This window comes from Hermetia illucens, chromosome 5 (genome assembly GCF_905115235.1).
Source record: "Hermetia illucens chromosome 5, iHerIll2.2.curated.20191125, whole genome shotgun sequence".
Classification (NCBI taxonomy): domain Eukaryota; kingdom Metazoa; phylum Arthropoda; class Insecta; order Diptera; family Stratiomyidae; genus Hermetia; species Hermetia illucens.
This window is the reverse complement of record NC_051853.1, coordinates 5,219,508-5,291,596: the sequence shown is the minus strand read 5'-3', so window position 1 is coordinate 5,291,596 and position 72,089 is coordinate 5,219,508. Positions and strand designations below refer to the sequence as shown.

At 44.9% G+C, this 72,089-nt stretch overlaps 2 protein-coding genes and 1 pseudogene across 2 annotated transcripts; 2 read left to right on the top strand and 1 right to left on the bottom strand.

Moving 5' to 3' along the window:
- The first annotated feature begins 23,477 nt into the window (after positions 1 to 23,477).
- LOC119658049 lies at positions 23,478 to 35,704 on the top strand. Its single transcript, XM_038065293.1, has 8 exons — positions 23,478 to 23,571; positions 28,933 to 28,991; positions 29,052 to 29,113; positions 34,772 to 34,884; positions 34,943 to 35,091; positions 35,148 to 35,314; positions 35,381 to 35,495; positions 35,564 to 35,704. Exons 1-8 carry the CDS (start codon positions 23,514 to 23,516, stop codon positions 35,603 to 35,605), a joined length of 765 nt encoding a protein of 254 aa, XP_037921221.1. The 5' UTR covers positions 23,478 to 23,513; the 3' UTR covers positions 35,606 to 35,704.
- A 99-nt stretch (positions 35,705 to 35,803) lies between these two features.
- LOC119656916 lies at positions 35,804 to 52,260 on the bottom strand (annotated as a pseudogene).
- Positions 52,261 to 55,357: 3,097 nt separating this feature from the next.
- LOC119657869 lies at positions 55,358 to 65,783 on the top strand. The gene is made up of 4 exons (XM_038064995.1): positions 55,358 to 55,500; positions 55,557 to 55,723; positions 55,790 to 55,904; positions 65,635 to 65,783. Exons 1-4 carry the CDS (start codon positions 55,384 to 55,386, stop codon positions 65,677 to 65,679), a joined length of 444 nt encoding a protein of 147 aa, XP_037920923.1. The 5' UTR covers positions 55,358 to 55,383; the 3' UTR covers positions 65,680 to 65,783.
- The last annotated feature ends 6,306 nt before the right edge of the window (positions 65,784 to 72,089 follow it).

The window sequence follows — 72,089 nt, the reverse complement described above, 5'->3', positions numbered from 1 at the left end:
AGGATGCCCTGAGCCGCAAAGGAGTGGGAAACACCCTGGCACTCTGGATGGGCAAAATGCTAGAAAGCAGACAAATAGAGGTACAAAAAGGTACAAATTCTATTATCATGAACACCACTCAAAAATGTCCTCAGGATGGAGTACTATCGCCGCTGATGTGGAGTATGGTAGTGGATGAACTCCTGGACGTGTTAACTAATACTGGAATACCAGTCCAGGGCTACGCGGACGACATTGTTCTAATCTGTAGGGGCAAATATGAAGATACCCTATGTGATAGAATCCAAACTGGATTAAGGGTTACTAGTGCCTGGTGCAGGAAGGTGGGACTGCGGATCAACCCAACCAAAACCACCATAGTACCATTCACTAGGAGGCGTAAGCTTGATCACCTGAGAGCCATAAGATTATATGATATGGAGGTGAAACGAGAAACGGAGGTCAAACATTTGAGAATTACGCTAGACCAAAAATTACTCTGGAAGACACATGTCGGAAAGCCACGAGGGCTCTGATGACTTGTAGATCCATAGCAGGAAAAAAATGGGGTTGCAGGCCGGAGATACTACTTTGGATATATATTGCAATAGTAAGGCCAATGATTACCTATGGAGCGGTAATCTGGGCAGGAAGAACCGAACTCAGCACACAAGTCAGGCAACTACATAACCTTCAAAGGCTGGCTTGCGTGTGTATCAGTGGGGCAATGATGATGCCCAACGGCATCCCTGGAGGTCCTTCTGGGATTAACCCCTCTCTATTCAGGATGGCCGGTAGTATGAGTGAGGCGGGGAGCTGCCTAAATCGAAGAAAGATTTATATTCTTTCTAGCCGGTATCCCGAATTACTGATACCGAGGGACAACATGACAACGAGGTTTTTCTCTTCGATAAGAAGTTTGAAACACGTTGGAGTAACAAGGCAAACTGGGAGAACGTGGCTGCGACATACGGCTTAAACTCGCAACTGATTACTTGGTACACTGACGGATCCCTCACAGCAGAGGGAGAGTATGCCGGTGCCATTGGTCCAAGAAAAATGTACTTTAAGCCAATGGGCAGGTACACTAGCATATTCCAGGCGGAAATTCACGCCATAGACAAATGTGCCTCCTTTAATCTGCAAAGGAACTACAGGGGGCAGAACGTAGCTATTCTCACCGATAGCCAAGCAGCGATCAAGGCACTTAGGTCCAACCAGGTGAACTCTAAACTGGTATGGGAATGCCTTGAGAGACTGAATACACTCGGCTCGTCCAACAAGGTCTGAATACTTTGGGTTCCAGGCCATGCTGGGTTGGAAGGCAATGAGGCAGCGGATGAACTAGCCAACAAGGGAGCAGGGATGCCTTTACACGGGCCAGAACCCTTCTGTGAAATCGGAAACGGTTTCATGGCTATGAATCTAAGAAATGAAGAGAAACGGTTGAGGGAACTATATTGGGCGAGCCTACCAGGGATGGAGCAGTCCAGAGTGCTTATTGGGGGATACGAACCCATGGGTACAAAGGATTGTTTAAACCTAACCAAAAAGAACCTCCGAATCATAGTGGGAATTCTCACTGGTCATTGTCGGCTGAACTATCACCTAGGGAAGCTAGGGATATCTACGGACACTGCCTGCAGGTTTTGTGAGGAGGAGGACGAAACCTCTATACACGTCCTGGGACAGTGTCCAGCACTTGTGCAAAGTAGGTCGATACATCTGGGAGAACACTTAATACCAGATGCAAAGCTGAAACTTCTGGAAGTGGGGAACATACTAAAGTTCCTAACGGTTACTGGCCTGCTTGAGATACTATGATCAACAGGTACACTATAACCAGTAAAAGGGGCACAATAGTTCTTCAAGGACGCGGTGCGACTTTCCCTTAACAGAATAATAATAATGACGTCTGTATGGTATACCAATTGTTTTTCTTTATTATCATTTCTTTCCCCAGAGATGCCTCTATTTTACTGTCATCATACTTTATTTTGTGGAAGTCATAACTCCGGAAGAGTGTGATAAACCTGAAAATGAACACAAGCATCTATAAAACAAACTGGGTTCCAATTCGGGTGAGAAGGAGAGGCTGCCGCTCAATCAATCAATAAATGAACATCGAATCTGAGTGAAATTATGCGGTGTTTCCAACGATTAATTAATTGAAATAATTAAAACTTGTTGTTTCTTTTTCGTTGACTGTGTGAATTTTTATTCTTGCAAATGCCGATATTTCGGGAACCACTTGTTCCCTTCATCAGTGCTAACAAGTTCCGAACATCGAGTGTTATGCTGAATGTATGAATTTATTGATGTTGTCCGAATGAACAAAGACTAACTGAATTGTAATAAAATGATTAGAAGAGAAGAGAAGATAAAGATCAGAATTGGACTTCGCTCTTGTTTCGACTTTCCGTAGTTTACTTGAATTGGTGTATCCGAAGCCTTTGTCATTGTCAAACCAAAATCATTAGCAACCTTCTTAATGTAACCCATCTGAATTAAGCGGGGTGTCCAATTTAAATCTGTACAGGTATTGATAATATCCCCCATATTCGGTGAGAAACTGGGTGAGATTATAATTGGTCTCCCCATGCTTTCTCTCCACCCAAGCCTCGATGAAGGAGATCAAAATGTAAATCGAACGACCCTTTTCTGACTTGTCCCATCGCTGTTGTCATCTGCTTATTGATCTCTCTCTTTCGCCTTTTTTCACCTGTGATAAGGGAGAGATGTACCTGGTTTTATGAATGTTCATCATCTCGGTTGCCAAGATGTCAATCGGCATCATTCCCGAGCTGACGTACGCTGCATCATCTGAGGCGGTCCTGAAGGCAAAACACACCCTTCTGTACTCAGTACTCAGCTTATGTGAATTGCCGAAAACATGAAGCGCTTTTCCCCAAACTGGGGCTGCATACAACAAGATAGAACTCATCACCCTGGCTATAAGCAGCCTGTAAGTATGCCGCGGTCTTCCTATGTTCGGCATCATCCTGGTCAGAGCTATACTCGTGGTGGATGCTTTTTCGCAAATATGCTCTATTTGTTGCTTCAAATTGAATTTTCCGTCTATCATCACCCCCAAGTATTTGATGGCGGGCTTGGAAGTGATAATACGGACTGCTTCTGTCTTTTCCTCCGTGAGTGCCAGTCCACCACTCTCTAATCAAGCCTTAACAACACTGATTACTTCGCTTAAGTAAAACTCAGTACCCTCGAGATGCTTTGCAACTACAACCAGTGCTATATCGTCGGCGTTACCCACCACCGTGGCCTCCTCCGGAACCGGAAGGTTAAGTACATCATTATACATGATGTTCCACAGTAGTGTGCCCAATACACAGCCCTGTGGGACACCTGCGGATACAATGTACCCTTTGAGTCCATCATTGGTATTATACAAGAGCGTCCGCTCTGGCAAGTAGCTATCGATAATAGCGGCGAGATAGATGGGAACACCATTGATAACCAGACATTTCCGTGTAAGGTTCCAATTGGCCGAGTTGAATGCATTCCTCACACCACACAATATTTGCTGGTACAACCCCTTCCGTGAATTGCATTTTCGACCAAGCCAGTAACCTTTTTGTTGGCATCAATGGTTGATCTGGCTTTACGGAACCCTTACTGCCTATTTGAAAGGCCCCTTTGGGTCTCAACAACCGGGTGTAATCTAATCTTATTATAAATGACCCGCTCCAAAATTTTTCCCATACTATCTAGAAGACATATCGGTCTATAGAAGAACGGTTCCCTTGGAAATTTACCACTCTTAGGCGGCAGCACCAGCTTCTCTCGCTTCCCTGGTCCAGGAAAGATACCCTCGGACAAGCACGCTTCTAACAGCTCTGCGAATATATCCGGTCTACATTTGACGGCAAGTTTCAGGGCCTTATTCGATATGCAGTCCAGACCCGGGGCTTGGCTGTCGCATATTGGATTGCAGATCTCCAGCAGCTCGTCCCTGGTTGTTGGCGGAATCGACGTCACATTCAGGGCGCGCTGGAAGGTGTCCATACCCTCTCTTGTTGGGGAAATGATCCGTGAATTACTTTCAAAAAGAGCATAGGGCACGTAACCTGCGGAGATGATCCGCCCCTGAATCATCCTGTCATGATTTTATAGGCGCTACCCTTCGGATTTATGTCCGTTTCCGAACAGAGCTCCATAAAACATTCCCCCGCTGGATGGCGAGCTTGAGGTTCTTGCGGGCTTCTCTATAGGCATGCTCTTTTTGCCCTTGATCGATCCTACCTATTGCCCTCTGAGCCGTTCGTCTGGCTCTGTGGCAAATTGATCGAAGGCTGACAAGTTCACTATTCGATCAATAATTGGGTCTTCTAGTGGGAAATGAGCATCTCCTAGGCACCCACGCGTCCTATTCCTTAGAGATGTGTTGTGTGACATGGAAACCTCCATCCGTGGAAATGCCTGCTTTGCTAGGCAGATCCAACCACACCTCCATAAATATTTGCACATCCATCGCTTTTGCAGACCATTCTGGTGTTTTTTTTTGGAGTTTGGCTTCCGAAGTGCGGGTCTCCTGTCTTGTGAGTTTGTCCTGAGTTCAAAGGTGATTGCCTGGTGGTCGCTGTACATGAACTCCTCGCTAACTTGTCAGGACATGCCACGTGGCAGCACAGGGCAGACAAAAGTCAAATCTACAATGGAACCAGATCCCCCTTTCCGATAAGTATTTACATCACCTTCGTTGGACAGAACTACATCTAACTAGGCGAATGCTTCTAATAAGCAACGCCCCCTTGCATTAGTCTCCCTGCTACTCCACTCGATAGTCCACGGATTAAAGTCACCGGCTATCACCTTTGGATTTCGTCCGCTTGTGTCATGAACAAGGTCGTCTAACAGGTCTTCGAACTCACGCAGTGTGAGGCTCGGTGGGACGTAACAGCTATATAAGAATATATCGCTTATTTTTGCTCACAGAAAGCCACTAGCCGCCTGACCCATGCTAAATTGTATAGCTTGACCACCGCACGCCTATATCGCCGCTCCACTAGTCGAATCTGTGAACCATACACCACCATCAAGATTTCTGTACGGTTCACTAATGATAGCAATCTTCATTGAGGATTCATAAGAGGTCTGCGCAAGCAAATCTTTTGCGACCCTGCAATGATTTAGGATTATTTGTATTAACCTCAATTTTTCACTGCCTTCCAAAATTCCGCTCCATCAATACGTCGATTATCCCGTCTCTCCTTTTCTTCGCACAACATGCATTTGGGGTCTCTATTGCACTCCTTGGCAATAAGTCCTTTCTCCCCACACCTTTGAAATCGGTGGGACCGATCGACGCCACTAGTGCATGCCTTCGCAAAGTGTCCAAAAATTAGGCATTTGAAGAACCTCTTTAAAGAGATCTGTTCCCTTAGTCGGGAAACAACCCATCCAATCCAAACCCTCCCCACGACAAACAACTTCTGCGCTGACTCCACCGACAGTCGCATTACGGCCGTTTGAGCACCCCCATAAGCTTTTCTTAGGATCACGATAGATTCTTCCCATATTTCCTCCAACTTGAATTATTGCTTCAAGGCGGTGCAGATCCCTCCTCTGGATGTTACCTCATCGAGATCCTTGCACTGTATATAGATCATATTTTTTGGGAATGAACCGTGACATTCTTCCCAAGTGAGTTTATAATTTGGTTACGAAAACCGTCAGTTTTTACCACGCTGAATTTTTTCAGCTCAAACATAAGATCCGCTTTCTGGTTTCTCCGGATTTTGCTGACATTTCCGCTTAGGTCTTTTGGATTGAGATCAGATTTCACCTTTTTTAGTATCTCCGTATGCGTTAGGCTTCCTTTGCTGGAGATTACAATTGCCTCCGGGCGAATTCGCACCTTTGGTTTTTTGTTCCTTTTTTTGTTCACGACCTTAGTCCAACCACGGTTCCTATTTTTCTTCAGTTTCGCTTTGCTAGCAGACATTCCTTCTTTGAGCACTTTGGGCCCTTCTGAACTTTTTGTTCCGTGGGTTGGACTGGTCAGGAAGCCTTTTTTTCCTTTCGGGTGCCTTTTGATTCCCCAAAGCTCCCCCCTCTTTGTCTCGCCCTCTCTTACTTGACCGGAGGTCGATGACTTTATTCTTGGGTGTCTCTTGGGTCGCCTGTGGCACTGTTGGGGCTGAGATGTTCGACATTTCCTTAGGCTTTCTTTCTTTTTCCTACGACCTGTTACATAGCGCCTTGATGGCTCTCACCATGTTCTTAATGGCTTGGTGCACGTTGTGCTTGTCCTCGATGAATTCAGACAGCTCAACTATTTTAGACCCAAACTGTATAAAAGGTAGATCTTTTGGGTCAGAGCTCTGTTCTCGGTGAGTCTTGGCCAGATTACCCCTTTTGCAGACTCCTTTATCTTTTTCAATTGCTAAATTCCCATGAGCTTTCTCTTTTCCCTGCTTTGGTATTGGAGGTGATCGTAAAATTGAGCAGCTTTTCCTGAATGCATCTATTTTCTGCTGCTGGAATACCTCTTGATCAGATCCAATGGATGTCGAAATCACCTTTTTTGGCCAGCTATCTCCTTTTAGCCCATTATTCTTTGCCTTTGCAATTGGTGTTCTTGGCAGAGTTGTGATTTGTTTGAACACCTCCTTCTCCAAATCTAAAACACTTGTTGCATTAAATGCCACGGTGGCCAAGTTGTCCACCATCGAGGCACTGCGGTCGAGTCGCCTGTGCTTGAGTTTTGAGCTGCTGCACCCTAACTTTACTCCTTCTCAACTTGTCCATGTTGGTTTTGTTTTCTGGGTGTCCTTCCCATTGCCATTCTGGTCCACGCACCAGAGATGAGCAAACATTAGCCCATACACAGAAAAGAAAAGTGCATAAACACATATTTATACATCACTAGGTATGCCCCTATCCCCACTTGGGGTCGCGCCTGATAGGAGATCTGGCAACTCCTCATAGCTCCGTCTGTCTGTCACACGCACTTTTCTCGGAAACGGCCATACCGATTGTCACGAGATTTAGTGAGAATGTGGGAACTGTGAACGCCCAAACATGTGTTGTAATAAAAAGATTGAATGTGTCAAAATCAAGTGTCATTCGAATTTCGAAAAGAATTTAACCCCCACATTATGGGGCGTTCTGATTGTTAGACTTATGAGTCGTTTACACGATTTTATTTCAACATTGATAAGCGGTGAAAGCTAGAAATCCGGAAATGCCTATAGACGTCTTTATGTGTATCAAATCCTTCTCCACATAGGAGTATAATTTCCCCTGAATAACATGCCCCAATTTCCGGAAATCCTTTTTGTTGCTTAGTCAACTCTTAAGTCCTTTTCTCGACTTATTCTTCTAGGGGATATCAAATATCACATCAATTATTTATTATATTTGAGCACCATTAAGGATACCTCTTCATGCCGGCGACAACAAAAAAAAACATCCTTAACAGCCTACCAAGTCAACATAACTTACACATCCTCTCGTTACGCAAGTTCAGAGAGCAGACTCTTAATTGCCTCATTTATTTTATTACTTCTCAGCAAGAAACACTTTCGGCTCACATAACTTTTCATCTGCAAGCCTTTAAATATGTTCTCACCAAAAAGTATAAGAAGGACGGTCAAAAGCGACCTAAAGATACTTTGCGGAGAAGACTAAGATAAGAAAGGATACGTGCGTGTCTGACCTGATTTATAACCGCCGTAGAATTATCCGTACTAAGTTCGGTGATTCGAAACTTCGGTGAAAATCCATTTCTGTCCTGAAATCTCGTTCGCCTAGTTAGCGAGACTAACAGCTTTATTACGCGTTGCTTTGTTAATTGTTCGGTAATTGGAAGACTGACCTCATTAGCCCAATCAAGACGAAGAGGACCGAAACGAAATCTTCTACCGAACATTAAGGATAACAAGTCTTCATTATATTGGTACGCAGAATGAATAAAATTAGGTGAATTGGCTTCAATCTTTACAGAAAAAAGATACCCAAGGACATACTTTTCAGAGGTTTTCCACACGACTACATCGGATATTTGTACGTATATCGACGAGTTTTTCCGGATGACTTCTAAGTTAGCTCACGTATTTTGTATCGGAAATTTGTGGTTATCTGTGATTCTCCAGGATTAGATTGAAATTATATTTGCAGATTATCTATGTCATCTGTTGCTTCAACTTGAGTACGTGTAGCAGACACAAGAAACATATCAAATGAATTCGTTTTGTGGTTAAAATGAAGAGAACATATATATATATATGATACGGAAATTCCAAAATGATCATTAACTTGTTTTGTTGTTGCATTGACTACCTCGATCCTAGACTGAATTATGCTGTAAATTAGGCCAATGTAAGATACAGTGTGCGCTAAAATAAATAGAAACGAAATCATTTCAAGAATAGGAAAAAGGCTTGATCGTAATATTGTGGAAAGGAGCTCTCTCCTTGAAGGTGCGGTAGTAAAAACATATTTGGGTGATACCTACTGTGACAAAGATAAGAACTAAAATAATCGTGGAGAGTATAGCAGAAAACATTGGACACTTAATTAATATCCAAGCTGGTTCTCGCTTTCGGTTCTATTAGAACAACGGCAGAGGGAGTCTGGGCCCTACTTGCATTTCATTAAAGTGCAGGAAAGACATTCCATGCTGTCGTTTTTGGAACAAATTCGAGGTAGGTAGGTAGGTGTCAGTGGCCGCTCCGAGGAGCCCAATTAGCGCTTTGGGGCGCCGTTTTGATGCCACAAACTCCTAACACCGTGACTGTTGTTATAGGAACAGGGAAGCAGAGTCCAGCTGGCTCGGATCTTCAGAGCCAGCCCGTAACATTCACGAAGGAAAGCAGCTCTCCGACCCTGCAGCTGGAAATCTCATTGAGGTCCGCAAAGAATGGTTTACCCAGTGTCCGCAGCCTGACTCGAACCAGAGCTGGGCAATCGCAGAGAAAGTGCATGAGGGTTCCCTTCCTTCTCCGCAGCTTCGGCAATGCGAGTAGTAGGGTATGCCAAGCCTAGCGGCATGGGCTAGTTCCCCGTGCAGATCCCAGTATTCTTGAATATATTTGCACGCGTCTGGCACAGGAGCGCTCGTGATCGGGCTATGTTATAAGCGGACCAAATTCTTCTTGATTTGGCACAGCTTGTAAGCCTTTGCCATCTCAGGCCCGCGGCTGATGTTCCTATGCCCGGGAACCCAGAGGAGAGTGATCTTGAGCGTGCCGCCCAGATGGTTGAGCGCGTCTCTGCACTGCCCCACCAACCGGGAAGATGTCGTCGTTGAGTACAAGGCCTTGATAGCCGCTTGGCTGTCTGTTAGAATGTCTATGTTACGCTTGGGGCTCGAATCACGCTCCAGCCATCGACAGACTTCCAATATCGCCAGTACTTCCGCCTCGAATACACTGGTGAAACCTGGGATACCATACGACTTGGATACACCGTGTGTATTCGAGAAAACCCCCGCGCCGACTCCATAGGCCATCTTTGATCCGTCCGTAAAGAATACCGTGTCATAGTCTTGCAACACGCCGCCGGTCTTCCACTTTGCCCTGGTTGGAAGGTCCACGGCAAAGTTTCTCATGAAGTTCAGCTTGCGTGTGACATAGTCCGGGGGGGATGCCCAGATTTCTCGAGGTATTTCATCTAGGATGTTTCTGCGGCCGTAGAACTTCGCTGCCCAGCATCCGGACACACGTAGTCTGACGCCACTGCACGCTGCAACATATTTGATGTGGAAGTCTAGGGGGAGGAGCACATTGAGAGCATCTGCCGGGCAGGACTGCAGAGCCCCCGTAGCACCTGCACACGCGGTTCTTTGAATCCTATTAAGCTTCGTTCTATTGTATTTGTTCTTCAAAGCCTGCCACCATACAATAGAGCCGTACGTCAGCATCGGACGCACTACAGCGGTGTACATCCAGAGAACCATCCTCGGCCGGAGATCCATTTCTTTGCAAAGGTTCTCTTACAAGCATAGAAGGCTATACAGGCCTTCTTAACCCTCAGTTCTATGTTCAACCTGCAATTTAACTTAGGATCCAGGATTACACCCAGATACTTTACATTAGAGGAAAGAACCAATCTTTGTTCATTCAGCCGTGGTAGATGGAATTCAGGTATCCTCGTCCTGGTAGTGAATAGCATCATTTGCGTTTTGGTTGGGTTTATGCTGAGTCCGCATCTTGCGGCCCACAGGCACACCTTTCGCAACGCTCCTTCCATGATGTCCCTCATAATGGACAGAAACATCCCTGATACTAATATCACCAAGTCGTCGACATACGCCACCACCTTCACCCCGCTGCTGCCCAATCTACGTAAAATTTTGTCCATTTCTATTAACCAGAGCACCGGTGAGATGGCACCACCCTGGGGCGTGTCTCTGTTCACAGCTCTGGTCAAGTGGTTGCCTCCCAGATCAGACTGGATTATCCTGGTACTCAGCATGGATATAATCCAAAGCGTGAGATACCCCTCCAATCCAATACCGGTCAAGGCTTCCTTGATGGAGTTGGTACTGACGTTGTTGAAAGCTCCTTCTATATCCAAGAAGGCAGCAAGGGTATGCTGCTTGTATTGCAGCGACCGCTCAACCGTGCCAATTACGTCGTGGAGGGCGGTTTCTGTGGATTTTCCTTTGAGGTAGGCATGCTGGGACTTAGAGAAAAGCGTTCTCTCCATAATCGTCCTTAAGCGAATGTCCAGGACGCGTTCTAGGGTCTTCAGCACTCAAGAAGTCAGGCTGATTGGCCGAAAGTCCTTCGCGGACTCATGACCGCGCCTGCCCGCTTTCGGTATGAAAACCACCCGTGCGCGCGTCTAGGACTGCGGTACGTATCCTAAAGTGATGCAGCTCCGGTAAATCTCAACAAGCCACGGCACAACTCTTTCCTGCCGCTTCTGTAGCATGACTGGCATTATGGCATCTGGGCCTGGAGATTTGTATGCGGAGAAGCCGTTTATAGCCCAGCCGATCCTATCCCCTGTAATTACCGATTTGATAGTCTCGCACAGCTGGGGTTGCCGCAAACCGTCCAAGCGAGGTTCTGGCTCACAGTCCTCCTCGCTGGAGGGAAAGTGCGTTTGCACTAGCGGCTCCAAGGTTTCGTTAGAAGATTCCGTCCTGGAGCCTTCCGACTTTTTAAGGAAGGATGGGCTCTTATGTTCCTTGGATAGAACCTTACTGAGCCTCGTGGATTCACTAGTGCTTTCAATGTTCTGACAATAGTCTAGCCAAGACCGCCTCTTGGCGGTCCTGATGGCCGACTTGTACTTCTTTAGGCAGTCCTTGTATGGCTGCCAGTATTTTTGCATGTAGCAGATGTTGAAGATTTCTCTGGTCAGCTTCCTGAGACTAGAGAGATCTTCTTTCCACCACGGTGGCAGGGTCTTTTTGCTGTACTTGGCAGGGCACGAGACTTTAAAGGCGGTATCAAATGCCTTCTCCGAAGCCCCGACCTTTGACTCCAGTTCGTCTGTCGATTCGTCTGTCAAATTCGAGAATTCAATGGATTTAGCAACAAACAAGCCCTACTTCCTATCTTCCTCGTGACAGGTTGCGCTCGATATCGCTCCGCCACATTACTCCGCCCTCAGCTGAAATAGTTTCGGCGAGAAAACCCGTGGTGAGGCTATTCAGCTGCGGTCGACCGGCGGACGTCAAAACGAACTCAGTGCTCTGGCTTCATTCCAATGCTGTCAGCATCTTGGAAGAAAGATGTCTGTCTGTGCAAGGAGATCGTCTTGGGTTTGCCAGCAACGTCCACACTGAACGAGTGCTTTCTATGCTCGAGGACCTTATAGGAGGCCTCCTATAGCAGCTTACGGAGTGCATCAGTCCTCAGCAGGATATGGGCACAAACTTCAAGATTCCCAAGGATGTGGTGGCTTTAATTTAGCAACGCCACTCGTAGTAAGCTGAACGATCCGGTCTCTCTAAGGCAATGAAGAGGTCTTCAGGGAGTCGAAGGGTCTCCCCGTATGTCAGTAGGGCTGGCAACAAACCCTTCGCGGACGGCTGTAGAACGCCAAGCAGAACGAAAGGAAAGACCTGTGACCTGGATGGCTCGTCGCGCACCATATGGCTGCCTTCAGAGTGAGATGTCAACGTTCTAGTATCCCATTGCACTGCGGATGATATAAAATTGTCCGCTGACTTTTAAATCCCAGGAGCTTTCCAAACTCCGAGAAGAGAGTAGATTCAAATTGCATTCCGTGGTCTGTGATAATGACGGCATGAATACCAAAGCGCGAAATCCATCCTCGGATGCGATGCCCTTTTTTACCCAAGAGTTCACGTTCTTTTTCATGGACGACCAGGAATACTTGCAGGAGACTAACCGATTCATTGTCCGAATACCAGGATGCGCAAGATCGTGCACGAAGCGAATCGCTTCCTTACGAAAAGTGGCCAGAATTTATGGCCTAGGTCTCTTATCAGAGATCTGGCAGTAGATAGAGGAATGTCAGCTGAAGATAGGGAATTCCTTTAGCTTGTATTTGGTATCCAATTGCAGGCTCTGAAGAACTGTTTTATACTTCAGGGCTGCAGGGACAGTCGAAAAATGAACTGCGGCTGGGATGTTGATCCGGGACACACGATGTGAACTGGCTGAACTGAGCTGGCGAGGTAATGCTTACCATCCCCAAGAGCCTTCTAAGGTGTTTAACCATCTTTGGCAGCGGAAAGCTTGCAATCGCTTCCACCTTTTCTGGGTCGGGTTGAATGTCATCGGGATGATGGAATGGCCTAGAAATTTCACCAGCTGCTTGAGAAATTTGCATTTATCAACGTTGCGAATTAGGCCTTTTTCAAGGAGGTGTTGAAAAATGCACTCAAAATGTGTCAAATGCTCCGTCTCAGTGGAAGATGCTACCAGAATGTCATCCAAATAGATGAAACAGAAGTCCAAGTTTCGGCATACAGAATGAATAAATCTCTGAGAGGTTTGCACCCTATTGCACAGCAAAAAGTCATCCGTGTGAACTCGAAGAGTTCAAAAGGTGTCCAAATTGCTGTCTTTGGAATATCTTCGGGAGCTACGAAGATGGGATGGTTGGCCTTGACGAGATGTGAAGTCGAGGGAACACGACAGTTTGCTAAATAACGCGGGAAGTTCTGGATGAATGGAATGGGGTACCGGTTAGGAATCGTTTGAGCATTCAGGCGTCTATAATCTCCACAAGGTCGCCATTGGGCTTGGAGAACAAATGAAGTGGAGATGACCAACTGCTACCTTGATCAAGTAGTTGCTCAGTTGGACTCACCTTCGAGAAAATCGGGGAACCAGTAGTGTGTGGTGCTGGACATCATACTTAATTGGTGGAGAGAGACTAAAATTCGGTATTAATGTTGCGATATTTTTACAGGCGTGCGTGAATGCGTGGGCTTGCAACGTCCTGAAAAATGATAGAAGGAGTTTGGTTGTTGAAATTTTCCCTGACGACGGAAAAGAGATTTTGGGGTCTATCAGGAACCTATACTGCATATCGACTAGCAGCCCATAGTGGCACAGGAATGGGGACGTTGATTTCAGCCAAAATGAAGCAGTACAAGTAGCTTTGTACTGATGAAGGGGGTAAGTTGCTCCCGAAATATATATCTACACTGTAAAATAAAAATTGTAGTTTGGAGTAAGCTACTGGTCTACCAGTTTTAGGCTTGATTACAAATAGAAGACAATATCTAACCTGTTAGGGAAAGGGAGTTTTTGGCGTACCAGTTGGCCAACCCGTTGCCATTCGAATTCATTAACTATGTTAGGCATTTAGGTCGTAGCCTAGTACGAGGAGAATACGGATCGGTTAAAGAATTCGTTAGGAGACCGAGACGACAGTTCGCTCAAGGTAAGGGGCGATTGTGTCGGGGATTAAAATTTGTTGGACTTGTATGGGAGTCGCTACCAAGATGGCAGTTACTCCGCCTTCGCTAACAGTTCAGTCGGAGTAGAATCCGGTGTAATTGTGGATGTAGAACTGAGATTAAGTTTGTTTCGTTAAGAAGGAAGTCGGGTTTATGAGTGGAGAGGAAGTTGGATAATTAATGACGTTTCGGTCTGCTGACTGCTCAGTTCACATTTAGCACTGTAACCATAACGGACATTGTCCAGGAAGACTTAACAAAGGAAGAAAAATAATGCTAGGGGCTTCGCCATTGGAGAGAGGGGTGTTGTTGGCGAGGAGAAAGGAGCTAAGTTGTTCCGCAAGTTGAGAGGGGACATTTTGAAGAGAGCCTGGATCTCTGTCTCTGGGGGACGAGTAGCATTCCTAGCTATGGATACGTAGAATAGAGGATGGGACTGTGTTTTGGGAGCAGGAAATATTTGAGATGGTTTGGGGTGAAGAGATTGAACAAACATCGATCAGTTGCGATAACTCGCCGGATGCGTGTTTGATCCGCAGTTGATGCAGCTGGCATTATCCCCCTGCTTTTTGGGGCACTGGTGCAGACCATGTGGGGTATTGCACTTAACATCGATGGGGCAGGTTACAGATGGGGGCGGCGTGTCCAAACTTTGGGCAATTGCGCATCGCGCAATCTCAGAAAACTGGACCGCATAGAGTGAAACATCGCTCTGGCCTTTGAGAATATGAACTGCTGGAATTTAAAGGAAAAGGTAACAAGGAGGAGGTGCAAAGGTTTCACGTTACGTCGGGGTATGCTCGTCTCGCATGCACGGACATTAGTTGCCTCGCTAACTCCTAGACGATGGAGTTAGTCTAGGATCGCTTGAGGGGAGTATTTAGAATCCAGTATACGGACGACTAGATTCACTGACTTAAGATACGTCGGCGTATACGTAAAGAAGGAACGGTTCCCTTCTTTAAGTTGATTTGTGTGGACTGCGGGATAATTTGAACGGAAGTGCGTTTTTCTTGATTCTCATGAGAATCGGGATTCTCCCCAGGAACGGACTTGCCGCTGGAGATGCACGGCTCCATTTCGGAGCCACTACTGGGCGCCGTATGAGGGCTCTCGTCTTCTTCACTATCCCTAAGGGTTGGATTTTTTTAGGGCCAGGATCCAACTTCTTGGATGATCATCCACATTGCGCTTCGACGTTACCGTTGTCGACGTGCATATTCGCTAACACTGTCAAAGTTCTAGTTAGACACTAAAGTAATTCACGTGTATACGAGGTGAGGGCTTGCCATTGAGTTGTCCTCTCACGTGTGCTGATCAAGCTACTGATTGGCCAGTCCATTCACTCTGGCAACTTCAAAAATGTGCTTCATCTCTTTGATTACGTTTTTCGAGGAAATGAGAAGGGTTAGCATCCTGTAGATCATGGGGTTAAAAGCTTTCCACCAACTGAAAAGCGTTGGAGAATTCGCTTGAATTCTTAAAGCGAAAACCAGGATCCCAGGATCGGTCTTGAGTCCTTTATATGGTTAATTCTTCAACTTATTCTTCTTGGGTTTTCGCACTTCTCATTATCCAACATGACTAATGCTTTATCCATTTTGATGTTGTAAACGGGTTTCTCCTTCAGCTTGTTGGTTAGGGTGTCGCGATCCTGATGAAGGGATATACCATAGAGGCCTTGCGGCTGCCAAAACAACTGAGAAACGACGGAAAAGTGGTCACGGTTAAACTCTTTTACACTACCTTAAGGGGTCGAATTTTTTTCGAAAAATTTTACAAAGTCAATTTTGAAAGTGTATGTAGTTGCCCTTATACGTAGTTTTCTTTCGAAACTATTCCAACATTATAAACACTGGTTTTTCGTATAATGTCGAGTAATTTTCGCATCTTTTCATAGAATATGCAAATCCCAGAAGTCCGTTGTTATTTCGTGAAGGAGATTCCCTTCCTCGCTCGCGCAATTCCAAAGAAAACAACCCTATCTTTTGCGTCGTCATCTAGACAACAAAAAGTACAATCCGAACCGCAAATGTTTTGAAAAGGAATGAGAAAATTCCTGCCATAATTACAATACTTCTTTGACAGCTATTTTACCGGGGCAACTCTTCCACTGCGCAAAAGGAGGCAGACTCCGTTTTTATTTGCCTCATAAAACTTGAAATTTGCTCTCAAGCATTTTTATTAGAAATTTCGAGGATCTATGTGTGAGGGTACTTCTGGGTAACGAGGAGTCTATGCATACGTAAAGCATGCAAAGGTTAGGAACAAATGGGCTATGTACGTGGGCGGAAGCATGTACAACCCATTTCTAAAACGTATATTTCTTGAGGAAGGGTATTTTCTTAGTAACTCGCAATAAACAACTCCATAAGTACATGTAATGTGCTAGACTGCGATAAGCGGAGGGGGCGAATTTAAATACGAAAATCTCCAAATCATGCAGGTCCTTCGTAAATAAATAGCAGTTTGAATTTGATTATGGACGACATGTACCTATTGCTTCTACGGAAATATACAGGGCGGAAAGTAGTCCAAGAAAAATATACCTTGGAACACATTCGCATTCTGTGCTTCCTCCAATGTATCTTAAATTGCATTCGCTTTTCAGCAATGGAATCCGGACTCGTCAGATGTTCTTTTGCAGCGCTCAATAGTGGCATAAAATATTTATGCTGAGCATCCCCTCCACAGGACGTGACGATTGTCTTTATGTACCCAAACAATATACGTGTGCATTTTGCTCCATTACTTCCCCCATTACCGATTGCAATAAAATGGTTCGTTTACACCTGAAATTAGGGTGGATTTTACGTTCGCAGGTTTGTTACAGGATTAAGTTCATATTCCCTCATTAATGAGAGCATAGGCTCTATTCGTAATTGAGGACGCTTTCATTTGTTGGGCGGAAAGGTTCAGGGATTGACTTAATAACAGAATACGGGACAATACGTGCGTAAATGTTCATCATCATCTGGTTATGAATGCCTACAGCTTTTATGTAACAACGCTCATGGCTACTAGTTCCTCTGGTTGCTTTATTAATTTAATAGGCCAATAAAATCTGTTAATTGTAAGCTTGATTAACTTTGCAAAATCGAAGCAGAAATATGCGAGTTTATCTGTTAGTACAGGGTCAGTTAGAGTAACAGAAACTTCGCTTTTCTTTAATGACTATTGCCTACTCCGGGAGTTGGAGGGTGGTATACGTCTCCGAGGGTTGTTAATTCAGCACTACATTTCTGAATAAATACTTGTGTGGGTGTGGGCGTTTGTGTGCTTGTGGTGGAGGAGAGACAAAGCCTCTGAGCACTCAAACCTTCGTGGTCTATTGTACTCGATTCCACCGAAATATCTGGGCAATACAGGCTAAATTAACACCTACCACTCTACTATCAAATCTTACTCTCTTTCGTCCTTTCTAACTTTCGTGTTGGTATCTCCTGGGCAGTGGGAAGCAGCAGACGAGAAAGTGGGGAGGAAGGAGGTGAGTTCTCTGCGCGAAAATTGTACCCGACGGCTTTAACGCAAAGATCAGAAACGAGCTGGTCCTCCGTAAAAATTTTGGGGGCGATAGTCTCCATAACATACCTAATGAAAATGAGATCAGGGTCATAGCTCTCACTTGCAACAGGAATATACATAAGACAATCTCATTGACTTGCTTCCCTCCCCGCGGGGTCCAGAAAAGGACTCGAACCTCTTCAGATGAAACGAAGTTTATCCAGATTGATCTAATCCTTATTTGGAAACAAGCTGGGTTTACCATCCTCGACGTACGCTTATATAGCAAAACAAATTGCGACAGGAAATACTAATTCGCAGAGTAACCTTGCAGGCTCGATATTCAAAACCCACAAAACGAAAAAATGGTATCGAAATAGGTCGAAGTGTTAGGAGGACGAATTCTGTTGACGACACCGAACAGCCTTCTTGAGCTGCAAAGGGAGAATGATGTACGCTTTTGCATCCTTCTCCCTTTTCAGCTCAAAAAGGTTGGCCAGTGTCGGTTCAGCGTCTGCAGGATTCATTCTCCTAAAAATTCGACATATTTCGATGCATTTTTTCATTCTGGGGCTATCTATAAAAAAGGTGACAAATTCTTCTGGGAGAACTAAAACTAGGGATATCGTTGTCGCGCACATGTAATAGAATGCTGTCAAAAATAATTGAAAGAAGTCTCGAACCCTGCTCAGAAAATATTGTCGGCGAATACCAGGAAGGATTCGAATGTGGAAAGTCAAAGATTGATCAGATATTCTCGGTAAAGTTGATACTGTAGAAGTGCTGCGAATATAGAGTTGAAGTTAACCAAATTATCGTTGAATTCAAAACAGGTATCGATTGATTAGTACTGCATAAAATGTTTTTATTCTCTCATGGAAGGTGCGCTCCCTGTGCAGATCGAATGCTGTTCAGCAATTAACAAATATCCCGTCCCCATATAAAGCTGATGCAACAGCGCAGATGCACTGGACCGGGGGCGGGTTCCTGGAGAAAAGTCACTGCACCAAATATTATAGTGGCCATCCAGTAAACCATCTGCTCGGAGTAGGTTTCTTAGTTAGCAAAAAAATTAAACCTGCTGTTATCGCCCGAAACTGTTGCCCTGATTGGACTCAGGTACTCATTCACAGCTGAGTCGACTGGTATTCAAAGTCAAATCGCGATACAAATCCCACTGCCGCCCCTATAGAGGAGACTGTAGAGTCGGAGACGGATACCTTCTACGAGGCGGTTGAGTGGACCCTCGAAGCCTGTCCCAAGTATGATAACAAAATCATAATTGGAGATTTTAACAGTCAAGTAGGAACGGTACCTGTATTCATGCGATATGTCGGCTCCATAACTTACATAATGATACCAATGGATACAGCTCGTTGTTGGAAGTACCTGGTTTGCACGGAAAACAGTCCACAAACATACGTGGGTCTCTCCAGGTGGGACTACTTTCAACCAAATTTACCACATGCTGATTGAACACAGCCACTTCTCAGCCTTGACGAATGTCGGAACATATAAAGGGGCCAATGTAGACTGGTTGGTAGACAAAGGGTTGTATAGGTCCCAGGGCGAAACGTGGATTGGTACCCACGTGGTGACCGCTGGGAGCTTTTTCTTAACGAAAAGCTGCAGACGGAGAAGGATGAAGGCGAGTCTCCGGCGCCTAAAAACGGGAGAAACCACCAACTGGTCCTCCAGGTTGGGGGTTGGGTAGGACTGACAACCCTACACGGAAAACAACTTGATACGAAGCCACAACAGGAGCCTCGGACAGGACGAATTTTAAAACAACGGACCCGGCAATGACAACGGAAAAACGATTTGCGCATTTTCTCATGGAACGTGCGCTCCCTGTACAGAGATGAAGCTGATGAGCAGCTAGCCGATGCCCTGCCCCAATATAGGGCTGATATAACAGCGTTGCAAGAGATACGATGGACAGGGACCGGTTTCCTGGAGAAGAGCCACTGCACCATATATTATAGCGGTCATCCAGTAAACCATGTGCTCGGAGTAGGTTTCTTAGTCAGCCAAAAAATGAAACCTGCTGTTATCGGCTTTGAAAACATAAGCGAATGGCTATGCACTCTGCGCTTGCGAGGCAAGTTTAGAAATATAAGCCTCATAAACGTTCACGCCCCTACAGAGGAGACTGCAGAGTCGGAGAAGGATACCTTCTACGAGGCAGTAGAAAGAGCCCTCGAAGCCTGTCCCAGATATGATATCAAAATCATACTTGGTGATTTTAACAGCCAAGTAGGGAAGGAGCCAGTGTTCAGGCGATACGTTGGCTCCCATAGCATACACAAAAATACAAATGATAACGGATTGCGGACTATTCAATTAGGAGGGTCACACGAAATGGTTGTTAGAAGTACCTGGTTTGCGCGGAAAGCGGTCCACAAACATTCGTGGGCCTCTCCAGGCGGGACCACTTTCAACCAAATTGACCACGTGTTGATCGAACGCCGCCACCTCTCAGCCTTGATGAATGTCAGAACATATAGGGGGGCCAATATAGACTCGGATCACTATCTCGTTGGCATGGTGCTCGGAGCTCGAATAACAATACCACTTAGAATCCCCACTGACAATCAGGTGAGAGTGAACTCTGAAGTTATCCACAGCACACGAAGTCCGTCGAGTGGAGAAGCGACTTCACAGACGGAAAAAGGAAGCCTGGGAGAACCAACAAGTCTATGAACCAGAAAAGTACAGGGAGCAACCACACCAGGCGCGGAAGTTTTACCAACAAGTCAGCAGGATGAAGCCTTATACACCTCGATGCTCATCCTGCCGAGACAAAGAGGGAAATCTGATTTCCGACAGAATGGGCATATTAGAGCGATGGGTTGAGTACTTTGATGAGCTACTGAACAACCAGAACATCGGCGAGTTGGAGGTCCCACCAACTGAAGACGACGGACAAATACTGCCACCACCAAGTTTAGGAGAAACGGTCCGTGCAATTCATCGGCTAAAAAATCATAAGTCACCAGAAGCCGATGGAATTGGTTAAATATGGAGGCGACCAGTTACACCATGCGGTTCATCAACTTGTGCTCAAGGTATGGGACAGCGAATCATTGCCTGACGATTGGCAAAGAGGCATTATCTGCCGCATACATAAAAAGGGAGATATCACACAGTGCAGCAATTATAGAGGTATCACGTTGCTGAGTACCATCTATAAGATATTCTCCTCTATCTTGCTAGGCCGGGTAGCCCCATATGCCCAGAACATCATTGGCCCATACCAAAGAGGCTTCATTCCAGGCAAATCAGCAACAGATCAGATTTTCTCTGTGCGGCAAGCGATGGAAAAACTGTTGGAATATGGACAACAGTTGCACCATCTGTTCATCGACTTTAAAGCCGCCTATGATAGCATAGACAGGATGAAACTGTACACGACCATGAGAGAATTCGGTATCCCGACGAAACTAATAAGACTGACTAGGCTGACCCTGACCAATGTGCGAGGCCAGATAAAAGCAGTAGGATCACTCTCAAGACCATTCGACATCAACAACGGTCTACGACAGGGGGATGCGCTATGATGCGTCCTCTTTAACCTGGCCCTCGAGAAAGTGATCCGTGATGCTGAGGTAAATGCAAGAGGTACGATCCTCTTCAAGTCCACCCAACTACTGGCCTATGCTGACGATATCGACATCATGGGAAGAACGACCCGAGACGTACAAACTGCCTTCATCCAGATCGAGCAGGCGGCGATTGGAGCGAGATCTTGGGCTGCACATCAATGAAGGCAAGACAAAATATATGGTGGCAAAGTCAGAACCGAAGACGAATCAACCAACAACATCAAACCGCACCAGTCAAACACAAACACGAAGAAGAATAAGGTTAGGATAATATAACTTTGAGACCGTTGACAATTTCTCCTATCTAGGGTCGAAAACCACAACCGATAACAACTACGATGATGAAATCCTCGCACGGTTGTTGTCAGCCAACAGAGCCTATTTCAGCTTACAAAGACTGTTCCGCTCGAAACGTCTCACCATAGGGTCAAAGCTCTTACTGTACAAGACTATGATCTTGCCAGTCCTCATGTATTCCTCGGAAACTTGGGTTCTTAGCAAGAAAAATTGCGAACTCTTGGCCGCGTTCGAGAGAAGAATCCTCCGAAGAATTTTCGGCCCCCTGCATGAGGATGGACGATTCCGTAGCCTACACAATGACGAAATCTATGAGCGATACCATGACCGTCCGGTTGTGGATAAAATCCGGCTCAATAGGTTACGGTGGGCGGGTCACTTAATCCGTATGGATGAGGATGATCCAGTCCTGAAAGTCTATAAGGGCAATATCTATGGTAGAAAAAGAAGACGAGGTAGACCCTGCCTAAGATGGAGCGATGGCGTAGGTCAGAACACCAGACAGCTTTTAGGGATATCGAATTGGTGGACCTCGGCGCAAAACCGGGATGTCTGGAGTTCCTTATTAAGGCAGACCTAGACCGGATACCGGTTGTTGCGCCGTTGATGATGATGATGACCTCGGCGTAAAACCAGATCGCCTGGAGTTCCTTATTAAGACAGGCCTAAACCGGATACCGGTTGTTACGTTGTTGATGAGAATGCACAAGCCTAATTTCGCAGAGTCAGTGGCTTGTTTATGCGGTCTAGAGAAACTTGCAAGATAGTTTCTCACATTTTGCATGACGGAATCGCGTTTCACTTGATTTGAGGCAGAGTCGCATTTCAATTTATTCGGGCTGCATACTTACGTCGTCAGGCTCTAACTCATACATGACGAGCACTTCCAAATCTACGTAAGCCATGCCAAATAAAGACTATCTTCTCCGGTGACATAAGAAGGACATCTCACATGCCTACGGTATGGAGTCCACAAGACCATAGGAACCAATACCAAAACTTGGATGCCTTTCCAATATAAGCATTATAAGTGACTTTCCTAGGTATCTCCTGATTTATTCTTGAGCTTCTAAATGTTGATAACTAATTGAACACTTGTTCGGGTGAATATGTGGTACTCTAAGAATAAACACTGCGTCCCTTGGTAAATGTCCGTTTAGGATGCGTATATGTAGATTTTTTTAAGGAGATATGTAAGTGCATTTAATGGTTTATGTCACCCTATTTATAAAGGACTTAGAGAAGGTAGGAGTAAATATAAAATTTAGGAGAGTTTTCAACAGCTGTTGAAAATATACTAGAACGAAAAGTATAGCGAAGTCAACCAGAGAAAATAAAATGATGTGCTTCTTAACTTAGAGTAGAGAAAAAAACAAGCATTTAAATACTATCATTTATGGCATATTAGAATTTTGACGTGACCAAATGCTGGAACCAAAGTAAAAACAAGTCGGGAAACCGGAAGCTGGAAGCTTCAGGTATGAAAGGTTTTGTGTATTTCTTTTATAAAGATATTTGAGTGTGAATTTGTCCCATTAGAACCTAGCACGTAATATATGCCTACATATATTATGTGAAAATATCCACTTTCAAGTGATGTTGACAATCAAATTCTTGAATTTGCAAAGAAGTGACAACTTTGACCAATTATAACTTTGTTAGCAGTATTGTGATTTCCACCAGCAAAGGATCGTGCTCTATATTAAAGTCTACATTGCTGGAAGATTTCGTGGTACTGAGATGAATTTAAGGGGGGTTTTGCAGCCAATTACTAAAACATATAGTAATATGCTGTTATTCACTTTATTTCAACAGATATCAATGGAAAGTATTTCGGAGCCTAGGCACCATATAGTCGCAGCCTTTTGATTTTTTCCAGATTTTTCGGTAGGGCAGCTTTTGAGAATGAGTCCGTTAAAGAAATTATCACTTTCAACCCCCCATACTCCCGACCTTTCCAACAAATGTCAAAACTAAGGCCGGCTTCGGAAAATACTAACCGAAACCTTCCATTTGATACCCAACATGACTATATTTGACGAAAAAGAAAATTCCTCAAGGCAGTTCTGAACTTATTAATACGAAACCCTTAATACGTAAAATAGGGTACATGCTTTCTTTGAATTTTCCGGTAGAATTTCATAATCTACGGTATTTGGTAACGGGTAACTTGTTTGAACCGTATATTGTACTATATTACAGGGAAAAAATCAAATATGTACATTATCTTTCGTTGGTGTGAGGCAGTCAGTCAAACAATACTCTGTGGAATAATGGTCATCAGAAAGATATTCCTCATAATTTTTGTATTCCTTTATGGTTCATATTATGGTGTGTATTTGAAAAGTTAGTGAATGAGTTAATTTTGTGCCATGGCAGATATTACAGATGCTGCCAAGAGTATATTTAAAAAAAATATAATAGCTTCTAAAGTTGTACCCACACCTGTGATCTGATTGGGTGCTGTTTTCATATCATATCTAACATATCACGAACACCTAATCCGTAGAACAAATTTACCGTAAAGATCCACCCGTAAATATTGAAGCTCCACTAAATTAATCCGTCAACATGCGCTAGCACGCCTTCTCTCAAGAATATGGGGGTGTGGGGATCCCTCAAGTGTCGTTAATCGTGGCCGTGTTTGTGAAGCCGTTAAACTCAAGACCCGTGTGCTGCGGTCGTCTCCACATTTCGACATTTCCTCTCTTAGTCCTTGACCTACTGAATTTCTTTTAATAATAGCAGGGTTTCCAACAAACTTGCTCTATACTAAAACCCACAATATTGCAAAATGTTACGAATCTATAATAGAATAAACTTAAGGAGGTTCGTAGCAAATTTTCAAAATATGATGATAGGGGGTAGGTAGGTAGGTATCAGTGGCCGCTCGGAGAAGCCCAATTAGCGCTTTGGTGCGTCGATTTGATGCCCCAAACTCCTAAGACCGTGACTGTTGTTATGGGAGCAGGGAGGCAGAGTCCAGCTGGCTCGGATCTTCAGAGCCAGCCCGTAGTATTCACGAAGGAAGTCAGCTCTCCGACCCTGAAACAAGAAATCTCTCTGAGGTCAACAAAGAATGGTTTACCCAGTGTCCGCAGCCTGACTTTAGCCAGAGCTAGACAATCGCAGAGAAAGTGCATGAGGGTTTCCCTTCCTTCTCCGCATTTTCGGCAATACGAGTTGTAGGGTAAGCCGAGCCTAGCCGCATGGGCCAGTGCCCCGTGCAGATCGCAGTATTTTTGAATGCATTTGCACGCGTCCTTGACTTGGCACAGCTTGTAAGCCTTCGCCATCTCAGGTCCACGGCTGCTAGGTAGTGCGAGTAGACTCCGCCCCCGACAGCCGCCAGCGGAATGCCGACTGTATTCGCCGAGGGACTGCCAAGAGCAGAGCCTTGCCTGGCCAATCCATCAGCCCGCTCAATCCCCTCTATGTTCCTATGCCCGGGAACCCAGAGGAGAGTGACCTCGAGCGTGCACCAGCCGGGAAGATGTCGTCGTTGAGTACAAGGCCTTGATGGCCGCTTGGCTGTCGGTCAGAATGGCTGTTACGCTTGGGACTCGAATCACGCTTCAGCCATCGACAGACTTTCAATATCGCCAGTACTTCCGTCTGGAATACACTGGCGAAACCTGGGAGACCATACGACTTGGATACACCGTGTGTATTCGAGAAAACCGCAGCGCCGACTCCATAGGCCATTTTTGATCCGTCCGTAAAGAATACCGTGTCATAGTCTTGCAACACGCCGCCGGTCTTCCACTTTGCCCTGGTTGGAAAGTCCACAGCAAAGTTTCTCGTAAAGTTCAGCTTGCGTGTGACATAGTCTGTGGGGGATGCCCAGATTTCTCGAGGTATTTCATCTAGGATATTGCTGTGGCCGTAGGATTTCGCTAGTATATCATTATTAGTAGTTTTACCTGGACGGAAATTGTCACAAAGATTTTGGCTTCTAAATTTTTTCTTCAGATTTTTCAAAATACTCTCCATATCAAATGTATGTTACGATATTTTGGGGGAAATTGAGTAAAACCCCCCCCCTTGAGTTTATCCTAGAGTATAGAGTCCCCAAAATTGATCAAAATCATATCATTACTAACAAAGTTACAGTAGCTCAAAGTTGACTTTACTGTGCAAGTGGAGCCCCGAGCTTCGGTTTATTTATTAAGTAAAACTTTGTGTAATGTTAAGAGTGGGTATAGGAGGATCAGGTCGATTATCCTAAGTGGCCGACAACGACCTAGAGGGCAGAGCTATCCCAAAAATCTAAACAAATTGGCTAAGTAGACGGTGAAGGTCCGCCCGCAAAGATTGAAGCTCCATCAAAGTGCTCGTTCGACACGTTCTTGCACGCCTCTGTGCTAGCCAGGTTCGGGAATGTGGGGGGGCCCTTTGAGCGCTTTGATCCCTCACGCTTCAACACTACCAAAAATCAAGGTGCCTATTCCGATGCGCGGGTCCGCACCGGATTCCTAAGCAGACATTAATGGGGAATTCGCAACGGTCTATCGAATGATAATCAGAACGCGAACTAAAATTGGAAAATAGAAAAAAAACGGCTCGACCGACTTCACACCTGTTTCCTCTTTGGCTCAGTCCCGCTTCCTTTCCTTTGTTCCCTCAGCGCACCGCTTCATTTGCCGCTACATAGCCTTCAACTCTCTCAATTCGCCCGAATGCATTCAATAATGTACAATCTGCGGCGAATATTAGGGCAATTGCAAACTATTAAATGCATTGTTTAAGCAAATTAATTAAGAAAGAGCCGAATGAGATTCCGCTCCCGTCGCGCAGCTGCGGTCACTACAGGGCAGCTGGGTTTTCGAGACCCGCTCGAGGAAAGACAGCTGAGGACCAGTGAGGCCATCACTGCTGATAGCGGCTGAGTGTTGGCGTGCTTACGAGGAAAGGCAGCCCGGGATCCAAACCTACGTTAGGCCTTAAGGTCCTTCGCGTGAGCGACGCCCAGGTTACGACCCTCCATGTCCTCCAGCTCGTATTGAACCCTTCCGACTCGACCGATGACCTTCGCCTTCACGAACTTCTGATCCAATTTGGCATTGTACCGCTTTGCTGCACTGCTTAAGTTGAAGAGCCGCTTATACACGATATCTCCGACCTGAAATTCACGAGCTCGGGATCGCAAGTTGTAACCCCCTTCCTGTGTCTCTCTTGCCTGGAGGATTCGCCCCTGAACCTCTGCTCTCAGAATAGCAAGTTTATCCTGAGAACAGACCTGCAAGGTCGCATCAGGCAAGGCGTTCAGGCGTCGTAAAAGAACGTAGGTACTCCAATGGGTGACCACGCTTTGTCCAAAAACGACGTGATAGGGTGAAGTCCCTATCGAGACGTGTTTCGCTGAACGCAAGGCACAGTTGATGGATGACAGCTTGTTATCCCAATCTCTTTGATCAGGACCGATATAAGCGCGTATAGCAGCCAACAGTGAGCGATTTACTCGCTCCGAGGCATTTTCCTGCGGAGAGTGTAAAGCGGTGTAAATGTGTTGAATGCCATACTGGTTCGAAGCCACGAATTTGAACTGTACCCCATTATCAGACGTGATCGACTCAGGGATTCCAAACACATGAAAGATTCTCTTCTCCAAGTATTCAGTCAGCACGTTCGCGGTAAACCGTTTAATCGGCTCCACAAATGAAAACTTCGAGAGAGAATCGAGAACGACTATTGCTCCGATATTTCCGGCGCGAGATCTGGGATATGGGCCGATCAAATCGATACACAAACGTTGAAATACCCGATCGGAGAGGAGCGCTTTGCCCATTAGAGGTCGGAGTGTTTGGTTGGGAGCTTTTGATGTCTTGCACGTTTCACAATTGCGGATATAGTCCTTGACCTGAGAAACCATTTTAGGCCAATAAAACCACAACCACAGTCTACCCAAGGTTTTACCAACCCCCCCATGTGCACTCAAAGGATGATCATGGGCACGGGTGATCACCTCCATCGTCAGTTCCTCCGGAACCCAAGCTTCCAAGCCTGTTGTTCCTGCACCATTTCGAGATTTGCCCTCGTCACAGAATGTCCTTCCTCGATGACGTGCATAGCTATCGATGATCGCACCGATTGGTCAAACAAAATGGTTCATCACGACGAGGTTCCAAGGACACCTAAAGAAAGTAGACAAGGGGGGAAGACGAGGAATCAACACAGTGAGTAAATTGCTCTTCATTTGGTCTGGTCCGTCGATGCGGGCAAAGGACTCCTCAATCCCTAAACAAAAAATTTTCTAACTCCGCCCAAGTTTTTGTCTAAAGTACGTACGGATTTACGTTCGATTTAATACGCACCCATGTTGTATTTTGCGAATTATAAAAAGGACCGTATAACACTTGTGAACCTCTTCGGTCACGCTACTACCAGGGTCGAGGTAAGGCAACATTTGATTAGCTGCCTCTACCCTAGTACGAAATCATAAGCCTTCTTCGTCTCCTTTTAATTTTTCAACCACATCTTCCTCCTTTCTATTGTAAATGCACGATCCGCATTGCGATGCCTCCATAGACATGAATAGGGACAAAATCCAAGCAAAAAGATGCTGTCAGTATTACATACGCTCTATTTAGAAGCGACCCTTTGGAGAAACTAATAGCTATTATCTAGGGGTCTTTCAAGATCGCATCTTATCACTAATACTTTTTCGGCGCGTTATCGGCCTTCGCTTGAGAATGATGAACGATGTTAACTTTCCTAAAAAACCTTGAATACACTGGTAACATCTGCTAACTGTCTCCCAAAGTTATGGACCTTGGACAAGCGACTCTGGATACGCAAAAGGTTGAAAACAGCTCCGGAATGAAGCTAAATATAAGCAAAACCAAGATTCTTAGTATGGTGGAGCACCGCATTCTTTTTATTTGCCTTAATGGACAGAATAGAGAAGATATCGCTGAAGCATCGACTTCCCCTGTTTTATCAAATATAACAAGCTCAACACCAGACCAGTTAGGACTACTCCGCGCCTATGTCCTCTCCATGCTACTATAAAGGAGTAGTATAAGGAAAGTGGCCGGTATTTTTACCCAAAGCCTTTAAACCTTCATCAGTTCAGGTCTGCCTCATGTCAACATGGTGTAGAACAATGGAGAAGGAGTGGAAACTTCTCGGTGCTGGGAGAGTAAAAATATAGGTGTGATGACGCGCTATGCCCCATACAAGGGTTTTTGGCAACCACCTAAAAATTGAAACTTCCGTACCCGGGCTGGTTATAATATAATAAAAACCATACCAATATCCCTATAAGCTGTTTGACGTCTCCATCTGAGGCAGGGTCTGCCACGTCTTCTTTTTCTGCCGTAGATATTGCCCTTATAGACTTTCCAGACTGGATCGTCCTCACCCATACAGATTAAGTGACCCGCCCACCGCAACGGGCTGGTTATAGTAAAAACAACAACCTCCTCAGGCGAAACCCCGAGGTTTCTGTAAACCGAATGTTCGCACGTAATTGAACTCAGATGCGTTTAGACCTCAGTGCATATACCAAAAAGATCAGGGAATATTTTGCCAGTAAACCTCTTTGACACTTTAGGACGGCATTATATAATTTTGGGTCCTGGCTAGCTGTCATTACTGAGATTTTAGTTGACGTTGCGTATATTTTTGCAGAGTGATTTTGATAATAAATATTATATTATTTTTAATTATTTTATATTATCACATTTTCAGTTGCTACCGCTGGGTTGAAAAATGTTTCCAGACAAGGAGGCTTTCTCTGGGCAGAAGTGGTAATAGATACAATCGAACAAACCTATTTGAATAAATCTTTTACTCTCATCGTTTTTCAGGAATCACTTGAGGAGGAAGATAGTATGGAAGTCGATGCTAAAGAGATGAAGAAAAAATCTGGGTAGGTTCAAAGGGGGGTTTGATTTCAGCCGTAATATAGGTGTGCCTGTACAAGACTATAATCTTGCCAGATGTATTCTTCGGAGACCTGGGTTCTTAGCAAAAAAAATTGCGAACTCTTGGCCGCGTTCCAGAAAAGAATCCTCCGAAGATTTTTCGGCCCCCTACACAAGGAGGGACGATTCCGTACCCTACATAACGACGAAACCTATGAGTAGTACCACGACCGTCTGATTGGATAAAATCCGGCTCAGCAGGTTCCACATCCGTATGATGTGGAAAGTCTGTAAGGCCTTGCCTGAGATGAAGCGAAGGCCCCCCAGACAGCTTTTAGGGATATCGAATTGGTGGACCTCGACGCAAAGCGGGGTGTCTGGAATTTCTTACTAAGGCAGGCCTAGACGGGATACCATTGCACCGTTGCACCGTTGATGATGATGATTGTCGGATATTCCCAACTTTCCCAAGTTGTAATTAAGCATGCAATGGCCCCTGAGTGTTCCTACAATGATCTTAAGAATTTTCTGTGAGAGATTTAAGTAATCCTGCCAGTTACTTTGGATGCTCCCATGTACACCCTTGACTGTCCCATTCCGTAAGTATGCCCAGCATACTTCCTTTCTATATCTTTTTCAACCGTTTCTCTTCACTCGCTGTAGCCCTGAAACCTCTTTCGATTCCACAAAAGGGGACTTATATCGGCGTGCCTGTCCCTTGCCTGGCCAGCTCATCAGTTTCCTCGTCGCCTTGTAACCCAATATATCAAGACCTTATTGTGCAAGAGGAGCATATTCAGTCTATTAACGCATTCTCATACCAGTATAAAATTCACCTGGTCGGAATGTTCTTTTCAAGGTTGAATGAGGCATATCTGTCTGGGGTATATTTCCGGCTGAAATATGCTAGTGGGTCTACTCATCGGTCAAAAGTACGTTTCCCTCTCCGATGAGTGAGTCGTCACTGGACCAGGAAATCAGTTGCTGGTTTAAGCACTAGGTCACTCCCTTCCCAATCGTAGCATCAACTGCTGCTATTGTACTTCACAATAGCGGTAATAGTACGCCACTCTGTGGACAACCTTGCATCTGTCGGTAGTTCTTCGTACCTATTCTCTAACATACTGCATACTACATAAATTTCCTGTAAGCTTTGAAAGCCGTTTACTTAGTTGTGGAAAATGATTTCAGATGCACTTGTGAAACCCACCCATGCAATTTGAAAACTCACGTACTTTTGGATTGATGTGCTGATTGAATGTGGGTCCGCTACAAGGATTTGATTGTTGACCCTACTCTCTAACTAATTTTGCTTGGTTTCTGCCCAGCCCACCGAGTACCTAAGAGTCCTTCAACAGTACGGAGAGAGTGGAGAGAACGACCCCGGTTTCCCGGATTTCCAGCTTTGCTTTTCGGTTTTTACCTTTCCCACACATCTTAAGCTAATTGACTGCTGCTAGTTGGACTCTTGATATCAGGAGTACCCTAATATTACTTTAGTACTTTTGTGCATTCCAAATTTCAAAATGACAACCAACTGAATAACAGATGGAATTTCAACGCTTTATTCGGCGCCAATATATCACCGGCCACTGGATAATCCCAGCGACGCGCTTCGACTAGCATACCCGGAAAAGCTGCACACAATACGGGTGCTATACCTAAGGCTCCCCATGCACATAATCCACTTACCTCAACTGCTTCGTACTGTTTTGATGCGGCTCCGATAATTTCGATCCTCCCGGCGAACCCTCCAACCCAAACTTTGCCGTCGAATGTGCTTCATCAGGAGAGACCGCTGTTCACCCACCAATAGGAATACTTCCGAACACCATAGGTCTTCCAGTAGCAACTAACCCATGTTTCCACTGTATTATCAATGCCTTCCACCGCAGTGCAGCAGACATCATTCCCCTTCATTCCGAGTTCCTCTCCTACCCATTCGGGTCACCCTCTGCTGAGAGTCGCATCACCGCTTTGACAACTTTTCGTTACCAGACTTGTCCATTCTACTTCTTCTGATGAAGTTCTTAATTACATTAGAAGTAAAGCTGGTTTATCTTCGTCACCTCTTTCGTGCGTAAAACTGACAAAGTATCGCTTCTCCCAACCCCGTAATTGCATCCTTCAAAGTGACGTATCCACATAACTTCGACGCCTTTTGGTTGCAAGGAGTATTCGTTAAGCCTTACCAAGGGAATAAATTGTGAAAAAATTTCCGTATCGCCCCCTGCCTCTTCGACTAGCATAAACGACTTGTCAAGTAGCTTAAGCCTTTATTATTAAAATGTGAGAGGCCTACGTACCAAGCTGTCATGTTTCAATCTTTCTGCTCTGACTTTCCAACACAATCTCATCTGTATCACTGGAACATGGTTGGATGATAGAATTTTAAGCTTTGAGCTCCTCGAGGGGTTCTCTGCCTTTCACTGCGACAGAGATCGTGCAACTTCAGGTAAGTCAGCTGGTGGAGGAGCCTTGATCGGGGTTAAGTCCACCCTACGAGCCGAATCTACCTTTTCTCCATCTTCTACCCCCTATGATTGTATCACCTTACATGTTTTCCCTCCCAACTTCCCTTGCCTCAGTCCCTCCTGTCTGTACGATTCTTCGACAATCTTTCAGAATTCCTTGCTGTAACTTTCCCCTCTCTTCCCTTCATTGTCTGTGGTGACTTTAACCTCCCTTTGCTCTCCAAGCCTGAAATTCCCGGCCCACCACAACTTCCATTTTGTTCCTCGCATACATCTCTAACTTTATTCATTTTCATGGACACCTGTGCCGCTCTTCAGTTCAACTGCGCCACAAATCATTTAAATCGCACTCTCGATCTAGTCCTCTCCAATTTGCCAGTGTGGCTCCTTTCAAAATTTTTTCTTGCTCCTCCCTATGTTACTCCTGATGCCCATCGTCACCCCCGTTCGCGGTACAACTGCCACGCCTCACTTCCTATACTATGCGCAAGCCATCTAACTTTCGTAAGGGCAAATTTGAGGGTTTGAACTCTGGCTCTTGGCTCTCTGGCGCCAATCAACTGAGCTCCCATTCTCTCACCATTAACCTGCGACCAAGGCCTCCTCTCCCTTAATCCTATTCTGTCTGACCTCCTCAGTCATCAAATTCTCTGACTGGACTGCTACCTCTTCTCAGTTTTCCTATGATTTACTGTGTCCCGGTGCATTTCTCCTCTCCCTCTTCTTCCTCTCTCCCCCTTCTAAGTACAGTTTCTTCCGAATGTCCTGCCATTCCCCTCCTTACTCCCGCTTTGGTGGAGAACCTCATTGACAACATTGATGCTAATGTCCAACCCGGCCACGATAGTCTTCCCAACCTCTTCCTGATTAAATCTTTTCTCAAGTTATTTTCAATAAGAGCCTCGAAGAGTGTCATTTTCCCAGGCTGTGGAAAAAAGCCCTTATTTTTCCCATAACCAAAGGCGATGACCATACGAGGTTAGACAATTAAGTAATGAAACTGATTTTATTGCCGCGCTTCTGGTAAACCTGCAATCTTCAAGTTCCCTTCCCCTTCCCCGGCATCCTCCCTCTCTACATTGATATATTCACCATCGCTCTAGCTTGTTTCGCCTGCTCTGTCATGTTGAGTAGGCGTGTGTTGGTGGTGCTCGTCACGAAAATGGAGAAACGAAATCTACAGCAACACGTCGCGATAAAATTTTGCCTCTAGATTGGTCGAAACAGCTTCGGAAACGTACGCTAAAATTGTAAAAGCGCATGCTGATAGTGCTTTTAGTCGTGCCCAGGTGTTTCGATGGCATAAAGAGTTTAAAAGGGGCGTGAAAGCTTGGAAGACGAGGCGCGGAGACCAGTGGAGGTGCGGACTGACGCGAATGCGCCCTTATCCATGTAGAACGGCGTTTAGCAATTTGAATATTGGCCTCGGAACTAGGTATGAACCGTGAAACAGATAAATTTTACGAGGCGATTTTGGGATGAACAGTTGTGCGCAAACATGGTTCCAAAGGACCTTTCTGAGGAGCAAAAGCAGCATCGAATGACCGTCGCAGAAGACTGTTTGGAACAAGTGGAAAACGATCCCATGCTGCTTGATCGAGTTATTACAGGCGATGAGAGCTGGTTTTTCCAATACGACCCGGAAACCAAACGCCAAAGCTCACAATGGTTGTCTTCGAAGGCCCACCCGCTCGAAAAAAGCTCGCATGAGCAAGTCGAAGATGAAAACGATGATTATTACCTTTTTTGATAATCGTGGAATCATCACAAAGAAAAGAATTTTGTCCACCGGGGCAAACCGTAAATCAAGTCTTCCAAGTACCCGAAAGATTGCAAAAACGAGTCAACAGGGTGCGCCCAGACGTCGCTCGTACGAGTAACTGGTTCCTTCATCACGACCACGCGCTACGCCACACCGCCCTCAGCTTGTTCCAGTATCTAACCTCTAAAGGAATCGCCGTGTTGCAACAGCCGCCTTATTCGCCCTGTATAGTTGCCCAAGGGGACTACTTTGAAGGGGATGGCAGAGTTGTAGAATTATTTTTAAATATACGGTTTTTACGGAATCAGTCTCATTACTTAATTGTCTAACCTCGTACTCTTGCTGAGAATTGCTGTCCTATGTCGCTCCTCTCATCCTGCTCCAAAACCCTGGAGAGGTACGTCAATGACTGGTTGACCACCCACTTCGGCCACGCTATAACTAAGGAGCGGCACGGCTTCATAAAACGTCGATTCACCGCTACCAATCTTTTAGACTTCACCAACTTTGCGGTCAAATGCCGCAACAGCAGGAAGTCCACGCCATTAACACGGACTTTTTTAAGGAGTTCGATTCCGTTAACCACGAGATACTTTTGTCCAAACTTGCCTCTCTCAATATTCCTCCATCACTTATTACATGGCTCCTACCTCTCCTTCTGATGCTGTTGCGTTTCCTTTGATGGTTGCACTCCTAGTCCTTTCTCCTCTTCCTCTGGTGTGCCACAAGGATCCATTCTAGACCTCTTTTATTTTCATTCTTTTTTAACGACCTCCCCTCTAGCCTCACTTGTCCTTGCTTGTTATACTCCGATGACCTCAAACTGCTTTCCTCTGTTTCTTCCCTAATGGATTGCGCTTCTCTGCAGGCAAATCTGGATACTTTGGTTCATTGGCACACAGTTAATAAGTTGGCTCTTAATGTCAGCGAATGCCACTCGATGTGTTCTTCGCTTAAAACCTCTCCCACCTCTTACTGCTACTCTCTTTGTGGTTGCTCTCTGTCCTATCTGAACTCTACCCTTGACCTATACCGACCGATAAACTCCGTTTTGACAGCCACTACTTCGTTATCACCAACCGTGCTTCCAAAATGTCAGGTTTCATACTGCGTTCCTGTACTGATTTGGCCGCGGTCCAACCCTCCATAATGTTTTTGGGGGGGAATCTCCTGTCCCCCTTGCAACCCCTCTTTCCGCCGGCCTAAACTCACACAAAAAATCAAGCTGAAAAAAAAAATTTGAGCCCGTTTCAAAAGCAGATCTGTTTAGGTTTAGCAAGGGGCCCACATCTTGACATCTGGGTTCTCTGACTTGGGAGAAATTCAAAAGCCTTGGCTTTTCATTGTATTTCGGTATTCTCCAAGCTTCTGGATAATTTATATTTATTTTCCATTCTTTATTTGGTTTTGACAATATCTTTTGGAAGAATGGAGATGGAAAGCAAGGGAAACAACGTGATAGATTCGCTGCTGAGGCTTGGAAGAATGTATGTTATGTTTACCGACAAACAGAAAATGAAAATCCCGGACGTGAAAAAAGGTAAAATCAACTTGATAGCCTGATGGCCTTTGAATATTTGCATTAAATTGTCTTTTAGGTATCAAATTTGGTTTCCTCCAGGCTGGTATATCGCTGCAGAATGGATCTGCCTATGACCTTTCAACTGTCAATAGGGCATCCAACTTTGTTATGGTAGAAAACAAACACACGGTGCTCACTGGCAAGTTCAACTTCACCAAAATGGAAGTGAGTTAGGTAATCCATAAGGCCTCTAACTTCTTTATTATTCCCAACTCGATCAGGTAACCTTCCAAGAATTCAATGTCCGCTTTTTATTACTCAACGTTAAAATGGGAAAAGTGACGGTAAAACTGGGTCCACACTTAATTCCAACGAAGCTCGTCTTGGCCAAAGATGATTCCCTGGCTGGTTACAAGCTAGTCTCCTACGACTTTGAACTGAAAATGAAGTAAGTCCTTAATTTTGAATACGATGTGAGGAAGTAAAGTACATATTCATCTGGTGCAAATTCCAGAAGTCTGGCGTTCCAAATAGTCAACAAATCTCCACTAATTAGCCGGGTTTTGTCAAAGTTCACACAAGTTATCTTAAATTTATTCATTAAACTCGTATCAAAAGTAGCTACCAAAGTGAGTGTCCCACGTTTGACAAGTTGTGAAGAAACTTATTCCTTTCGATATTTTTTTTTCAAATCTAGGCTGTAAAGGATATTTTAAAGAACACCCTAAAGGAGTTCTAAGGACAGGGCTCTACGTCGGAGGTTTAACCCAAAATAAGTATTACTAAATGTGAAACCATTACAATATTGAAAATAAATGCTAACAGATGAAGATATTTTAACCTAGAAAGTATGTTTCACTGACATATGTACGTTGTGGATACGGCGTGTTTCGCCTTCATCTAACCCATAAGTATCCTTTTTCCTTACATTACATTGCTAGGTGATATTACACGCGGAAAGATCGAATGAAGTGATGCCTGGCATTTTGAATGTAAGCTTGCATTGGCTTCCAACTTCAGTGACTGGCACAGCATCGCGTTGTCTTTGAATCTTTTCCCGTTGGCGATTGGAACCTTCAACAGTTACTTTGATTGAGAAAGGTGAGCCTTCAACACGGTGATCAGCGAATTGCAGGTTCACAATATAATAACCGGGTTCAGTGGGTTTGTAAGAAATATTGAGTGTTCCGTCTTCCTTGTCATTGCACAAAATTTCAACTTTGCTTGGACCTTCGATTGAGAGAGATAAGCCACCATAGCCAGCATTACGAGTATCTACACTGAAGGTATTTTCAACGTGAGTTTTTCCTTCCTTCAATCCAGCTCCAGAGACTTTCACTTTCTTGGCATCGCCAACTTCACGTTCGCATACGTTGACTTTAAATGGCGAATTCTGAATATGTTTGCCCATACGTTTCACGGACACTTGATGTGCACCGACTTCACGTGGCGTGAATGAAACGCCAATATTAACGCTTGGCATCTCCCCCTCGGACACCACCTTGTCGTGATGGGGGAGCCTGTAGTAGTTAACTACTACACTAAGGGTGTCCAAAATATGAATATGGAAACGATGGATATAAACTCTCCAAGTGGTAAGAAGTCACAGACTTCGAATCCACCCGCGACCATGGGCAATCATGTCGCGGCCGAGGCGCGGATTTTGGAGGCCTCACCACATTCATACTCGCCTATAGATCAATCTGTAGAAGGCATGCCCGTCCGCGGTACTACAGTCCAAATCTACCCGCAAACGGAAGAGGAAGGCCCGGCAGAAGAGAACTTCGGCCACTAAGGAGGGGGAACTACAGGCTGAATCCTGCCTGTCAGAACCTTCTCCTTCATCCTTACCGGAAAGAGCGGAAGAACGTGAAGCTGGTGACGTGGACGCTACTAGTTTAACGCCAGTATGTGGAAATGGATCCAAGCCGTCCGGACACCGTGAACCTGGAAAGACCTCTAACCTCTAAGCCGACGGCAGAAGAGAGCACTGCGAAGGAAGATGAAGCACCTTGGGAATGAGGACATGGACGTGGCTGTACCACTAGGCGCGGTAACGCCCAGAGAAATCGGACGCAAGGAAGCGGAATCTTCGGCGGAAGGTGGGGATAAACTGGAAACCCCGGTAAGATCCACACTGGACGCACCAGACTCTTCTGTCAGCGATAATGCGCGCAAGAAGCATAAGACCAACACATCTGCGGTGGCCAATGCTTTATTGTGCTCCGCACCAGGGCTTATATCCACGCGTCTTGCGGGGATTAGGACCGGTGTGCCGGGAGGTGATCAAATCAGCGAGAGAGATCTCAATGATGCTGGTCCCTCTCACAGGAATACGAACACGAAGGTGGGAAGGAGCAGGACGTATGCGCAAGCTGCAGTCTCTGTTCTGAGTGCTGCCGTTGGAGTTTCCTCCAAGGATGGCAAAATGTCAGAGGGACAATTTACCATCCTCCGGGAATGCCTGTGGAAAAAAATCCTGGAGCCTGGAACGAAGTCACGATTTAACAATCAAGGTTTTCGTGATGGGCTTCTCCATTTGGAGTGCACTGACGAGGCTGCCTTACAGTGGCTCCAGCAGGTAATCCCAACTTTGAGTTCCGGCGGTCGGCCCAAGTTCACTATTGTGAACACTGAGCTACGCAGGACAGAACATGTCGGATATTGGCTACCGGGCCCTGCTGGGTGAACAGAACTCGGGCATGAACTTTGCACACTGGAGGGTAAAGTTCATGAATGCCGGGAAGGGCCAATCTACAAACGTGGAGGGCTTCAACTTGGTATTCGAACTGGACCAAGAGAGTCTGAATGTGTTCAGGGGAAGTCACCATACGGTGCTCCACTTTTTCCTATATAGACTGAAATTCAGTCATATCAGGAGACTGTAGGGCATCATCTCCATTTTGAGAGCGAAGAACAATGATGATCTTCGACTCACACAACATAGAGCAAATTGCAGCATCTTCGGTGCGCTCTCCCACAATGGAGCCGTGCGCGGAGGAGACGGAACCCCGGTATGGGGGCTCGCACTGGGGAACGGACAGCAGAGTGAATCCTATCTGCTAGTAACTTCTCCTACACCTTCTAAGGAATAGGGGGAAGGAAGGGAAGCCAGAGAGGTGAACGGAACTGACTTGATGCCAGTTCGAGGAATCGAATCTATGCAACCCGGACACCGCAAACCAATTAAGGTCCTAAGTGGAAAACAGACGAATGCTCTGCGGGATGAGATGAGATCTTTTGTGGATGAAAACATGGGAACTGCAGTACTTCCAAGTACGACTTTTCTCAGAGAAATCAATCACGAGGGGATCGAGTCTCTGGCGGTACGGTGTGGGGGAAACCCCGTCATACGCGGACTGCCGCATACGCTTCTAACTGTTTTCCATAAGACAATAGACTAAGTTTGTGTTGAAAAACATAAAGATTGGTCAAATCAACCTGTAGCATGCCAAAGCTCCCTCCTACCTGTTGGCAACAAGAATGACAAAGCTGCAGGATTTCCCCTATATCTTTCTGGTGCAAGAACCGTGGGTTCGATTTAACAGAATCTGTGGCATTCGATCAGTAAAGGGGGCTAGGATCTTCTACGACGAAAGATCCATAAGACCGAGAGCTTGCGTCCTGATGTCAAGACGGTTACAGGCAACTATGCTGAGACAATATTGTTCCCAGGACTTAGCTACGCTCATCATGCAATACCAGATAAATGGCGAGAGGAAAAACATCATAGTTGCCTCCGCTTATTTACCCTATGATTCTTTGTATCCTCCACCGACGCAAGAACTTAGGGATCTGGTGGCGTATGCAGAATCAAGTGGTCTCGAATTCTTAATAGGTTGCGATGCGAATGCTCAACATATTTGTTGGGGCAGTAGCAAATGCAATCCAAGAGGGGAGAAGCTATTTGATTTCATCACTTCAGCTGGTCTTATGACTGCAGACATAGGGTGCGCCCCTACGTTCGTGGGACCGAGAAGAAGCGAAGTAATTGACCTAACAATCTGTACCCCAAAATTGTTAGAGTTGATTACACACTGGCGAGTGCTAGACGAGGTCTCACTGTCAGATCACCGATATCTAGAATTCAATCTGACTATTGCGGGCGAACAGTCTGCAGTACAAAGACGGAACCCTAGGAAAACGGATTGGGCAAAGTTCAATGAACTTCTTGGCAATAAAGTACAGTTCCCTAGGCGACTAAGGACTCCTTTGGTGCTTGAAGATGAATTGAAAATTCTGAACGGCACACTTTTAGAGTGCTATGAAGAGGCTTGTCCTATTTCCCGAGGGCAAAGCGGTAAAACGGTTCCTTGGTGGAACCGAGAACTGCAAAAACTCAGGAAATCAACCAGGCGACTTCTATCATAAATCGTGCTTGTAAAAGTAACAAGGACGAAGACTGGTTAAATTTCAGGAACTCACAACGTGAATATAAGAGGCTCGTTAGGTGTTCGAAACGAGACTCCTTTAGAGCGTAACTGGAGCGGAACTGGAAGGCGAAAGAAAGACTTCAAGGCTGTGCAGAGTCCTCCAAAGGGATGAGCCAGCCAAGTTAGATTCTCTTAGAAAACCTGACGGTACTTTGATGAGCTCCAGACTGGACTCAGTACAGACCCTCCTGGCAGTACACCACCCGTGAGAACGGGTGATAGAAGTGGTAGGGGGAGAGTTGACGGTTCTTACAACCCCTTGAACACGCAAGTGTTGCAAGGGGAACTGGAACACTGCGAAAGCGGTTGTTACCCAAGAAAAGGTGAGAGCTGCCATACTGTCCTTTGAACATTTCAAAGCACCTGGCATGGATGGCATCTATCCGGCAATGCTAAAGGAGGGTATGGAGCATTTACAGCGACCTCTAAGAAATATTTTTCGAGGATGTCTTGCTCTGGGCTACGTGCCTTCTTCTTGGCAACAGGTTAAGTAGTTTTCATACCGAAACCTGGGAAAGATGACTATTCTAATCCAAAGAACTTCAGACAGATCAGCTTGACTTCATTCTTGCTGAAAGGTTTGGAGAGACTGGTGGAGCGTCACATTCGTGGAAACGCACTTAGGTCACACCCACTTAGTGAAAAGCAACATGCTTACCAACGTGGAAAGTCCTGTGAGTCTGCTCTTCATTCTTTGGTCACAAAGGTAGAGGATGCAACTTTGAATGGTGAGTACGCGATGGGGGTGTCCGTGGACATTGAAGGGGCTTTTGACTGTGCGCCTTTTCAAAAACTTTGTGATGCCGTCAGAGCGCATGGTGTTGATGATGCTTTAATTAAGTGGATCCATGCTATGCTAACGCAAAGATTGCTGTGCGCTCAGGTAGGGGTCGATCGCTACCTGACTACAGAAGCAACGAAGGGCTGCCCCCAAGGAGGTGTGCTTTCGCCGCTTCTGTGGAGTATGCTGATCGACTCACTGTTATGCGAACTGCAAAATTTGCCAATACACGCTCAAGCTTATGCTGATGGCGTGGCTGTACTTGCTGTTGATCGGGATCTTGGAACGGTGTGTATGAATATACAGCGTGCCGTTGATTTGATAGACAGCTGGTGCCTTAGACATGGTTTGTCAGTTAATCCAAATAAAACCACAATGGTTTTATTCACAAAAAGGAGAAAACTGGATGGACTTTGTCCCCCTGAGATGAGGGGTACTACCCTTCAACTCTCCGAAGAAGTGAAATATCTGGGAGTCACTCTAGATAAAAAACTTCTTTGGAACAAACATGTAGAGGTAAAGATGAAACGAGCTTATGGGTTGTGCAGACGGACCTTTGCCTCGACATGGGGACTCAGGCCTCATGTGGTAATGTGGATATACGTTGCCATCATTAGGCCGATGTTTGTATATGGATCCGTAGTGTGGTGGGTTAAGGTGAGACAAAAAGGTTTTCACCGTAAACTAGCCGCACTGCAAAGAACTGTGTGTCTGGGTATCACTGGTGCCGGCGCAGCTCTGAATGCACTACTCAATTTGCAGCCCCTGGATATATTTATTCAAAGCACTGCAAAGAGAGCAGCTCATAGACTAATTTGATTAGATCTATGGAAAAACAACGGATGTGGGGGCACAGAGCATTGGAAGAGTTACTGGGAGGACTGAATCCAGTTCTTACAATGCCTTCCGATTCTCGTGTCCCCATACATCTGTTTGGTAGAAGATATGTAGTTACCCTGAAGCGTAGAGAGGACTGGGAAGACCCAGAGGAATGCGTGGCGGGATATACGGAAGTCTTTTACACCGATGGCTCAAAAACAGAAGAGGGTTCTGGAGCCGGACTCTACCTCTCGAATAAAAACGAGAAGTGGGCTTTTCCTTTGGGACAATATGCAACGGTTTTTCAAGCTGAAGTTTATGCGATCCTAAAGGTGGCAAACTGGGTGATTGACGAGCGGTTGAAGGACAGGCCCATCGCAATCTGCAGTGACAGTCAAGCTGCACTGAGGGCATTGAGCAGTCCTTTGATCACCTCGAAAATCGTTCAGGAATACAGAAACCGTTTGAACTCTATGTCTAGATTCAATACGGTGGAACTACTCAGGGTACCTGGTCACTGTGGCATAGAGGGAAAGAGGGGTCAATCTCCCATATGCCGGGACCGGAGGCAGCAATTGGAGTATCAGTAGCATTGGCTAAATCTGTTTTCAAAAACTGGGAACAAGTTTCCCATAATGACAGGTGGCAGAGCCAAAATGCTGCTCGACACACCAAACTTACAATGGGCCAACACGGCCTGAGTGCTCAGAAGCTGTAGCTTCTCCCCCCCATACACACACACAAACACACACCGCTTGGCATTCTCTTCAAGAAACACGGTTCCTCAAGATCACTTAGTGCCTGAATGGAAGCATTCAATGAGCGCTAATCAGCATCAGTGATCCCTCCAGGCAATGTAACTTCAGAGCAGGATCCAACAGATATTTGATTACGTTTACGACCCTCATCAGTGATCTTAGAGAAGAATGGCGAACCTTTGATGCTCTTATCCCCGAATCGGACAGAAATCTTATATTCGCCGGGAGCAGTTCGAAGATATGTTACGGTGACGGTTCCATCCTTGTTGTCATGGTACGAGATATCGGCCTTGCTTGGCCCTTCGACAGCCAATGACAAACCATCAGCTCCGGTGCCTTTAGTTGAAATTGTGAACACACATGGTTCACCACTTACGCCGTGAGTTAAGCCTGGACCGTGAGCGGTAACATATCCGGATGAGATGGAATCAACGTGGAATCTGTATGGCGATCCTTGGACATGCTCTCCATTGTACTTAACAGCCAATTCGTGAACACCCTCTTCTTTTGGATCATATTTGATTGAAACTGTATCATCGCGATTGTCCTCAATTAGAGGTTTATCAATTTTTCCACTCGTCATTTTGACTTCAGCAACAACGTTACACCCGGTACTTGGTAAAGGCAGTTGTCTCTGTTATAACTGTAACTGTTCCGTTCGAAACGTCTCACCATAGGGTCAAAGCTCTTACTGTACAAGACTATGATCTTGCCAGTCCTCATGTATTCCTCGGAAACCTGGGTTCTTAGCAAGAAAAATTGCGAACTCTTGGCCACGTTCGAGAGAAGAATCCTCTGAAGAATTTTTGGCCCCCTACATGAGGATGGACGATTCCGTAGCCTACACAATGACGAAATCTATGAGCGATACCATGATCGTCCGGTTGTGGATAAAATCCGGCTCAATAGGTTACGGTGGGCGGATCACTTAATCCGTATGGATGAGGATGATCACACCCGGAAAGTCTATAAGGGCAATATTTATGGTAGAAAAAGAAGATGAGACAGACCCTGCCTAAGATGGAGCGATGGCGTGGGTCAGGACGCCAGACAGCTTTTAGGGATATCGAATCGGTGGACCTCGGCACAAACCCGGGATGTCTGGAGTTCCTTATTAAGGCAGACCTAGACTGGATACCGGTTGTTGCGCCGTTGATGATAATGTTGTCTTTGTTGTGCTTGTGATTTCTTCAACACTTTCACCAGCTTTAATTGCGAATGGTCCATTTGGTACGTTTTGTACTCCAAACTTAAGATCAATATCATAGTCTCCAGCCTCCCTAGCGTCAACACTAATACGACCCTTGCTTCCTGATGGTTGCACTGTAGGAGCACATTCGACTATTTTGCAGTTTTTAGCTTCTCCAGTTGGATAAGTTTGGATCGTGAAAGGTGATCCTTCCACGTCGGTACCACCGTATTTGACGCTCCATTTATAGGGCCCATGTGAGAAGATGAGGAGGATAATCGAATTAATGGGTCAGAATCAACGCCGAAACAAAGACTTCTTAATTGGATTCACACGAGAATACCCGAATTGCCAATCAACAATTTCAGACCAGCGGCAAAGCTGTCGGCGCGTTGGTTGATGCTTATGCCCCTGGCTTATGCCCTGACTGGGTTATCTGGGATCCAAAAATGCCGTGCAAAACGCCTCCGAAGCTATGGGCTTGGCTGATGATTGGTTGAACGTTCGACAATTGATCAAACCTGAGGAAATAGTTAATCCAAACATTGATGAACAATCAATGATGACATATTTGTCGCAATATCCGAATTGAAGAGTGGAGCCCCATTAAGACCAAAGACAAATCCGAATAGAGTCCGTGCATATAGTCCAGGGTATTGAGCCAATTGGACCTGTTGTTGGGGCACCAGCTAATTTCACAGTGGAAACTTTCTCTGCCGGAAAAGGTGTTGCTGATGTCACAATCATTGGCCCCAACGGTGTTGCAGAAAAGGCCGACGTTCGTTTCAACAACGATAAAAATTTAATATATTCGGTATCATATATACCACAGATGGAAGGAACACATCAAGTTCTTATAAAATTTTCAGGCCGTGATATTCCAAAAGGTCCATATGAAATTAAGGTTGAAGGGCACGCTGGAGATGCGTTAAAGGTGTCTATTTCAGGACCTGGCATCCAACCAAGTGGCGTTTCCATTAGTCGATCGACGTTCTTTGATATCTCAACTCAAGACTGGACGCGGACGAGGGGTCCCTGAGGTCATTATCATCGATCCAGCTAATCACAAAACATCAGTTCCAGCACAGTTGCGACAGATTGACAAGGACCAATGGCGCTGTGAATATGTTACATCAATGGTCCGCTTACGTTCTGTAAATGTATTTTATGCCGGTAATCCAATTTCGGACAGTCCGTTCCCCGTGAAAGTAGCACTAATTTCGAATGCCGCGAATCCTGCTGCGCCACAGCCCGGTTTACCATTGCCAATGTAAACCAGACAGCTGCTGATGACTGCTGAGTTGAACCGCTGTCAAGAGAAACATCACTTCCTAGATATATACCAATTGGTCGACCCCCTCAATGCTCTCTCCCTATTCATTCAGATTGGAATAGCGCGATGGCTTGTCAACCTGAGAATCTTAGTTTTGTTGGTGTTTATCTTCACTCTGACTCCACCTGCCTCCTTCTCAAAATCCAGAGCTGTTTGGTCAAGGTCCATAACTTGAGAGAGAAAACAAATGTCATCAGCATAGTCGAGGTCTTTGAGAAAAGATAACATATCATGGTCCATTGGAGTCTTTACGTTCTCTGATCAAGGCAGTAGGCAATGAAGAGAAGAAATTATATCGGAGAAAGGATGCAACGCAGTCGGACTGTACTTTGGATTCTAGATACCTCGGAAATTTGATATAGCACATGACATTTGCGACACTTGCGTCCTGTGAGTTGAAGCTTAAGAATACCCTCAAAGGTATACCTGCTTGTCGTAAAAATTGGATTAGAAATTTGTGAGTAAGCAACTTGCAAATTCCAAAACTTGACTGCTATGGGAATGTCAACAATGCTTCAGATAGAGACTGACCTCACGGATTGGATCTTTGGCAATAGAAAATGGACTATGATTAGTTTTTTGAACATGTCTACGCTCCACACGTTTCTTTAATCGGAGCGAGAATTGCAAAGATATAAGCAGGACATTTTGGGTTTAGGCGTAGTAAAATAGTGGGACTGAGAGTATTCCTCTCCCTTTTGGGGCAATACGATTTTTTGATAACGGAAGCGGATCCGGTATCAGATTTTCTCTGACCGCTATAGTAAGTCTCGCCCTCCTGACTTGGGAGCCGATTTCTGACAGGATTCAGATTGCAAGATTTTGGTCCAGATTAACGAGCATCACACAGTACTATGCACGAATGGAGGTTTTCAATATAGTGGAGAAGGATGCTTTTTATGAGAAATTGCACACGTTCAGGAGATGCTCGCTCAATGTGAGAAGAGAGGGATCACCACCTGATAGTAGTTTACATTCGCATGCGTCCGTCATTTCTGGCAGGATAGGAGAACTGCAACCCCCAAGTTCAACATTGTCTGCTCATACATATGATCCCGCGACCTCCCGAGAATGGGAGAATTATCTTGATAACCGGACGACAAATATCCTGAATAAAGAGGGGGACATCGGCAAAAGGGAATTTCCTATTGCCCTGGTCGGGAAGTAGAAGCTGCCGCAGATCGCGATGATTTCAGAGCCTTCGGTCGGAAACTTTTCAATGATTTTGTGAAGGACGTTAATGGCCGACTCCTTATATACAAAGAGGAGAAATCGAAGAATTGAATTGGAAAGAACATTTCACCATGGTTCATAACCATACCATATTTGGCAATGTTGCACCTCTTCTGGATGAAATGGCTAGTCATCGCTACATGTCAATACGGACTGCCCCTCCATACAGAATCATTTTGGCCATCAATGCACTATTTGAGTTCCACTAGGTCTACCAAAATTAAGCCTCAAAGCACCTGCAGTTTCTGCAGATCTGCTGCTTCCATTCGCACGCAAATCCTGGAGATTGGAAGAAGTGGATGATCGTTAAGATTTCAAAGAAGGGCGACTATCTTGAGTGTGACACTTGTGAGGACATCAGCCAAAAAAATTCTGGGACGCATCAAGGTGTTCCTCGAAAAGTTCATCGACGGAAAGTAGGTTGGTTTCCGATGAGGATCCTCCTGCATTTATCAATCCATATCCTACGGATCATTTTGGGACAGTGCACAAAGTCTAGATATTGTTGTTGTTTGAGGTACTGTCTCCTGAAGCGATGATTGATTCTCACTGACTTGCATGATTACTGAGGATAATTTAGAAAATACTGTTGCAGGGTATAGTTACTCTCCACCTCTCTTCATCATTAACTTGTGGTTTTTCAAATTCATAGCTAGGCTGATAGTTTGTTCATCGGGAGGATAGTCCAGACGTGTATGATGGAGTTGAACGCTCAGAGACGTCACGACGACATTAAAGATTTCAACCTCAATTCATTCTCGAGCGGGTAGGGATTTCAATGCTTGAGCTAAGTCTGCCAAAAACCCGTCCACAGGATGCTTCGGCGGAGGTGGGATATTCATATTTTCATTTGTTTTGACGGTATATTCCATAAGGGTAGCTGCCGCGGTTTGGGGAGGGTTGTTTTTTTTGGTGACATAACCTCTGATCCCTCCTGTTTTGATTTTGGTGTATTCTAACGAACGATACATTATCACTTTCTCGTAATTCTGCACCAGTCAATTCTTAATTGGTTCCACCTCTCTCTTAATGCAGAGGCCTAAAGCAACATATTTGTGTGATCGGCTCAATTAGACCATATGTATTCAGGATATTCCTTTCCCGCCGCATTGCTTGAATTTGAATGATGAAAGAAAAGCATCGTAATTATACACCGTTCCTTAGTCATATATATAAGAAAACTATACAAGCGCTATTGACACACCAAGAAATGAACCATATGCGCAGAAACCAGTCCACATAGTATTTTTGGCCACTCTCCAATTAACTACTTCGTATTTAACCTACATTTCGTCTCGCCTAGAAGCTAGATTTACTCCTTCTGTATGTAGCCTTCTTGGAGAAGTTGGAATCTCTAAAGGACCCTCTCACGTTTCCGAGCTTATCCAGTACATGCAGCGTGGAAGCCAGTGCCAATCTGTGCACTTAAATTCTACTGGATTTTTACTGTACATTTAAGTTATTTCTCCGGATACCACGGCTTTTGCAATTGAATGTAGTTAATCAGGGTGGTCAGTCCAGCCAGCTATGGCGTCACAATTCATTACAGGCTAGTAACAGAGCACTTAATTGACAAAGCAGGGCTAATCCCCAGAAGCACCTCAACGGAAAACAGAAGAACGAACGTATAAGCGCTTATGTATGCCGACTTCCAAGGACACTACTACTATCCCTCGATCAGACGGCTCAGATGCTGCATATTAGCAAATGCACTTCCCTACACATTGTCACTGGACCCCAGCAATTGTCACTGGACAAGGCGAATGAAATGTGTGAATTGTTTGAATGTGATCAATGCGTGTTTTGCCACTGGTGCAACAAAACATTTTGTTTTCTATTATCGCGGGGCTCCATTCATTGTTTTTTTATAGTCGGCCAGCACTCAGTACCATTGAGGGCGTGGTCCATGAGGTGATCACTCCATTTTTGAAGAAGTTACTCAAGATCTGCTTTGCTATGAGACGCGATGAAAACATTATTCGCATAGAGTAGTGTTTAGCGTTTTATTGCTACATCACAGAAACCTTGTGATCGAAAAATATGGGTAAACTAAACCTGGTAATTCTATAGACCGTAAAATGTAAATTACCTGGCACACGTGTAAGCATTACAATTTAATGATTTCATGGAGCTGAATATAAAATGGAAATTAGCTACGCTTTAATTGCCGGAACATTACTTGATGAAGCAGAAACCGTATGAAATAGCTTGGACGTAGTTAAGGCTGATCTTTTTAGTAAAAAAGGCAAAAATGATGCCATTTCAAACATTATTTCAGTGCGTATGGAACTTACTCAGTGAATGTCTGTTATAGTGAAATCGAAAATGCATCGATATCATCTGCAAAGGAATTTAGGCGGAACTTCTAATTACAAGGAACTATGCTTTGTTTTTCTTATCATCATTTCGCTTGTGTATACATCATTTGGCTCAACTATCGGTAAGAGAATCTAAAAGATTATTTAATGTTTACCTGTGTAGTTTCGTTAAAAATTTCAATTTGGGAACGTTAATAAAATTTCTACTCCAGAGCACATACGAGCTTATCATCAACCTGAATATAAACAACAAAATATCCGTATCCGCTACTTCCTGAGTTTTCAGATAGGAAATATCTCAACAGGACACGATGTTTGTGAAATAGGCCGAATGAACCTCACCTATTTTTAGTCGTTTCGAAGTTAGATGCTAACAAACTTCCAGGACCATCATCTGCATTGTCTCTAGTCAACCCCTTGGGTGGAACTGTCCCAGGAACCTTCAGAAACCGGGCCTTACTTGAGGGCTTGAATCCATGAAGTGTCAAAATCCAGAACACAAAAAATAGCCTGGTCGGGTCCAAATTTGGTTTTTGGTAAGTCGGACAAAGTTTCACCTCCTCAGTCCTTGATTTTCTCGTGCTTTATCACACCCTACTCCACGTGGTAAGCCTTCCTATCCGCGCCTTCGTTGGAGAATGTCCCAAAAGTTGTTTACTTCTGTGATTATTATGAGACTTTCAGTCTCGTTGGTAACTACCTTCTAAAAGTTTCAGAAAATACGAACGTTTGCGGTTATGTACTGTGAAGCCCATAGTGTTTTACGTAGGAACCTGTCGTGAGACTTAATCCTACGGTCCTCTTCAGACACGGATTGATTTTGTGACCACAATCAGAGCCCCGCTGAGACAAGCAACAACGGTACCAGTCTATACCAAGTGCATGGCTTAGCATTCATACTGGTGGATGCAAGAATTACCTCAATCTCTACCGAACTATGGAGTACGGCACCCGTGTTGATACGCAACACCACGTCGAGGCCCGAAGGTCTTTTCTCGCTTGAGCATAACCACAACCACCATGAAACTCCCACTAGGGGGGCCAACCGCAAATAACCGAGCTGTCCTCACATACAACAAGAGTTCACCCGAAGTATGTGAGTCCAGGGGCTTTCCCGGTTCCCATGGTACCAGTATACCCCTAGTAAGGTTTCGTGACCAATTTGCCACTTCAGATGAGTCCCCGTGCAGACTCGGGTCTGATCGCTCTAATTAGGTCTTTGGAGCATTCGCCTACTGAATCACGGCCGGCAAACCAAAATAATTACAGCGTCTCCCGGTGGCACCACTATGGAGGTTCTCCTCGACCACTTGGTTTTGGTTTGGCCGATAGGGTTGCCGCCCCATCTTCCTCACCGCCACCTCTGAGCACCAGCGGCTATGTACTGAAAGATCCAACCTTTTTGGAAATTTGTTTCCCTACCTAGATATGTTTATTTAAAATGACAATTGCCAAAGAATTTGTAGCGCCGCCTACCCTTAGTTCTCGACGGATTCTCCCATTGACCTTACACCATCACCAGCGCCCCTTTAATTTTTAAGTAAGTAGGATCGTCGGAGCCTAAATGCTTGGCACTTCATGCTAGTATTAGATAAAATCCGGCATCTGCCGAGATTGTGACAACTCAGAAAATAAATCTAAGTGCAGCGATTAGTCGTCTGAAGTACCTTGAAAATTAATTCAATCAATGAAGAATAAATTTTCTGCTCTAGTATTAAATTGTTGCAAACGGTATTATCCGCGTTATTTGGAACAATTAGATTTGACTTTAAATAACTCAACCCGAAGCTTCAATAAGGGCAGAGGTAACCATTTGGACGTCTCAACCAATAATAAGACTCCCCTCGTCTACAACTACTGCTGCTTCGACCCTAGCTGATTCCAAATATTCATGAGCAGCCTGGAGTACATTTTTTAATGTATTATTAAGGGAATGAATAACCCTTTTCAGATATTCAGTTTGGGTAGTTTCTGAGGACGGGTCCTTGAAGTAACTGACTCTTTAGCAGACCCTTGCCTCCACCCCTTTTTCCCCAATGTCAAAATTAATACCGGCTTCGGAAAGTACTAATTGAGACCTTTGATTTGATACCCCAGACGACTATATTCAGTGAAAAAAATATGCACTCCCCTTTTACATGTACGGGGACTCCCCCCTCCCCCCTTAAAATGAACTTGGCACTATATTACTGATTGCATGCGATGAAATTCAAACCTTTCTACCAAATTTCATATAAATATGAGTAACCCTTTCAGAGAAAATAGATGTGAAGGACAGACAAACAGACAGACGGACAGACAGACAGGCAGTAAACAGTACCTAATCGATCGCAATTAAATACTCTCGGTATTTCCTTGATGGCGGACCACAGTGTATACGGACCATAGGGTTCGGCAAAGCGTCCCTTCGACTTTATCAGTCAGTTCAGTTCCGACATTCAGGAAAAGATAACGAAGCGTTGTCGGGTTGCAGAGATCAAGATCCCTGCCACCGTTGGTTTCCCTGCAATCACGAGGCACAGAAGGACGGACGACGCAGTTCCTCGGAGCCTGAGAATTCAAGTCTAAACATACCTTTATCTTCGGCTTAACATCTAATATATATTGCGAGACCACAGACAAAGGACCCAGGCAACGTAGTTCGGTTCATCATGTCGACATGATGAAGCTCACCCCTCGATTTTATGTCAAAAGTAGGCCCTTGCTTCAGAGCCTTGCTCAGTTTTTGAGTCATCACTACTGAAAAGCTCATAGTTTTCCCTGTGTCTCCTATCAAATGTACGGGTATTCGAGAAACAGAAGCAGCATCAGCACTACATTCAGTTCTTCCGATATATGTTCTAATGGTCTTTGCCCCTACATCCGCTATTGTCCCATAGATCGAATTGAACCAATCCACGCACTAATCTGAATAAAATTTAGTAGTGCATTAAGTGCTGCACTACCTACATCCACATTACCATATGAGACCTATAATAAGCCCCCAAAAGAGGGCCAAGGTCAGCCTGCATAACCCATACGTTATAAGATCTTTGACTTGTTTACTTTTTGTTCCAAAGAAGCTTCTTGCATAAAATAACTCCCAGATGTGTGCTTCCGCAAATGCCAATCCGGCGTTCTCTAACCAGACCTTTACAGCACTGATTGCTTCACAAGGGTCCAATTCAATATCTTCAAGATATTTTACGACCATTGTATATAATAATTTTAAGCAGTGGACCCAATATGGAGCCCTTTGGGAAACCCGCTTAGACAATGTACTCTTCCCGGCAATAGCAGCGAAGTAGGTGGAAACACCAATCGTCACCAGGAACTAGGCAACCTCATGCATTCATTTCTCTTTACGAAACTCATACTGCTCATCTGGAAACCCTCCTTGACCCTCAACAATGAGAAGCAATCTGTTACAGATTATTCAACATATTCTACAAAGTATCTAGAAGATATATGGGTCTACAGGAGGATGGTTCACCTGGTGGTTTGCTAGTTTTAGACAGCAGTACCAACTCCTGCGACCTCCATGATACTGTAAATATCCTCTCGGACATGGTTCAAACAGCACTGCGAACATATCTGGTCGGGATTTCATAGCAAACTTAAGAGCCTTGTTCGGTATTCCGTCCAGACCCAAGGCTAGGCCCGGGTATTCTGCTGGAGATCACCAGCAGCTCGTCTCTGGTGACTCCCGGAATTGCGATCACATTCAGACCACCCTGAAAGCTGTCAGTGCCCCTGTCTTACTGGGACCTGGATGAATTTCCACTTTTTCTTTTTGGATTTTAGTCTGGGTCCACCTCTGGTTTTTTCACCATAGTTCAAATGTTATTGCCTGAGGGTCATGAAGTAATCGCTAGCTTGCCGGAAATCATTACGCACAGGGCACCCAGGGCAAATCTACAATTGAACTAGATCTACGACTTTTCAATTAAACGAGACCTCCTTTTCGGTAGGCGTTTATATCTTAATAAACTGTACCTATTGGTCGTTGCATAGCCTTGATTTTCCGTGAAGGGTTCTCAGGCCTACACAAATCTCAACCTTGATGACAAGTTGGTACAATTTGTCCCATTTTTAAGCGCCGAACGTCCACCTTAATCCACCTCCGTCTGCAGTTTTTCATTAAGAAAGAACTCCCAGCGATCACCCTATGGAGAGAGGGTGTGTGTAAAACAAAACCTTATTAAAACCGATTCACTGTCTGTCTGTTTGTCTTTTTTTGGCGTTGGAGGGTGGAAAGGTTCGAAACCTACCGCTAACTCCTGCCATACGGTTATGTGAGACTTTTACTTACTAAAACCACCCCCTTCTCCTCCGCTTACCATCCGGGACTGCCATTTCTGTGTTACCTCGCTCGGCAGGATCAGTTACGAACTGCGGCTCGTATCGTTTGCTACTTTCCTCAACAGATTGTGGATCGCCTTCGTGAATTTTTCCACCACACACCACTCCGGCTTCAATTTCCGCCTCCGATCTATGTGCGGCGAAACTCGGGCAGTAAAAAACAGCATGCTCTGCATCCTTCGGAATCATCTCGCATGTCGGGCAATATGGGGCGTTGTCACACCCGAAGCGATAAAGGTATGCGTGTCCGCTTAGGAATTTTGTTAGGTCGTAGCTAACTTCACCCTGCCTTCGAATGTTCCATTTTGAGAAGTTTGGAATTATTCTATGATTCCAGGGTCCCTTAGTTGAATCATTCCCCATCTTTTTTGCCACTTCAAAATAGCTTCATTTCGTGCTTATTGCTGAGGTACAGGAATTGCGGATCGCATAAGATGAGTCATAGAGGCGTCGACCCTCATTCGTCAGGATGTGAATGGGAGCTATGCCTGCTATCATACATACTGCTTCCTCGGCGCACGACGTTGGTAATGCACTCAATCTATACGGGGCTACAATTTTCCTGTCTCTCTGTCTGTCCCTCGCACATTTCTCTAAAACGGCTGAACCGATTCGAACAAAATTTGGTGAACAGATGGGATCTATGGAATCCTACGCATATAATCAGTGACATAAATTTACGTGCAGTCTAAAGGGGATATCAAATGGAAGATCTCGATTAGTTCTTTCCTTAGTCAAAATGTGCACACTTAAAGCGAGACAGGACTCATTTTCGGAAACTGCCCAACCCAAAAATCCGAAAAAAATCAGGAAGGAGCGCTTATATGTATAACGTTTGATGACCATGCGATTTAGTGTCCTTGTCAGTAGATACGAAAAAAGGGTTAGCTGACCACTTCGTCCAGGGCATTGACTTGATGACGGAGCAGATCACTTGGGAAGCAACTTATTTCCTCTCATGCGGCCCACGGACTCCTCGTTTACCCCCGGCCGCTACTTTGAGTAAGGCTTGTTCCGGAGCAGAGGTGAGGCAGCGTCCACTGAGTTGCCTCTGCCCTGAACCAAACCCGAGCAGATCACCTGGGAAGCAACTTACTTCCTCTCTTGTGGCCCACGGACCCCTCGTTTACCCCCGGCCGCTACTTTCAGTCAGGCTGGTTCCAGAGCAGAGGTGAGGCAGCGTCTGCTGAGTTGCCTCTTCCCTGAACCAAACCCTCAGTCAACCTTTTTTTAAAAACTTAGGTGTTTAATTCAAAAAGAGGAGTCCGTGGACCACAAGAAAGGAAGTAAGTTGCTTCCCAAGTGATCCGCTCCGTCATCAAGTGGATAAGGACTCAGCAGTTCCTGCATCCTGAACAAGAAAAAAACAGTAGACAGGAAGCTAACTTGGCCTAACTTTATTATAAGTGTAGTCTCATATATGATGAAAACCCCCTACCCCAACCGGGGGTGGCTCTCTCTTAATTTCTCTGTTCTTGATTACCTTAATCTTTTGTACTTCCAGAACAGAACCAATTGCAAAAATGCTGGGAGAACGCTACATTTGGTCTAGATGATCCTTGCAATGAGGTAGTTTCTACAGAACATCCTACTAAGCGGTCTTCTTTTAACAACATGAGTATCTTCCCAGTGGACCAGTAAAAACAGCGTTAATTTAAGTGCTACACCATTTGACGATGCGTTTATTGAGTATGAGGGTGGCAACATGTAAGTATGCATTCTCTAGCGTAGAAGGTTTGGCAGATCAGTTGTAAATTGGGCGATAAGATGTTGACTATTTTTGTCGATCCTTGCAACAAGCTTAGTTGGCTTCATCTCTCTAACCTTCTTTCGTTGTAGAATATTATCACGTTTGGATTTTGTGGAAGGTCCTTTTCCGCAATTGAGAGCATGGGATTGGAATAGGTTGTATGAACACTTTAATGCTGTAATTGAATGGGACCTGGTTGACTTGCAAGGCTCGTATACAATTTACTCAAACCTGCCAGATTCACTATGCACAAAGGGAGAGTTAAGGTAATTGCAAAGAAAGAGCCAAGAGTGCATGCAGATGCTCCAATCAACTCCGCCATATTCTCCTTCCATTCTAGACTTATATGGCATAACGTGACAGCGCAAGGGCGGATTGCAGTACAATTTGCCAAAAACGGTAGCCATTATCTTAGTACCAACTACGATCTGAATTTTGAGGCCGGAAAATTTGAATTGCTTGTAAAAAGTTTAGCCATTACTGACCTATTTTGAATTTTCACAATTATAGTGAAATATGTAACTTTTAATTTTTTAGCTCCTCGACAATATCGGAAGTAGGAGAAATAAGGAATTATTCAATGCGACAAGTGAGTATGTGGCCTAGGCAAGCGGCTTCACTACTTCTTGCTATAATTATAGGTATGCGCATCAGCTCCGAACTGCAGGATCAACTTTTCTGGAATCTCCAAGGAAGACTTCATAATTACTTGGACAAAATTTTGATGAAAATGAAAGTAGGACCAAAGATAGCACTCAGTGGAAGAGTCCCGCAAAACTACAGGTAACAGAACTGGTAGAAACCTTACCCAGTTTTGATTGGGTAATTCTAAAGTAACATCAGTAAGTGGTGAATCCGAATGGCGAGGTCTGCGGACAGGCGTGCCAGCCTTCAATGTTCATACCGTAGAAATTTTTAGGTAGATTTGGCCAGCTTATAACGTAACCCGATCATGAGAGCTCCTGTGCCTTACAATTCGCATTGCCGAAGTTACGGAGAAGCAGGGGAAACCCTTGCGCACTTTCTCCGCAATTGCCCAGCTTTAGCTAGAGTCAGGCTCAAACACTGGGTAAACCATTCTTTGAGGACCTCAGAAAGATTTCCAGCTACAGGGTCGGAGAGTTGCTTTCCTTCGTGAATGCTACGGGCAGGTTCTGAAGATCCCAGCTGGCTGGACTCTGGCTCCCTACCCTCATAACAACGTTACGGTCTTAGGAGTTTGTGGCATCAAAACGGCGCACCCCAGTACTAACTGGGCTCCTCGGAGCGGCCACTGATACCTAATTACGCAAAGAAATTTTTATAGTTACCTCATTTTCATGTGAGTTCAATTGTATTAATATTCTCTTTGCAGAGTTTCCGCGAGAAAACGAATGACAAATGGTAATGCCTTTATCGATCTTATGATCAATCTCGGGAGGGATTTTTTGAAAGCGACTGGCAATGGGAAACTGAGGATCCCAAACATTCATAAAAGTAACGTAACGTTGTGAATATTCAAAAAATTAAATTTAAAAAATGATACTCTAGCGTTTACTTCTGGTATCCTCAAGGCTGAGGTCATGGCATCTGATGGAATCGCCCAAGATATCGCAGTCTTCAAAAGAAAAACTGGCTTTAGTTATGAGAAGTTTAGATATCATGAGTTCTATGGATACCTTACCTTCACTGACCTCTGGGTAACACTCCCACAAATTTTCTGTTTGGCATTTTCGAACTAATTTCACCCCAACAGGCACAGTACAGAAGGCTTAGAGTGAAATTTCTGTTCAGCGTTGGTCTGGGAAGTATCACAGCACGTGTGGGTGCCAACAAAGTTTTCGTTAAACTTACCCTTGACGATGATAGCAGTAAACTTTTTGGTTACAGATTGGTGGAATACTACATAAAAGTTCACGTCAAGTATGTATATCAATGTCAAATGTTTCCTGGGAAAAAAGTTATATATTCTGGCTTTGTTAATTCTAGGCATGTAAAAGTTAGAGTCTATAACAACCTTCCAGTGGTTGACTGGATATTCTCACAAATTGTGAATTATGTTTCGAACCTTTATGTCAAGCAAATTTCATTAATGATTGAAAAGGTGAGTAGATGACAGGGCACAGATGTTAGATTCACATTCACTTTCATTTTCCTTTTAATTCAACTAAATAAGGTTTTCTACTTTACAAACTAACTTCCGAATTTTCCAAACCAATTTCAGAATTTTTCATTTCAAATTCAGAATTTCCCATTTCCCTCAGTAGTGTGACCGGCACTATGCCATCTGGCCCCGGTGCCGGACGCAAACCCTCCAAGCAAGGCTCTGACTCACAGGTCTCCTCGCTGGCGGGAAAGTGTGTTTGAACCAGTAACTCCAAGGTCTCACCAGAAGATTCTGTCCAGGAGCCTTCCGACCTTTTAAGTCAGGGGGGGCTCTTATGCTCCTTAGAGAGAATCTTACTGACCCTCACGGATTCACTGGTGCTTTCGATATTCTGACAGTAGTCCAACCAAGAATGCCGCTTGGCGGTCTTGATAACCGAGTTATTCTTCTTCAGGCAGTCCTTGTGTGGCTGCCAATATTTATGCCTGTAGCAGATGTTGAAGATTTCAGTGGTCAGCTTCCTGAGGTTGGAGAGATCTTCATTCCACCACGGTGGCAGCGTCTTCTTGCTGTACTTAGTAGGGAACGAGACTTGAAAGGCGGTATCGAATGCGTTTTCCAAAGCCCCGACCTTTAACTCCAGTTCGTCTGTCGTGCCAATCTTACCAATTTGCGCCGCGGAGAGTTTGTTCTTAATTAATTGATCAAATTTTCTCTTGTCGATCCTCCTGAAGGATTTGGAGACCACTGCGGGGAGATCTAGACTGAAAAGTATCCAGCTGTGGTCTGAGAAGGATCTCTGCTCAGACACTCTCTAGTTCTCCCCCTAAGAATCCCGTTGTCGGTTATCGAGGAAATATCCACAAATGTGGAGTGAAATGTACTGCGGTATACTGATAATGTCGCATGAAGTAGGTATGTAATTGGATAACCTTATCCTCGCTGGATGAAGTACGCATGCGCATAAAATAAAATAATTCATCTAAGATGCGAGGAAATTTTTAATTATCAAAATTTATATATACGATTATCGTTTAACCCTAAATTGGACAAAGGACGCCACCTACTGTACGGTTCGCTGAAATGTGTTCTAGCTCTCTCGAGAACTTTCCGAGAACTTTGCACTCCTCCTCAACTTTTTTGAGCTATGTGTTTTTTTTAGATGATCACTCGTCACTCATGTTCGCTCCATTGGATTTTGGCACTTGCCAACTTATGATATTTCTCAAAAACTTTCTTCTCCTTAAAGAATTTTTATTTATTTAACGTATACTGAATATTTAAACTTTACTTTAATTATGAAGAGCGATACAAAACAGATGGTAAGAAAATTAATGTTTACACCGCCGCGGTTGGAACAGAAGAGACCGGCTTATTTCCATGCGGTCCTTACTGTCCCAACCAACGGCATTTTTCCACCGCTAATTCTCCACTCCCTTGGTGCGTTCTAAAATGCGTGAGTGGAGAGTTCCGCGCCATCTACCCGTCCGCATCCGCAACATTCGAAATAAATTTCGAATGCTGCAGATCCTGCCGCGCCACATCACTCCGCCCCCAGACGAAACCTAGGGGGTTTCGGCGACGGATCCCGGAACTTCGTTCCCCGTTAATCCACAAAGCGGACACGACGCTGCTTCGGGGCGCACACGGGTTTCAGCCTGGACAAAGAGACCGCCTTTTTGTGTCCACCGATCTCGAGCTGGAAGAAATGTTCTCCCCTCTCGAGAACACGGTACGGGCCCTCATATGGAGGCTGCAGCGGCTTCCGGACGGCATCCGTCCTGATCAGCACGTGCGTGCATGTGTCCAATTCCTTGGGCGAACAAGCAGGTATGGACGAGTGTCGAGTGGGTGGTGGCGCTTTGATGCGTCGGAGATTGTCCCTCAGCAGACGCACCAACCCCGACTCCGTGATACCCGATCTCTTGTCGAAGATCGGATCGTTTGGGAGTCTTGGGTTCTCCCCGTATACCAGCTCCGCGGGGCTGGCAGCAAATTCCTCTCGGCGGGTTGTACGAAGGCCGAGTAGGACGAGAGGCAAGACTTGAGTCCAGGACGGGTCGTCGCGTGCCATAATGGCGGCTTTCAGCGTCCGGTGCCAACGTTCCAGCATCCCATTGGATTGCGGGTGGTATGCCGTAGTCCGCTGGCGTTTAAAACCCAGGAGTTTGCCTAACTCCGAGAAAAGGGTGGATTCAAATTGCATTCCCTGGTCAGTGATGACCACTGCAGGGACGCCAAAGCGAGGTATCCACTCTCGGCAGAGGGCTTCGGCACAAGATTGCGCCGTAATGTCTTTCAGAGGTATTGCCTCAGGCCACCGCGTGAACCTGTCGATGATTGTGAGGCAATACTTGTAGCCGTGCGAGTCTCGCAAAGGCCCTATTATGTCGAGGTGTATCGTGTGGAAACGCTTGGTAGTGCAGGGGAATGAGCCCACTTTTTTCCTTACATGCCTGGAGACCTTACACTTCTGGCATGCGATGCACTCTCTGGCCCAGGAATTGATATCCTTGTTCATGGAGGGCCAGAAGTATTTTCCGGTGACTAACCGGTTTGTTGTCCTGATGCCGGGATGCGCCAAGTCGTGAACTGCGTGGAACACTTCCTTGCGAAATGTGGCCGGAATGATATAATCTGCAATTGGGTTTTCGTCTTTTCTTAAAGTGTGATCTATCCACTGCCACTTTCTTCTTCTTGTTTGAATCATCTTCTTTCGCGATGGTATCCAGTCAGAGCACATCGATGGCAAAACGGAACTACGGCTCAACGGAGACTTAGATCTTTCCAGGATATAACACAACACAGAGAACCTTGGTACGGAACAATCTCAACTTGCGGTTGTTATTGAAGTATCTGCATTTCCAGATTTTGGAATAAATAGAGAATGTGGATGCAGTGTTGTTAATGAGCCGGATAAAGTTGAGTTCAGTGCCACCATTAGCAGAAACAATGCTTCCCAGATAGACAAACATCCATTGCTACTTACATCTTCTAATCAACGTGTCCACGAGTATCTGACTCTTACCTTGGCAAATTTCTTCAACTAAATATATCTTTGCGATACGATATATTTCACAGATTTTTGTTTAATTACTACCTCACCAGAATACCCCCATATATCTAGTGGGGCTGGAAGATCATTAGGAAGGAACAATCTCTACTTGATGTTGAAGTAACTTTATTTCCACAGTTTGGACAAAATAACTAAAGCGGATCTAGTGCTTTTGAAGTATATAGCGATACCAGATTCGATGTCAGCGTTAGAAACCACCCTAACAAGATATGCAAATCAATCGATGACTTCAGTGCATTCCCATTAAAGAAGATAGGAGGAGTAACCATAACCATTCAGGCCAAGAAGTTTGGGTTTCTTCTTCTTAGTTTTATTCGCCCTTTGTCCTGTTCACAAGCGGGGTCGGATCGTCGTGATCGGTTTCACCATTTGGTTCTATCAAATTCCTGATCTGGATGCAATCGGGAGGCTTTCAAATCCCCGTCCAGCGTATCAGGCCACCGTTGTTTCGGCCAGCCTTTCGCTTACCATCGACTTCGATGTTCAGAGCAATTTTGGTAAGTGGATTTTCGGTAACGCGAATTACGTGACCATACCATCGAACACGCCTTCCTGGGAATTTCTCCACGATCGGTATGACCCCATATCAATTGTGAATACCCTCATTTTTTTTGCAAAAACAACAAGGACTGGGATAGGATGGGTGAGGTGCGGGGGAGGGATGGTAATTAAAAAATTGGGAGTCGGAGAAGTTGCCGGTGTAGAAGACTACTCTGCCTAGGGAATCGAACAGACGGTTCTGTGACTGGAGGGAAAGGAGGATCTGGGGAAACAGATGAGTCCGGAGAAGGTTATCTTCCACGATCTCAATCTGCATGGCATTGGCGACAAGAGGATTGGGATGGGATTGGCACTTGGTCAGGAAGTTGAGGGCAAGACGGGCAAGGAAGGCATCGATGCGTCGGGTTTGGCAGGATTCATAGAGGATCTGGTTGGAAATGTACTTGGAGCGGTCCTCGTTTTTGAAGATGTTGGCGCAGTGGCGAAGGATCCTGCGCTCTCTGAGGCGGAGTCGCTCCATTTGGGATGGGGAGCAATCGGACCAGAAGATGAAGCCGAAGATGAGGAGTGGCCGGATGAGCTGTTTATAGCAAAACAGCTTAACCTTTTTGGGAGTTGGGATGTTGTATTTAAGGATAGGATACAGGGACCGGAGGGCACCAGTTGCACGGCCTAGTGCCCTCGTTATGCGTGGTACGTGGGAGAGGCGGGAGTTCATTGTCACCCCGAGGTAGGTGACTTCTTTAACAGTGGGAATGGGCTGGTCGTGGATGGTGAGTGATAGTGATCTGGTGTCACTCCACATCTTCGGAGTCATCCTCATGTCTCCATAGAAGACGATGGTCTCACACTTGTCGGGATTTAGGGAAAGTTTCCAACGGGTGAAATAGTGGTAAAGTTCGTCCAAATAAGCATTCAGACGCGCTTCACCACGGGAGATGTCTTTCGTGGTCGTATATATGATTAGGTCATCCGCGTATTGGAGGATCCGGATGGGACACGCGTGTGGAGGTGGTTTAGGGATGTCTGCGGTGAACAGGGAGAAAAGGGTTGCAGACAGTACTGAACCCTGGGGAATGCCGGCGGGGCAAGTATAGGACGAGGAAAGATGCTGCTGGATGTTGACTGAGGATTTCCGCCCATCTAGAAAGCTAAGAATTAGCTTACAGAGGTGCGGATGGAAGTTGAGGATTTCGGAAAGCTTGTACGTGAGTCCGCATTGCCATACGGAGTCGAAAGGTTTCCTTAGGTCGAGGAGACAGACTATGGTGGGTGTCCTCCGATTGATACCCAGTAGGATATCAGTCTTGAAGACCACCAGTGCGTGCTCAACCGAGTGCTTAGTTCGGTTGGCGAATTGGAACTCGGGTAGGGTGTTGTTTGAAGTGCAATGCTCATCTATGAGGGATTTGATAATCCGCTCGAAGATTTTGGTGGATGAAGAAAGGATGGAGATAGGCCTGTAGCTATCGGGATTAAGTGGATTCAGGTTCTTTTTTGGGACGGAAACTATGCGAGCATTTTTCCATTCGGTGGGGAAGTGTGCGTTGAGGACGCAATGGTTAATGATCGAGGATAGTGTGGTGGAAATGTTAGGGGCGCAGTTTTTTAAAACTATGGAGGGGATTTTGTCGAGACCCACTGATTTTTTGTTCTTGGAGGCTGCAATGGCAGCTTCTGCTGAACTTGGGCTGACAAAGTGGATGGGAGAAACACTATCATGTTTATCGGGATGGAAAAGGGGTTGAGTGAATAGGGTTAGGTTGAGACTGGGTTGGTAAAAAGTTGGAGTGGATTGTAGTTTATCTATGGATTCGCTCACAACACTTTCGAAGTGTTGATCGCGAATGTGGAGGGTGCAGTGGTGTGCTTGAAGGAAGTGGTCGGCTAGGATGTTCAGCTTTTCGGGAGTTGAGATGTTCTGTGGGAGGATGGTTGTTTGTTGGGAGGACTTGCCTAGACAAGGACAAGTTTTTCTGAGTTCCCTGAAGGTATCAGGGTTCAGCTCAATGTTAGAGAGGCGCTTGTGGAGGTGGTTGGTGTAGAGGGTTAAAATTCTATTGCGGATTGACCTGTCAAGGGAAAGGATTTCGTTGCGGAGTGGAGAGGATTGTGGGGAGTATCTATTCCTAAATAGCCTCCGCCTTAGGGTACGCTTGTATTTGATATCCTCAAGGATATCGTCGGGGAGAGAAATAAGGTTGCGGTAGTTGAGGGACCAAGATAGTATCAGCTCGTCACATACTTGCTGAATTACTTCAGTGTACTGACGAACTGCCCAATCTATAGTGTCGTTGGAAACTGTTTCGTTGGTTGGGAGGAGGAGAGGTTCAAGTCTGGATTTAAGGGTGCGGTTGATGAGTTTCCAGTTCACCTTCTGGAAGTCAGCGACTAAAGCGGGTGAGGGTCTGGTGGCTCTGTCGGGGAGTGAAACTTCTAAGACCACGGCGTCATGGTCACTGATACCGGGGGCTGTTTCTAGGAAGGGATAAGTATTGGGATTGGGTTTGATGGTGATGCTGCTGCTGATTAGGAAGTGGTCAAGGTAGGAATGGTAGTACCCTTTATTAAATGAAGGGAGGGCAGGGCTGAAGTGGGAGAGGTTAATATTGGGATTAGAGGTGGTTAGAAAACGGTGGAGCTTTTCCCCGTTCTGGTTGCCTGGCGTTGAGATCTCCCCCAATAATTATGTACCAGGACTTGTTTGCTCTCGGTTGAGCGGCACAGTAAGCTAGGATCGAACAGATGTCTTGGGTATCAAAGGATTGATCGGGACAGTAGACAGCAGCTACGAAGACCAGGGAGGATTGGGTTTCAAAGGAAATAAGGGTAACCTCAATAGATTTGAAGCTATTGGGCGGAGGGAACAGTTGTTTGGCAAGGAATTTGTCGGAAATAAGGATGGTCGTTCCACCACAGGTGTCTCGGCCTAGTGGATTGGACTGAGGACGGTCGGTTCTGAAGAGGTTGAAATTTGGGAAAACGGGCTTATGTTTATAGTGCAGCCTGGTTTCACACAGGAGCACTATGTGGGGCTTATGCTCGCCAAGAAATACCTCGAGTTCGTGTCTGCGGGCACGGCCGATGATCGAGTTGATGTTCAACTCGATGATCTTAACATCCATTATTGGATGTTAAAATACCGACCATCGCGTTGAACATCTGCAGGAATTCCTGTGATTTCTTGGCGAACTCGAGGAAATCGGGGTTGGAGATGTTCGGAGGGTTTAGGCGTTGGGGTGCTGGTGCCGCCGGGTTTCTGTTCCTCACGGTATCCGCGAAGGACACAGATGGCCGTGTGAAAGCGGTGTTTACAATTGTTCTGGGAGAGAGGATGGGACGGGACGGTGGTGTTCGTTTCTGGGCATTTCTCCTCGTCACAACTCGGACGAACATTGGGCAGTTGCGATAGTTTGCAGGGTGGTCGTTGCACCCGCAGTTCACGCACTTCGGCGCCTGCTCGGGTGTTTTTGAGCATTCGCCCGGACGATTAATCAGGTCACACTTCACGCAGCGGTACGCGAGATGGCAGTTTGTTGCTGCGTGACCCACTCGTTGGCAGTTTTTGCATTGCAATACCTGCTTGTTTTTTATTTGCTCGAAGCGCACCAGGGTATGTTGAATCGCCCTGATGCTGGAATTCTGTTGCTCCGAGAACGAGGAGTCGAAGGTGACTAGCCACGGATCTAGCTGGACATTCATGGTCCTCGCCCAGGTTGTGACGAAGGGTTTGACGCTCGTTATGCTGGAGGCTCCCTCCACATTCAGTTCTTCCATAATCTCGACTGGTGAGAAGGAAGCGTCGAGGCCTCTGAGGATGAGGCTTGTGGTTTTTTCTGTGGGAAGGGTGTAGGTGAAGAACTTGTTCTTGTTCTCCATCAGGATTTTTTTCGCTACCGAGTAGTCTTCGGGGGTTTTTGTTAGGATTTGGTGTGTATTAGCTGATTTTTTAATCAGGTAATTGTTGGGTAGGGCACGTGACATGGAATCTTTGATGGTTTTAAATGTATTTAGTGGCTTGACAACCACGAGTGGAGGAATTTTCCTACTTACCTCCTTGTTATGGGTGTTGGTGTTGATGGATGGGGGTGGCTGGTTCTGTTACTTCTTGTTGAGTGTACCCTTGAAGTGGATGGAACAGGAGCTGGTTTGTTGGTGGCGGCTGGCTTTGTGGCTTGTAGAGTTTTGCTGGTAGCAGCTGAGGCGTCTGCCATTTCAGTTTCCTCTGATGGGGGGGGGCAGTTTGCCCGAAGATGTTTTTAATGGTTGCCTCCAGCGAGGCAATGGTGTCCTTGAGTCCCAGAATTAGCTTTTCCTGGGAGTCGTTCTTTTTAAGGGCCTTCGATAGCTTCCTCAGGAGGCGTTTGTTTTGCTTTCTTAAGTAGACGTTGTCCCGGATCTCTTCGGTGGAGATCGGGGTACCCTTCATGGTGTCGGTAGAGTCTTGTGTGGAATCAGACTCGCAGTCCGTGGATGTAGCAGACTCCGACGTCGCTGCGTCCTCCCGCTCGGAGGGGGCATCGGTGGGGAGGGGACTTAAGTTGTTTTTCCTCCGCTTGTTCCCCTTGACAAGCGTGAATTCGCCCTCGGGCGGGGGCGGCATAATGGTTTTGCGCTTCCTCCCTCTATATGCACTTTTCGCGCACTTTTTTGGCGACGCGTTTGGTTTTTTGGTTTTATTGCTCAATTTCACTAGCCTCGGCTTAATTTTGCCGGGCGGTCACACTGTTTGGCGTTAGAGAGCAGAATCCCTCGGAGTGGGATTCTGGTGTTTGGCGGTTCGGGCGCACAAAGCGTTTCTAAATTGTTCACTCACACAACGATCCACTTGATTTTAATTGCACGTTATTGCACGTTTTCCGTTTCTGCTGTTCTGCGATGGTACGTCTCCATGCGCCGGCACCACAACTAAGACTGAGAATACCCTCATTTCGGATGTTTATTGTCTTTTATAGTCTGCCATCACTCAGAACCATACAGGGCGGACGACACTACGGTAATTTTGAGATTTGAGACCTTCGTTGATACGTTAATCACAAAGAATACCAGTTGTGAAACACTACTTCATCCAAGTTACACTAATACGTGAAGCAATTTCATAACCCAGTTTTCCATTGGCTGATAGCGTTGGCCCGAAATATTTTAATTACTCAGTTTCTAGCAGGTCACTGCCACTGACAGTAATAATACCTGCCTGCATAAAGGATTGGATGTACCCTGTGACAGTGTCCGTAACAAGAACAAAAAGGACTGGTGAGAGGGCGCTTCTCGGATGAACACTGACAGGGACACAAAGCTGTTTTGATGCACGCGCCACCCCTGGAACTTTACTTTTCGAATCGTGGTAGAATAATTTAACCCAGTAAACACGTGCTCTTCTGGCACTACGTGTTGTGGTAGAGCTTACCAGATATGCTCGTGTGACACACGGTCAACCACTCTCTCCCGGTCCAGACATACAATGTAAAGAGGGCGATGCTTCTCACGGTGTTTCTCCATGAGTAACTGTACAGCGTGTATTGCGTCAGTAATTCCGTAGTTCTTGGTAAACCCCGCTTGATTCACGGTTATTTTCACGATTTCGCCAATACGGTTGTCAAGAATATGTTCAAAAATCTTTATGGTATGGGAAAGTAACCGGATCGGACGGTAATTTGAACATTCTACTGGACAACCTTACTTTTTCCATATTTGAACTTTGGTACTTTGTCAGTCAGATGGTGTTCTACCTTTCTCGATAATCCGATTTAAGAATTCACCGAGCCACAGTGTTGGGTCCCAGCTCTTCGCTTTCCAGAGCTCAGATACGATGTCGTCAGGTCCTGTGGTTTTTCCCCGACTTCATTTGTTTTATTGCGTCCTCGACATCACTTAGGCTGACAGGTGGAATTGCTCCAAATGTCGTTAATGCTTCTGGAAGTGAAGGATGAACAATTGGTTCTGCTTAATTCATACTAAATTATTTGGATTTTTTTACAAATTTTTTTCAGATTAAAAACGGTTTTTTTTTTTTTTCAATTTTGCCAGTTAGCCTTGATTAATAATTTAGAGGACCGTCGTCCGCAATCCTATTCATTATTGGATTTTTTTTTTAAATTGGAAAAATTGTGTTGAATTTTCATTTATATCGCATGTTTTTTTCAATTTCAGAACTTGAAGGATGCCATCAAAAAAGTGTTTCGTAAAAAATTGTAATAGGACTTCATCCCTCTTTCTTGAACAAATTTGATTATGTTTTATTCGCGTTTATATATTGTTGAAACCGAAAATACTATCTATTGACAGTTTTTAATAAATTTTATTCAAGCCAAGTAATTCTTAATCTACCCATATTGTTAAAATGGGGTAACATTGTTTATTGCAAATTAACCAAAATTGCTTCCAAATCGAAGAGATATCAGTGCATTCAGAACTTCAGCAGACTTGCAACCAGCAAAACCTTCTTTCTAGGTCGTACTGGTAAATATAGCCCAATTAAAAATTTCAGTCGTAATATCACAGAAATGATATCAGAGCAAAAACGTATTCCGGTGGATAACACATCATGTCACAACTTTGAAAGTTGAAAGTAGTTGCAACTATACGCACCAGATCCCCTAGGCTAGTATATATTACTTTGATTAAAAGCATCTATCTATAGTAGAAGATAACATATCCTTCTGTTTGGAATTCAGGCAAATTATTTCGATTGGCTCGAGTTAGTAATGCAATATCATTTGTTACATATTAAAGTATTTAACGAAAGGTGGCATTTTCCGTTGAAATCCTTCATAAACTCCGAATAAGACACTGTAAAGTGAAACAACGAGAAGGATTCCTTCATGAATTAATCTCTTTGTAACACGTGACCTCTTTCATTTTCACGGACAATGTTATGTAAAGCTCTCAAGAATCCAATAAAAATTGGATAAAATGTCAAGTAAGATGAAAATAAAGATTTAATAATAAAATGCAATCAGTAAGACTACATACAAGAAATTCATCTCCTGGCACATTGCTTCAATGTCTATGGTAGAAGAAAAGCATTGCACATGTTCGACGTTCTTCAATCACTTGAATATCACACATCTTTCTGATGATCCTAGTGTCGTGTCTGTGATGCTTGCGACGGGGAAACGTACACAAAAAAACCATCTAGGAATGTTGACACATGCAGCAGTTATCTACCTTGTACCTAATCCTTGAATGCAATTACATTCTGTGTCGCTTAGAAACTCAAATTGCTACTTTTGTGTGTAGTCCCCTTGGATGCAGTCCTTATCCATATATTACGCTGCAGGCAGTCTAATCTGACAGAGATGAAACTTCACTAAACAGGGGCTTAAAATCTGGCCCCCAAAAAGTGTAGCAGGTCTCGTTCTCCGAACCTACCTAACCGAAAAGTCTGAATCTGACATCTGAACGAAACCTAGGCCTAGAAATACATCCGGTTCCGAAATGTGCACAAATAAATTTAATAATTGTAAATTAGCATAAAGCGTGGATGTCGTCATTACAACATATCCATTCGTCAATAGCACAACAATATGAACTCATGAATGGGAGGTCGCAGAGAAACATTTTGGGTTAGTTTTTTTATCATTTGTATATTAATATCATTTCCTCGAGGCATAAATATATATGTCTTTATATGTATATGCTAATGAAGCCTAGGGGCAGATACAGTGCACGAACAAAGATTAGACCACTTACATTTTCCAAGATTTTGAGAAAAAAAAACACAAGATTTTTATGTTTTCTTTTTTTATTTTTTATTAGAGATTATTTTAATTCATATCACAAAAAGATTTGTTAAAAAATATTGTAGGTGTTGCTTTTTTGCAGGTTTTTTTTTTCATTTTTTACATGCTGCAAGTGCGAACTAAGGTTACCCGCACCCACTGTTTTGAGCAAAATAAACAATGCTGTGGATATGTTTATGTCTTGTTTTGACTTGATTTACCGTTATGCACATTCTCTCGACACTTTGTGTGATTTCACACGCAGTTGTCGTTTGTATTTCAAGCGAATCACCATGGGTCCTGGAAAACCACTGACCGAAACGGAAAGAGCGAAAATTGCGAGACTTAAAGTTTACATGAACATGTCAAACCGGAAAATTGCAAAGAAAATTAATCGGAGTGAAAAAGTTGTTCGAAATTTTCTGGAAAATCATGAAAATTAAGGCAAAAATTATAATACGTGACAGGCCGGCCATCGATGATATCTCCAGCACAAAAACGGCATTTGATACGATCTGCAGCCAACAGCAACAAGTCTGCTCGTGATATCAAGTTTGAATATAATTTACTCGTTGGTGTTCGACGTACACAAAAGATTTTAAGTGGTTACAGCTACTTGAAATGCAAAAAAAAAAATGATGCGCAAGCCTATGTAAACTTCAAACAATATGAAGGCCGTAAGAAGTTAGCCCTGGATCACATTCATTGGGCAAAAGAATGGCAGAATATTATTTTCGGAAGAAAAAAGTTCAATTTGGATGGCCCAGTAAGCGTCAATCCGGCGGTGGTTCAGTAATGGAATGGGGTGCTATTGGCTATTTAAAAAACCCGCCTCTGTTATTCATTTCGACCAGAATGAACGCTGTGCATTATCAGCAGATGATTAGCCCTTATTTTCCAGCGTATGGCTTCGAATGTGCTGATCTGAACTAGCAATTTTAGCAAGACAATGCACCAATACATGTGGCCAGATCAACTTTGGCTTATTTTGAGCAACCTGGCATACGGCGTTTTGACAATTGGCCATCAAAGTCACCAGAAATGAACATTATTGAGAACGTATGGTCGTTTTTGGCATGAAAAGTTTATGAAAATGGCCAACAATACAGCAATAAAGATAAACTCAAAGAAGTTATCAGCGTGGCCTGGGGAAGCATCCCTCATGGCAAAATCCGATCACTGTATGACAGTCTTCCACGCCAAATCATCGCTTTAGAGGATTCCAGAGGCAAAAGGACCAAATACGAATACGAAAATTATTTTTTTTCATCCAAAACAGTAAGTGCGGCTAACCTTAGTTCGCACTTGCAGCATGTAAAAAATCGAAAAACCTGCAAAAAATCAACAACTAGAATTTTTTTTGAACAAATTTTTTTGTAATATGAAATGAAATAGTCTCTAATAAAATTATAGTAGCATTCACGAAAAAAGCAACTCTCTCCCCTGCAGCTAGAAATCTCTCTGAGGTTCCCAAGGAATGGCGTACTCAGTGTCCGTAGTCTCACTTTAGCTAGAGCTAGGCAATGGCAGAGGAAATGACTGAAGGTTTCCCTTCTCCCCCACAACACCGGTAATGCGAATTATAGGGTATGCCGACCGTAGCGGCGTGGTTCCCGATGGGCCAGTGCCCAATGCAGACCGCCATAATCTTGTGTGCATTTGCACACGTCTGGTACAGGAGCTCTTGTAATCGGGCTATGTAATGTACCAAATCCTCCTTGAATTGACACAGGTGGTAAGCCTTCGCCGTCTAAGGCCCGCGGCTACTAAGTAGTGCGAGTAGATTCCGCCCTTGACAGTCGCCAGCGAGACACCTACTGTATATACCGAAGCCCCGCCTGGCCAATCCGTCAGCCCACTCATTCCCCTCTATGTGCCTATGATCTGGAACCCAAAGAAGGGTAACATTGAGCATGCCGCCGAGACCGCGATCCCATACCAATCAACCATGACTTTGGGCACAACCTGCTGTGTTTTCACGACGTTGAACTTAGCCAAGGCGTACCATCAAATCCCAGTAGCTCGAGAAGATATTCCGATAACGGTAATATGCACACCCTTCGGACTCTTCGAGTTCACAAGGATGACTTTTGGTCTGTGCACTGCAGCGCAAACTTTTCAGAGAATCATGTGTCTTGCGGAGCTTTAACTTTTGTTTCGTGTATTTGAATGATGTTTTGGTCGCCTCTTCTTCAACATCTCCTTGAGGCCGATCTTGTGCTTAACGTTGAAAATTGCAAATTTCTTCAAAAGCAGATGAAGTTTTTGGGCCATATAATTTCCATCGAGGGTTCCGGACAAGGTTTAGGCCATCATAGACTTCCCACAACATAAAACAGTAAAGGATCTGCGGAAGTTTCTGGGCATGTTAAACTTCAATCGTCGTTTCCGGAAGCCGTTCAACATCAAGCGATCCTCAATACCTACTTGTCTGGACCCAAGACCAAAGACCCACGCATGGTTGTGTGGTCTACAGAGGCCGTCCAGGCATTTGAACTAGCCAAACGAAAGCTGACGGAAGATATCATACACTCCTGGCATTCACTCATTCAGGTGCACCCCTAGCCGTTTTCGTCGATACCTCAGCCATCGCCGCAGATGCTGCCCTTCATCAAAAGATGAACCAAACCTGGCAGCCGTAAAGCTTCTTTTCTAAGAAATTCAATACAGCTCAAAAGACCTACTGCACCTATGATCGTGAGCTATTAGCCGCATACATGGCAATAAAATACTTCCGATGCTCCCGTCAGGCCGTTCAGTGTTCACGGACCATCACTTTTAAACAGAAACCCGACAAAGTATCCCCTCGTTAAATGCGGCACCAAAACTCCATAAGCCAGTTTACTTCGAATATCCAACACGTGTCCGGCAAAGACAGTGACGGTTTGTCACGTGTTTCATAGGTTAAAATCCCTACCACGGTCGATTTTTCGGCAATTGCCGAGTCACAGGGTGACCCAGTGCTTCAGAGCCCCAGGGACAATCCCAAATACAAATTTCGAAAGTTTGCCCTCTTCAGCTCAACCTCCGAAATACGCTGCGAGACCTCTGTTAAAGGATCCAGGCTATATATTCCGGCTGCTTTTCGCAAGGAAGTATTTCATGCAGTACATGATCTTGCATCACAAGCAAATATTTGTGGCCCTAATAAATAAAATATACAAATAAATAGATAAAGATCTTAACTCCTGAGCCAGACAGTACATCGCGTACCAGAAGTGTAAAGTCGCCAAGCACGTGTAGAAAGAAGTAGGCTTACTCCCTCGGTCTACAAAGCGTTCTCCCACGATCCACATCGACATGATTGGTCCCTTGCGAGATTCGCATGGCTTCAAATATTGTCTCACTAACATTGATAGGTTCACGCGGTGGTTTGAAGCAATACCTCTGGTCAATATTTTACATAATCGAAAAGATTGCAGCCAGCTCCGGCGAGTTAGTATACGGAGAGAATTTGAGACTCCCCAGCGACCCTGTGTTCGATACCAGGTCAGCCCTTTCCAGCACTGGGCTTTTGGGCTTGCTACGGGACACCGTGGCCAAATTGAAATCGCCCCCGCCATCCCATCATTCTGCAACAAAGGCTAAGAACCCAAGGACCTGGACGTCTACACACATGTCAGTTGTGCCCTCAGGGATCGTCAACGATCTTTCATGGGTCGTTTACGATACGGGGAGTGGCGTCCCCAAGGTTCCCGAGCAAGTAGTTCTGACCCCCTAGCTGGCATAATACTTGCGTCCTAGGTAGTAGCCTCGAGAAAGTTTCTCGGTGAAGAGCGAACTGCTAATGACCGATACACGCCGATGTGTCTCTGCACTGCTCCATCAGCCTGGATGATTTACGGGCGTAGGGGGTGCATCAAACGTTTTTTGCCATATTTAAAAGCTCCTATTGTCACAAGGTGGAAGTTGAGGCTTTTGTCAATTTTCCAAATTCCAAAACTCAATTGGATTCAGATTTAGCTGAGTCTGTGAAAAAATTTGCAACCCAAATTTCAAACAAGTATTTTTTCATGACCATATCTATAAAGAAGCCATAGAACTTCGTTTCCCCAGTTATGTTACGATAAATTTACAGAACATCAACCATATCATTTGTTGACGTAGGTTTTTCAATACTTGCCTTGCCTGAAAACCATTTTTGCATTATCGATTTGTTCATATGATTGGCAAAGGTGAACATGATTGTCATGTGTTGATGTCTTCTTATGAGGATACAAAACGGACAAGAGCTTTTGCGCTCTTGGTAATCAGATTCTGAAACTGCAAATAAACAATTCTTGTCCGGTTTAATTGTGATATTCACATATGTATGCAGTAGTATAGTCTGCAATCCCCGATAATTGTATTTAGCGTGGCCTACGTGACAATATTTCTCCTCACCCCTTCCCCATCCCTCGAATTCTGTCACCTTTTTCCATTTCGGTAATTCATTCCGCTACTAGTCCTGAATAACTTCTTTAGTTTCTTCCTTTGAGGGCATATATCCTGGCTCAAATACCGATAAATGAATGAAACTACCCAGACCACAAAGATGTGGGAGATCCTCCCTAAATAACATTCCACATCCTTCAATTCAAGCCATGAAAGCAAGCAGTGCCAGATAGAATAATCAAGGGAAACATCGTCTTTGCCAGGCATAGTGACCAGCATAGACAGTGAGAAAACTTCAGCTTTTTAATGGAGAACTGATAACTGTTACTCATGTTTCCTAAATTTGCACAAATGAAAACAATAATTGTCTCTCGCAACGCGCTCAGATAACAATGGAACTTCTTCCGTTTATCTTTTACAATTGATTAGATAGCATCTCTGAACTTGTATAAGTACCTATGTATGTAACACCTATGTATTTCCGAACGGAAATATCGCACTCATGAAGAG

Bases quoted from the DNA above. Each gene is read 5' to 3' on its own strand.
- LOC119657869 (XM_038064995.1), top strand. From the start codon at position 55,384: ATGGCATCTGATGGAATCGCCCAAGATATCGCAGTCTTCAAAAGAAAA. The intron at 55,501-55,556 runs GTAACACTCCCA...TCACCCCAACAG, and splicing joins TTACCTTCACTGACCTCTGG to GCACAGTACAGAAGGCTTAG. The intron at 55,724-55,789 runs GTATGTATATCA...TGTTAATTCTAG, and splicing joins TACATAAAAGTTCACGTCAA to GCATGTAAAAGTTAGAGTCT.
- LOC119658049 (XM_038065293.1), top strand. From the start codon at position 23,514: ATGGTCATCAGAAAGATATTCCTCATAATTTTTGTATTCCTTTATGGT. The intron at 34,885-34,942 runs GTAAAATCAACT...ATTGTCTTTTAG, and splicing joins AATCCCGGACGTGAAAAAAG to GTATCAAATTTGGTTTCCTC. The intron at 35,092-35,147 runs GTGAGTTAGGTA...CAACTCGATCAG, and splicing joins TCAACTTCACCAAAATGGAA to GTAACCTTCCAAGAATTCAA.